The sequence below is a fragment of the Chrysochloris asiatica genome, unplaced genomic scaffold (assembly GCF_000296735.1).
Source record: "Chrysochloris asiatica unplaced genomic scaffold, ChrAsi1.0 scaffold00015, whole genome shotgun sequence".
Lineage (NCBI taxonomy): Eukaryota > Metazoa > Chordata > Mammalia > Afrosoricida > Chrysochloridae > Chrysochloris > Chrysochloris asiatica.
Genome location: NW_006408533.1, coordinates 11,594,966 through 11,646,921, shown reverse-complemented (window position 1 = coordinate 11,646,921; position 51,956 = coordinate 11,594,966). Strand labels below are relative to the sequence as shown.

The following is a 51,956-nucleotide window of genomic DNA, read 5'->3' as shown; positions in this document are numbered from 1 at the left end:
TGTTCTTCCTTATCTTTGTAATGACCTTTTGTTTTCTTCCTGTTTTTGATGCCATCCCAAAACTCTTGTGGTTTTCAGTCATTACAGTCTAATGCATCAATTCTCTTCTTGAAATCTTCTCTAATTTCAGGTGGGATATGTTCAAGGGCTTATTTTAGCTCTCATGGACTTACTGTCTTCAACTTCATCCTTAAACGCCATATGAGCAATTGATGGCTCCACAGTCTGCCAGTGGTCTTGTTTTGACTGATGATATGGAGCTTTTCCACAGATACAGTCAATTTGATTTTGGTGTATTTCCATCTGGTGAAGTCCATGTGTATAATCATTTTTTATGTTTTTTATGAAAGGTATTTCATTTTATGTTGTTTCCAAAACGTATTTGCAATGAAGAAATCACTGACGTTATTGAAGAGTATAGTAGAAAACTTAGATGAAAGTGTTTTGGTGATAAAATTGCATCACAATACCTTTATTTTGATCAACTCTAGTGTGGCGTGGGTTAATGCGCCAGACTGCAAAGCTGTTTGAACTGCAAGGTCGGCGGTTCAAGCTCACCAGTTACTCCTCGGAAACCCTATACAAGGTCGCTATGGGTCGGAACCAACTCAACGCACTTAACAAAAATAACAGTAAAAACAAGCCTATTATAACTGCTTTAACAACAGTTTGTTTTGGTATCTGCTTCTGTTGAATGGCCATTTGTCAACTTTGTACATGGTCACTTTTAAAAGTGTACAAGGATTCTCATTTCCCAGATCTTTCCTTGTAATATTTTAGAATTTATGTTTTTCATTGCTAGCACATTTTATTTAGAAAAGAATGAGAGATTATTTTTCATAAATTTATTTAGTACTCTTCCTGCAAAAAATGTAATTTTCTCCTGAAATGTAACTGTGTTCATGAATTATATACAGTACTTGCGTCTGTTCGCTAACAGTTTACACAAAAATTTCAAAGATTATTCTAAAGACTGCCCTCTAGAGGCAGCACTGTTGAACTGAAAACACTTGCTTTTAGGTATGTAGACAATCTGACTATATCCTTCACTTCTAGGATAGATGAGTGTATGCCATGTACTAGATATTTTACTAACACTGGATGCAGAGAAATGGGAAAAGCTCTGTCCTTTTTTTGTCAATAAGCTCACAGGCTGACAAGCATAGGAAAAATGAATGTATTTATTCCTGAAGGGAGTAAAGGAGAAGTAGCTACACAGATAAGCTTGTGCAGTGGAAGAGATATCAGGAAATCCTTCAAAGAACCAGTGATGTTGAGATACGTTTTGAGAGATTAATAGGAAAAAACCCCAAGGAAATGAAGGTAATAGGAAGGATTGAAGATTAAGGAACCAGACACAGAGCTATGAGAGACATTGTCATACTCTAGAAGCTGCAAATAGCCCATTTAATATTATAATTTATACCATATCTGGAACAATATTTAGAGTTTGTTTAATTGATTTGTTACTTTGTGATGAGTATTAACTAATAAAATAATGATTCTATTGAACCCACCTCACATCAAATATGCTTACTTGTTTATGTATGTATGTATGTATTAGGAGACCTTTGGTGCAATGGGTTAAGCCTTGTGTTGCTAACTAAAGGTCAGGGGTTTGGCCCCTGAGCTACTCCCTGGCAGAAAGATGAGGCAATTGGCGTCTGTAAAGATTTTCAGCCTTGGAATTCCTGTGGAGTCTATCTACTCTGTTCTATAGAGTGGCTATTTGTAGGAATGGACTGAATGGCAGTGTTTGTTTATTTTCTTTAATTGAGAAGGTCTATCTGGTATGACTCAATAGTGTAAACACTGGACTGCTAACTGCAAGGTTGATAGTCCAAACCCACCAGTTGCTCACTGGAAACCCTATACAGGGTCGCTATGAGTCAGATTCTATTTGATGGCAACATAATAACAGCAACAACAACCAAGAGTAAACAAAAGTGATTCTGAATTATAGTTTATCAATGAATTCATGACGTTAGAGTGTGATCTACCTGCACACACGATAAGAACAACCAAGAGTAAACAATAGTGATTCTGAATTATAGTTTATCAATGAATTCATGACTTTAGAGTGTGATCTACCTGCACACACGATAAGAAGGCAATTCTATAGTAACACAATTCTGTATTTAAGAAGATTTTATGGGAAAGGATCTATGTACATACATGTATCTGTGTTAGTGCATGTATCAGAGAGAAAGCACAACTTTTCCTTATCATGCATTTTTTATTGAAGACATATATAAAACAATATACTAAACAGTACCTAACAATTGGAGAGATCTAGTTCAATAGAGGGAATTAAGAACATTTTTTTAAAGTTCTTGGGAAAATCTATAAACACTGTCCATATCCTTAATGTTTTCCTTCCCTGTTACCCGATAAGACATTCACAAGAGAATCCTTCTATTCAATTAAGAATGCTATCCCCTCAAGTAATTCTTGAGCAAACATGACTAAGACTATATGCTATTATAGTTATTTATTAAATTTCATTTCTGGGCTCCTAGGCTCATTTTTAACTGTAATATAAACTCTATATTATCTTTACTGTCTAGCCCTATCAATAGTCTAACTCATAAGCAAGGAAGGGGAAACCTTGCCTTATGCTTCTATTGTATTGGAGATGAGGCTAACAAATATGCCAATTTCAGAGTTTTGAGTTGTAAAAGGACAATAATGACCCTCTTGGTTTGACAGAGGAATTCTTCTTCCTTCATAATGTTCAGTACGAAAATGAAATGAACTCTGATATTGTTTCCATGGATACTTTGGAGGAAGGCATCTAGTAGAGGTGGATTTCCTGCTTTGGAATTACCCTTGAGTCTTTGTGCCTTGTCATAGAGATAGACAAAAAAGTTCACAGAAAAATGCTTTTACCCTTCTCACAAGTCGTTTCTCCTGCTTTTAAATCTATTAGTTAAATGCACAGTACAAATAGTATTCATTTCTCAAGTTTCATTGTATTTTCAGTTCTTAAACCTATCAGTACTTTATTTTAAATTTTTTCATTGTTTCATGATTCTTACAATTATTGGCCTAATAGAATGAAGATTTAAAGAGAGAAATAACCCCCTCAAGATTTGCCACAGAATCAAACATATACAAAATGTGATGTGACTGAATATTGACAGAATGTTAAAATAACTGTGGTACCAATACTCCTTCGATATCTCTGTGGATTTGATTTCATCAAATTACCAAGTAGTGAAATATAGTGGAGCCATGCTTATGGATAATTCAAATTTTAACAGCTAACAGTGTACACTTAACAACAACAACAACAGTGTACATACTTTAGAAAAGATTTAAAAAAAAACATAAATAATCTTTTAGTGTTAAAAGGCATCTCTGGGTAGATGCAGACTGTCAACCTTTCAGTTAATAGCTGAGTGCGTAGCCATCCAGAGATTCCATAGTCTTCACAAAACCTACTGTTTTGAGAGATACTTTCCTTCCGATTGAGAATTAGCAAAGACCATATGATGGGCAAAACTGAATGCTTTCAGTGACTGAAGTTTAAGCATTAAAAAGTACACTGGCCAGAGCAGCAGTGAAGATCTGAGCAACAAGTCCAAGCTATTGTACTACAGCTAAATGACTGGGGTCTCTTAGGCTATTTCTGGATTCCTTATCTGCAAAACGAGAGAGTAGGGCAGCAATTATGTGAAATGACTGAAATTTTATAATAGTTTTATTCATAAAGGAACACAAATAAGCAAGAAGCATAATTATTCTTTCCAAAAGAAATAAACCCTGAAAACGTTTATTTCATTTACATTGCCCTACTAATCACATTGAAGTAACTACTATATAGTTTACATATTTTACAGAAATAAATACAAACATTTTCCAGAATTTAAGCTAGCTTTCTGCCTACTAAAAACAAATAAACTATCTGCATGTTTCCATTTCATTAATTCAGCATAAGTAGTAGTCTTAGGAAAAGAAACATAACTAGGTAATGGAACTAGATATTTTGTTCCATTTTCTTGGTAGGAACTTGAAGCCATATCCTCAAAGTTTTATTTCAGATACAGAAAATAATTAAAAGTGCTACGAAGGCAGGAATCATGTCTGTCTTCTTCACCTATATATTCACAGAGCCAAGACCAGTACTTAACACATAGGAGCTTCTAAGAAAAGAATTGCTGAATATTTGAATAAATACAGAGTAGCTTTTGAGCTAAATGAAAATTGGTTTGCTAAATGAAAATTCAATGACTCAGGTCAATGAAACTGATTAAACGTATTTCATGTATATTTTTGACATAACTAGCAAGAGAAGGGAAAAAAAAGAAATCCCTGTAAGGGAGAAAAACTCCAATATTTCCCCCAAGAACTCTTTCTGCTGAAGGGTTGTCATGTATTGTTTTTCTACTCTAAATTAATTTACAGTTAATGATATAAATCAATAAAGTGCAATCAAAATTCATCCATATTGACTTGTATATGTGTATATACATATATATGTATATGTATAAATATATAATTCCTTTGGATGAACCATTTCCAGTGATGAATTCAGCTGGTAAAGTTTTTTCCATAAATATTGTATATCTTGAGAAACGTTTAAAAGAGATCAATGCCTTCAGATCTTTATTGACAGAAGTACCATCTTCCTTCTCATTTTCCTTTTAGAAATGTTCATTTCATTCACCTTTTCAATAAAAAAAATTTAATAGGAAAGCCTTTCTAAAGATAAATATGACTAGAGAATATAGACAGTTTTTTATTTTTTTTTTTCAAACCTCCAAGCACAGGATCATAAAGGTTTATATTGCTGGTTTTGTAGATCTCAAGGTTTGTTATGAGTTGTGTGTATAGTGTTAAAGGAGGTAATACATTTTCTTAAAAAATTTTGTAACATGATTTAAAATTAGAAATAATTAAAATATGTTGATATAAAATGCTTAGTCATATTAACCTTTCAGCAAGGCATGTTTAAAGAGCAACAGGGAACTTAGAATATTTGAGTATTTGTTGACTATTGATATGTTGACTATCGCACAATCTTTATGAATCTTTGATGGATATATTAGTGATTACCAAGTGCAAGGTCTCCATATAGAAAGCTGACCATAAAACACTTACTGTTGGGAGTAATGTATGCTGCTATATTGTGCTACCCTATGTTGAGAAGTCATTGGCGATGTGGAGCCAGTGGTTTGGCTTATGTGGATATCTGGATTGACCATTTGTGTCACTTGAATTTCAGGCCCTACCAAAATACTACCACTCATCACAGGTCCCATACAACCATCAGTCATGCTACTACTGCTCATGCCAGCCATACCAGGACTAGACAATACTCTCTCAGCATAGATTACATTGTGTGTGTTGGCTAACTCAGCAGGTATGCAAATATTCCCTTGAACATCATAGACGGGTGCCATTACTGTTTCAGTTACTACTACATTGGGTGCAAGTTGAGGATCAAAAACAATTGTAGTGGGCTGGACACACTGATCAGCAGTAGTGTATGTCTCAGTTACTATAATATCCCCATGAATCATGGACTCAGGTATTGCCATTTCTGCCTGGAATTCAGCCTCTGAGAGAGTCATTCCTGAAGATTCATTAACAAAGTAGTTAGGTCCAAGCAAAGGGAGATCAGTACTGATAGGTATACAGGCTTGGTGTGAAGGAAATGGCTCAATTTCTGTGTCTAAGCAGATTTCGGCAAGAGTCCTAAATTTTGGATCTAAAGTTTCCATGTAGTTCTCGTCTAAGTCATCCACAATCCAACTGCAACAACCAATGGAGCCCACAGGAGAACCTACTCCCTCATGATCATAAATGAGCAAGCAGTCATTTGCTGGTCGACCTTCATCTTCATCAGCATAAGCATATGCTTTCTAAAATTAGAAGCAAAATAGGCAATTAGTAGGTTTTATATTTAAAATAATCAAAGAAGAATAACGAATCAGTGATTTCTGATCCAAGAAATTTTATGGAATGAACTGAAGGAAAAACTGGTATTTTGACTTTTTCTAAATTATTGGACTTCAAAAAAATTTTTTTTTTTTTTTTTTTAGGATTATGGCTCATTATATTTTAGTAAGTGTGAATCTCTTATTTGAAAACAAATCAGTGATAATTTCTATATTTTTTTCAAATTTTGAATTGTTGTTTTTAAGTGACGTCAGAGTCAATTCCAACTTACAGTGGCCCTATATAGGGTTTCTAAATATCTGCTGGTGGGTTTGAACTGCCGACCTTGTGTTTCATAGTCCAGTGCTGATCCTACAGTGCCATGCCGGGAGTTCAGATTTTGCATTAGTGGCACATTTGTAAGCTTTTGGATTTATAGCCTTAGTGTCTGAGATGGTCTGCTCTTGTTATTAAGTGCCATTGAGTCGGTTCTGACTCATAGCAACCCTGCATATGGTTTCTGAGGAGCTAATGGTTAATTTGAACCACCAACTTTACAGTTAGCAGTCCAGTGTTTATCCTGCAGTGCTACTAGAAGCAATAAAGTATATTTATATTAAAGCATTATCTTCTTAAATTTGATCAACTGACTGAAAGTGTATATAAAGATGTAACTATCTCTAAGCATCAGAGACTTGTCAATAAGCTCAATGAAGTTTTATGTGATCTGAGAGAAGACAATCATGTCCACAGACCTGGTTGTAGGAACTTTTGAGTTGCTATTTCTGGAGAGGTAGTAATGAAAATACTAATACCAAAATATAGTTCTGAAAAAGAACCCAAAATAATACACCATCCCCACCATGTTGGAAAAAAAAAATCAATATTATAGTGTTGGTTTGTAGTTGATGTTATCCTTAAAAAACAAGTAGGGTAAATCATGCTATGTCGAACTTGTGAATTACAGAAATTGAGCCAACATTTCTCTAACAGGTTGAGTTTCTTTATAACTTTCTTTTCTTTTCTCTTTTTACTTCTCCCTGTGCCTGTCCATATACACATGGTTCATCTTATCAATTCCTGGTGTTATTGGGGAAAATTAATCCTCTAGATGTTCAAAAATCCACATAGTGAGGCTGAAGTGTAACTCTCTTTTCCCCCAATCCCTTCTTTTAATTTTATTTTTTCTTCTTACTGTTGGTGACATCTGAAGAGAAGGAAGGACATCACAGAGAGAGGACAAGAGACAAGAACACCCTTCTTGATCTGCATTCTCCTGACTCTGCTCTGCTCTGGGAAACAAAGTGAGGAAATCAGAAGGAAATAGAAGCCAGAAAAATGAGCCAAGCAGAGAATAAGATATTTTAATCCTTTTCACAGTATTATGTCAATTGAATAAAAGTGGGCGTTAATACTGGGGTCTGGAAAAGGATGTTTTGGGAAATTGACTTTATGTACATATTTTAAGGAGGAATGAAACATTTTCTGTTCAGGATTTGACTAGAATTAAGAATAAAGTATGGCACTTTAGGATAAACACTTGACCTCAAGGTTGGTTTGAACCTAAAGGTTAGCAGTTCAAATTCACCAGCTACTCCTTGGAAACTCTATACTGTCTGGGTCACTATGATTCAGAATCTATGTCACAGCCCTTACAGCAACAAGACTAAGGAGTCCTGGTGTAGCGTTGTAGGATAAGCACTGGACCACAAGGTCTGTTTGAACCACAAGGTCAGCAGTTCAAACCCACCAGCTGCTCCTTGAAAATCCTAGATAGGGTTGCTATGAGTCAAAACCAACTTGAGTCAAAACCAACTTGATGATATGTAACAACAACAAAAATAAAGGAATATATTCTAGGAAAGACTCACTGTAATTATTATTATTTTGAAGTCACAATGCTATTTTATGTGTAATTGTGTGTAAGGGATTACCTCAGAGAAATAGCTGTCCAAGAAAACCATGTTCACGCCTGACTCTGCATATTCCCGAAGGGTTCCTATGGTTGAACTCCTCCTCCTCATTGTTCCTGCAGCTCCTCCTGCCACAAGGCCAGTAGCCATTCCAACACCTGTGTTGAGTTCCACTCCTGATGCACCCCCTTCAACCATTGCTCCACCCGCATAGGTGTTAGTGTAAATTTCTGAAAAGAGAGGGTTTTCATGTACTGTGCTTGAGTTGTCTTCATTGTTTATCCATAGAGCATATCTGCAGTTTAATACCACCACAATTCAGCACAGAAGTCGATACTGGAAAGCTAGGCAAATATCAATACAAAATCAACTTATAATCTTAAGATGTGGAGATCAAGAAAACATAAATAAGTGATAATAAAGGAGTCTGCTATAGGTCTTATTTACACATACTTAACCCCTTAATCTTGAGGAAAGGAATTGGTACTAGTGTGTTCCTTGTCACTGTTTCTGAAAAGTTGCTCAGGGGCCATTGGAAAGGAGTTATACCCATTTGGGACCCTTCAAAACAAGACCAGTGATGTACTTGTAGAAACTGAAACTTAGTCCTCATTCACTCTGACAATGGGATGGAGATCTGCTCTTTTACTTTATGGAAACCCTATTCAGGGTCTCTAAGAGTTGACTCCGATGGCACTTAACAACAACATGCTCTTTTTACTGAATGGGTCTGGTTTGGGAAACTAAGGAACCATCATTACAAAGTCTCATGCCTGCTCTAGAATTGACAACCTTTCTACTTCATTCAATTACTGCCAATAACTGAGTGTTTTCCTGTATTCTTTGATGAGAATGGACAGGTTACGTTAAGAGACTATAAGACTAATGAGGCAAATGCATCTGTAAATTTAATAAGGGTTCTTTTTCCTCTTCCTCTTTTTCTCATTTTCCCCATTTTCCTTCACCTTTTTTCCTTTTACTGAACAGCTTGTATTACTCATAACAGTGATAATATTAAGTAACACTCTGCGAGACACTATTCTAATGTTGTGCAATGAATACATACAAATACACATTCAGTCTTCACAATCTTTTAAAGGAGATATTATCATTAATTTACCTTCAAAGATTAAAACAACAACAACAACAAAAAACCAGTCCCCGAGATGTTAAGAATTGTCCCCAAAGACTTATTACTAGTAAATGGCAGAACTGGGGATCAAATTCAAGCATTCTGGTTCCAGAATTTTGTCTTATAATTACTACATCATGCTTCACTGCCTGTAGTTTAAGACAGAAACATAAAGTGCTCACTTCAAACATGCAACTTTTCCTTTGATTATATTATTATCTAAGAAAATTAATTGATATGTTGTTTTTCTGTAAAGCACCTTTTTCATGAGGTTGGTCTTGTTAAATAATTCTACAAGTTTCAAAAAGAAAAACAGTGGTGTCTACTGACCAGAAGAATCTATACGTTCCTGGGTATTAGAAGCTGTTACTGGTACACATATATTTGAGACATCCTGAAATGAAAAAAAAAAAAAATTTTTTTTAAATAAATACTTTATATTAAACATTTAAAAATAGACATCAGCATATTTTATATATGTTTGTCATATGTTTGATATATGTTTGTCAAGCTTTGTTCAACTTCCTTGGAACCACTGCGTTTCCCTGGAAAGCAATGGTCACTCACCCTGTCTTCCGGATGCGCCCCTTCTATTCTCCAAGACTGCATCACTCCTTCTCCCCCTTCTGGCACAGGAGCAAACCTTGTTCCCAGTCCTTCTGGTCGCCTTCTTTTACAGCAACACATGAGCAGCAAGAGAGGTGACACTGGTAATGACAGGGTTATGGAAGAGTGATTCTAATGTGTCAGGCAGAGTTAAGAACCACTGATCGAAAACTACGCTGACCTCCTCTCAGTTGCTAGAGAGTCATGTTCTGAAAAAATATGTCTAATATCATTTTGAAGGATCCCTGGTAGCATAGTGGTTATGAGTTGGACTGCTAACCTAAAGGTCAGCAGTTCGAAAATACCAGCTGCTCGCATTAAGATTCACAGTATTTACAGCCTTGGAAACCTTATATAGGGTTGCTATGAGTCGGAACCAACTCCACGGCACACCACCAACACCAATACCATTTGGAGGACCATTCATGACCTTTGAATAGACTTGAAGACTCACATGTTATTTTAGGAAAGACAGCCTGTGTCAAAATTCAGTTATTAATTTTTTTATTCCTCAAATGTTTTAGTTTGTACTCATCTACATTAAAACATATTAACATTGCAGCTTGAAATGTTTACTTATCTTAAATTTTAGAAATTAGTTTTTGATCCTCATGAAACCACAGGAGAAAACTAAAATGCATGGAGCTATAGTGTTGGAGAAGAATATTAAAAATATCCTGGACTGCTAGAAGAACAAACAAATCTGTATAACCAAAGTGCTCCTGAGAAGCCAGGATGATATTTTGGACATATTATCAGGAGAGACCAGTCACTGGAGAAGAACATCATGCTAGGTAAATGGAGGCTCAGCAAAAAATGAGGAAGAATTTTTGAGCCCATTGCTGTTGCCACTAGTGCCAGCGAAATGGATTGGCACAATGGTAGCAACAATAGGCTCAAGCTTAACAATGGTTGTGAGGATGGCACAACATCCTGATGTGCATAAGGTCACTATGAATCTGAACCAATGCGACCACACCTAACAGCAACAACAATCTCTTCTTTAAACATCTCCATGTTTTAAAAAATGGTATAGGGTGAGATGGACCCCTATTAAAAATTTTTTTTTCTTTGAGACCTTTTCATTCCTATGTTAATGGTCCTACTTCACATGCAGATGAAAACTTCAAATCAAAAGCAAATCTGTTGTTTGTTTCAATTCATGGCAACTCCATGTGGTGTAGAGTAGAACTGCACTCTATAGGATTTTCAATATGATCTTTTGGAAGCAGATCTTAGGACTTTATTTGAGATGCCTCTAGTTGGGTTTTAACCACCAGCCTTTGGTTAGTAACTGAGCTCGTAGCCATTTATACTACCCAAGGCTTTCTATCAAGAACCCAGAGGAAGTCAATTTCCTCTTCTAGGCTCTTTTCCCTGCTTGTAACTACACCGGGGTGAGCAGGTTAAAACTCAAAGCGACCCCGTGTAGGTTTCGGATGAGTGGCTGGTGAGGTTGAATCATCAACCATGCAGTTCAAACTAACTGTGTAGTCCAGCACATTAACCCACAGCACTACACCAGGATTCCAGACTGTAACAATATACATGTGTTTTCCATTTTTATTACCTTCACTAACCCTAGACCTTCTTAGTTAGCATCATTGAATAAGTGCACACCTTATCTTTATCAGCCTCACTGTTTATTATTAAGGGCACACAAAAATTGCTATTTCAACAAAGAATGGCATATTAAACCTAACCATCTCAGTGAGTCAGCAGAAAAGACAGATTTCATTAAATATACTTACGAAGAAGCAATAAAAGGCCCAGAATAATCATGCCAATCGCTGCGGAGCCGAGCCCAACATTTGATTCTCCACTTTGATCCTCAACACCAAACCCACTGGTAGCAGAGCTGTCACCAGAGTATATGTTGGTGGTACTACTGTACAAACAGATACTGCTATCACAATCGCAGGCATATAATGTCATGATCTGTGGCAATTCACATTCCCTATTAAAGTTGTCCTTCACCAAGATCGGTATGTGATAAAAATCAGGAAATAAAGGCTGCCTGGCTGTAAGAATTGCAGAGGTAGCTGAAAAGAAAGAAAAAGAACAGAAGATAAATGAAAATGCCTTGGGGTTAACCTCTCCAACACCCAAATCTAAATATCTTGTTGTTAAGTGCTATCTGTTGTTGTTAGTGCCATCAAGTTGGATCTGGCTCATAGTGACCCTGGATAGGGTTTCTGAGGGGCGGCTGGTAAATTCGGTTCCAAATCATTGTGACCCTATATAGGGTTTCTGACAAGTGGTTGGTGGGTTTGAACTGTCAACCTTGTTGTTAGAAACCCAGTGCTTATCTTACAGTGCCACACCAGGACTCCAAAACTAGCTTGTTGTTAAGTGTCGTCAATTTGATTCTGACTCATAGCGATCCTGTACAAATATTCGAGGAGCAACTTGTGGCTTTGAACTGCCAACTTTGTGGTTCGCAGTCCAGTGCTTATCCTACAGTGCCACCTACTTTTTAGTGATCTAATAATAATTAGAGTCCTGGTACTTATTTTCTTAATGCTTATAGTTAATAATCTAATGTTGCCTTCCTAATTGATTGTTAAATCAATGAAGCAGGCAGAGACCTTATTTCTTACTTTCAAAATAAAAGTAAAAAATAAAGAACAGAGAATACTTGTTGCCCTATAGTTGATCCCAACTCATGGACACCTCTTATTTGTCAGAGTAGAATTATGCTCTAAGAGTTTCCAGTGGCTATGATCTTTCCGTTTCAAGAGGCCTCTGGGTGTTTTTGAACTTCTAACCTTTCAATTAGTAACCCAGGTGGTTCGATTTCATTGCTCTATGTGTTCCTAAGTGAGTGAAAAATACAAAATATATTTATAGGACATCTGAATTTCAGAGACATTTATGTGACTTACTTGAAATTATTCAAAATGGTGAGTTTTGACATCTGGTGAGTAGGTCAAGGGTCCCAATTCAAACGGATTAAATACTATTTTACCACTCACATATAGTAAATGATAGATAAGTTGATATTTACATATTATTATTTGCAATTGCAGTATCAAAGAATTATTTGTATTTTTATTTCAGCTCAAAAATTTCCCTAATGTCCTAAGTGTAAAAACACCAAAACCCATTACTGTCCAGTTGATCCCAACAAATAGTGAGCCTATAGAACTGAGTCGAACTGCCCTGTAAGAATTTCAAGGCTGTCATCTTTACAGAAGCCATTTACAAAGCCTCTTTGTCCTTCAGAATGGCTAGTGGGTTTGAACCTCTATCCTTCCATTAAACAGCCCGGTGCATAACATCTGTCTCCAGGGCTCCCTATCTTAGGCATATATGGGGCATTTTCTCCTATTTCATGTAAATATGAAAAGAAACATGGAAACCGCATTAGAAAATATGATTATTTTGCTTTTTGGATATTAATCATGAGCAAGTTTACATTCCACTTACAATTTACGGAGTTAATATTCCATGAGTCACTTGTCCCTGGTGGCTGATCAATAACACAAAAAGTAAATGGAGACCCGTAAGAATGGTCAATAATGCCTTTTGCAGAGATAAGAACTGATGGAGAAGCAATGCAGATGGTACTACTTTCCGTAAAAACGATTGGACAGTAGTCATTGACATCAGGAACCTCAACACATATGGTTCCCGTAGCCGTTTTCCCAGAGCCATCTGAAACAGAAAGGGGTGAATGAAGGTAGGGAGATGGTTCTCTCTCATATGCTATAGTACATAAGAATGGCATGTGTGACTACTGATATGATGAGGAGAGTAGGTTCCCTACTTCCACCTAATGCCACTCTTGCTCTTGAAAACTATATTTCAGACACACTTGCTTCTTAGTTCTTTGAGCAAGCTTTTTCCTAACTTGGGATCCTTGCCCATTCCATTCACTCTTTCCAAAATAAAATGTCTTTCATCCCCATTTCACTTTTCCAATTCCTATGTATCCTAAAAGGCAATGTTAAAATACTTTTCTTTTTTCAAAAGAGATTTACTGTTCCCTATTCCCACTCTGTCCCCATAATTAGACTTTAAGGCTAGCTTAGTGCTTTTTATTCAGGAAGTTCATTAAAATAATGTTAATTGATAATGCACATTTTTCTGCTTCTGTTTTTATTATTTCCCTATCTCAAGTGCATTTCTGAAAACAAATATAAATGTATTTAATTTTCTCTCTTAATTCATTTGGAACAAATGATCGGCTAGGATGGTTTATTAGAAAGATTACAAGACTACAAGTTACCGTTCTTGGTTTATGGTCCGTATTTCTACTTTATTTATTTAGCTTGAATAAAGTTTTGTCTGATTTTTTGTTTTTTTCCTTTTTAACTTGCAAGGGATTTACATTAAAAAAAAAATTTAAACATTATTACATTATTAAATAATTAAAACACCTTAAACTTTATTTCTACATCCCTAAATGGTAGAAACTTTATATAATTGAATGCTAATAAATTCATTGAATGATAGTGAACTGAGAACCTAACCATATCCTATATGATTTTGTACAGTTTTTCCTTAGCACTTGACTTTCTAAAGTGTCTATTTCACTAAGCAGACATCAGATTACCCCATATATTATTTAATTTGTAATTCTCTGACCTCTACAGCTTTTGTATGGCTTAAGCTATTACTCCCAGTATTTACTCCCCACAGGTGCTTACTATATATTTTGTTCTGCCTCTTTACCTGGAGGTCATGCATCCTGAACAAATTTACCTCATCTTTGGATTGTTCTCTGCTACGTAGATACTAACTAGCAGGTTAATAAACCTTGATTTTAGTTTTTTCTCAGTTCATTTTGAAAACGCTTCCCCCTCTGCTCTTTATTCACTTGAAGTGGCTAACTTTTATTCTGGGTTTTAAAGATACTCATCCACACATGATCAATATACAAATACAGGGTGTGATCAATAGGGTTAGAACACACTTTCCAAACATATCTTCCAGAATGCAAGTATTGATAATAAATCAGTCATTGGAAGCAGCAAAGCATCATGAGAGTTGGAGTAAATGATTATATAAACTAAAGACTAAAATGTATAAAGTATAATTGCTGTGGTTTGCAGTCCCGTGCTTATCCTACAGTTCCCGTGCTCCTGTGGGCATTATTGTTGTTGTTGTTAAGTGCTGTTGAGTCAGTTCTGACTCATAGTGATCTAGTTAGTATACGTTTCCCAAGCAGAGGTTGGTGAGTTTGAACCCCGACCTTAGGGTTCAAACCGACCTTGAAGTCGAGTGCTTTTCCTGAAGTGACACACCAGGACTCCAGGGCATTATTTGATGTTTGTTTTCAGACTTAAGGTGTCCAGTGTATCTTTCTCTTTGTTTGGCTACCAAAAATTCTGATATAAACTTACCGCAAACATATGCTATCTATTTTATATTAGGTATATTATGTATATCTGAGAGACATCTGTTTTGTATTAGGTATGTATGGATCCCTTTCTTCCTGGTTACTGACTTTCTCTGTTGTTTTGTTCTCTAGTTACTGGTTTCTCAGGCACCACTCAGAGAATCATTAACTATTGCTAAACAAATTCCTCTCTGTACTCACCAAGAGAAATGAATAGATTTTCCCACATGAGAAATGTCTTGATTACCAGTTAATTCAGTCATCTTATAATTTTCACTGAATTTGAATCTTATATTTGTATTTTCTTGGACCGTATCATTTTAGTTTACACAATGTAACTAATCACCCAATGCTCCCCCAGTCCTCTGTTAACTGAATTTTGTTATGTGTGCTGATACTGTCTGTTCCAACTCATAGAGTGACCTAGCATCGGGTTTCCAAAAAGCGGCTAGTTGAACCACTGACCCTGTGATTGGCAGTCCAGTATCTCTCCTATAGCACCACACCAGGACCCCAACTTTAGTGACTCTAAAATAGTGGTTACGAATCGGGCTGCGAACCTTAAGGCCAGCAGTTCGAAACTACCAGCCGCTCCGCGGAAGAAAAGATGAGGCATTCTGCTCCTGTAAAGATTTACAGCCTCGGAAACCCTGTACAGGGTCGCTATGGGTCGGAACTGACTCGAGGGCACTTAACAACAACAACCACCTTTCCTGAAGGCCATCCCCAAATGAACTCTCTGCACAATTTATAGCCAGTATTTTAAGATTCTTTACACATTCTCCAAATTAGAAAATGAAGTTATAAACAGCAACAGAATTTTATTTATACTGTGTATTTTAAGGAACTCTGGTAGCGTAGTGGTTATGAGTCGGATTGCTAACCTCAAGGTCAACAGTTCAAAACCACCAGTTGTTCCGTGGGAAAAAGATGAGGCTTTCTGCTCTAGTAAAAATTTGCAGCCTCGGAAACCCTATACAGGGTAACCATGAGTCAGAACCAACTCCACCACTATCTGCATTATAATTTTTACATTTTACAGTAATTTTGTTGTATGCCACATACAATTATTATTTTCTTTGGAAGTTGTTGTTGTTATGTGCCGTGGATCTGTTCCAACTCATAGCGACCCTGTACAGGGTTTCTGAGGCTGTAAATCTTTATGGGAGCAGAAAGCCTCATCTTTCTCCCGCGGAACAGCTGGTAGTTTCAAACTGATGACCCTGAGGTTAGCACCCCAATTCGTAAATAAATTATATCTTGATTACAAATTAAGGTTATAAATGTATTAAATTTAATTATGGGTATAAGATATTTAAAACTCTCTAGAAATATTGCTAATACCAATAAATATATTATTTTATTTGAGTGAATTCAATAACATGATATAAAAATATCTACATTGTTTAATATAGTAACAATTTTACTAAAATATTAAAAATAAGTTTTCTTACCATCTATAGCCAGAATCTCTGCTGTGTATATCCCATTAGTGATATATTTTGATTTCTTATCAAATTCCCTAGAAAATTGTATTTCACTGGTCCTTGAATCAACTTTTAGCCAGCTGCCTGCATCGTGTCCTATGATATATCTGTTTTGAAATAAATAAGTTCTTCATTATGCTTTTGTGAAAGTTTGTCGTTTAAAATCACATGGAAGTGTTGAACTTATAGATGTGTTTCATGCATTTTGTGATAATTATCATGGTTTATAAATATATGCATGTATCATATGTAATGCATATAGTCACAAAAAGGTTTTAAAACTTCATCATTCTTACTTTTCTAGCTCTTACTATAATTTTAGTATAATATATATGCTTATTTCAGGTATCATCACAATATTGAGGGAATATCATTTATTTATTACACAAGTTGTTTACTCAGCTTGTCTGCCTTAGCTATTAAACCATCTTGCTTTCAGACCACTTCATTTTTGGCCTTTTCAGAGGCTGTGATAGCCTTTGTTCGCTTTTCTTTATGGGTCTTGTTACATATGATGGATTTAAAGTGCTTCATCTTATTGAAAGAAGATCTAGTCTCTATTTTGTTGGCTTTCCACGGAGGGGATAGTGGATTTGAACTGCCAACCTTGTTGTTAGCATTCCAGTGCTTATCCTACAGTTCCATACGAGGCCTTCCCTGGTCTCTATACCAGGTACAATTTCAGGTCTTCAGTATTATTTATCTAACGCATCTTTTTCTTCTATTCCGTATTGACAGACTTCAGAATCCTTATTAACTCTGTCAACTTGTTAGCTGATTAAGTAATTAAAATTGTTAACATCAAAGTTATTGGTAAGAAAAGAAGAAATAGAAGGGTACACAGAATACTTGTATACTTCAATATAGTTATTTCCCAGCATGCTTTAAATAGAGCTAATTCATGAATAATCTACGTCCAAGCACCCTTAGTACTACCTTTCTGTCTCCAGTTCTGTCTTCATGCTCCTAATATATCTGAAACACCTGTGTTCTAACTTCTTTCATTGTTTTTTGTTTTACTTTTTTCTCCCCTTTCAGGTGAATCAGAGGGCTGAAATTAATCCCAGTCACAGGCGACACAGGTTTTAAGGAAATAAGTAGTGACTCATCTTTTATGATAGTTTATTGTTTACAATTTGACTTAATCAGCCCAGGTCAAGGATGGCACAGATGGCCACAAAAGAGCAAAAAAACTCTCAGAGTAATGGTAGGTGGCCCTTTCATCTTATAATTGCTCCCAGGACAAAATTACTCTGACATCCAGTTGGAACATTTAAAGCTTCTAAAACAAGATTAAAATTTTAAGAAAATACTAATGCCATAAAAGTCTTCTAAAACAGATAAACAAACAAGAAAAGAAAAGGAAAACTCTGAAAAATTTAAAACGCACATGCATTTATACATACTGAATGAATTAGCACTGGACAGAACTCAAATTTGTCATATTAACATGACCAAAGTGTTTATAGTACCTGACATTTGTTGCAGGATTTCCTGTATCCAAATCTATAGCTGGGTAGGTGCCAAGCACATGATTCAATAAGGAATCACCTCTTATTCCTTCTCGCACACTGAAGGTCATAGAGTTTGGCTGAAATGTGGGCCCTTCTCTCACATTAATAACCTGAATCCTCACAGGAGTTGGTTGCATTCGGAATTGAGAGGCAACGGAGTGGTGAAATTCAGCTTGGTTTTTAACCCCAATACTAAGATGAACATTGGGCATTTGCTCATAATCCAGCATCTGAAGGGAAAGGAGAAAAAAACCTAAAAACAATCTGAAACAACAAATGATTCTTTTCATAAAATAAAAGGCCATGATAAATAAGCAATGCACTAAGATACAGCCCAGGAGCTGTGCTCTTCAGATTTTGAATTCATAAAACTTTACCTTTTACTGTATTAGGTATTTTAGACATGTTATTCTCTTTACCCATTGTTATAACCAGGTATATAGAGTCACTAAGTCTATGACTTCACATTCAACTCAACTTTTGGAATTTTGAATTTCTTATATAAAACCCTGCAATGAAAAGTTGATCTTTCTAAATGCGATATTTAAGAAAAATAATATTAGAATAAAATACAAAAATGTTCACAACTTTGGAACAAATAAGAAAATGTGTTGTTGTTGTTAAGTGCTGTCAAGTCTGTTTCTGTATAGGGTGTCCGAGGAGCAGCTGGTGGGTTTGAACTGTTTACCTTGTGGTTCGCAGTCCAATGCTGATCCTACACTGCCACACCAGAAGTCCAAATAGGAAAATGGTGGTGGTGGTTATGTGCCGTGGAGTCGGAACTGACTCATAGCAACCCTGTACAGAGTTTCCGAGGCTGTAAGTCTTTACAGGAGCAGAAAGCTTCATCTCTTGCGGAGCGGCTAGTAGTTTTGAACTGCTGACCTTAAGGTTCATAGCCCGATTCATAACCATTATGCTACCGAGCTCCTTAAATAGAACCTAGATTGTCCTTATAGAATTCACATCTGAATATCTCTTAAAATATTCAGCAGAATAGAAAAATCAATATACATGATTAATTGGACTTGTAATTATTATTTTTTTTAATGACGCAAACAGCTTCTGAAGGAGAATTCATGATTATTATAGTCCGCTCTAAACTATAATTTAATTGTGCTGGGTCTGGTGGATACATTCAAATAAGTAAATACCACTCAGGGCAAAGTCACCTTTGAAATGGATTCCGTGGATAAAAGATGCGTAGGATCTTTTAATCCAGAATGATTGATGTGGTGACATGAAAAGACACAACAGCAGTTGTGAAAAACTGAGTACTGGGAAATGTTTGTTTAGAAGTGCTCTGGAAGCTAATGGGAGCTGGGAACGCATTTATCAGCAGCACAAGTTAAGATGCCAGTGCCATCAGGCTAACTCTCTGCTTCCTAGGGAAATTCCATGGCATCATGGATGTTTTCTTAGGTTTTAGAGCCAAATTCTCCAGACGTGCTGATGAGACAGAAACATTTACAAGAATTCACTTGGTTCCATGTTTGGGGCTAGCTCAATATGCATTGTGCATTTTAGCTAAAATCCTTGAGGTTCAGCATTTCTATTTTTTTTTACCTCTGTTTTCTATCCTTGTTCATATAAAACCTGACACAGTGCTGAATATGAGTTATGTAGCCAAAAATGAATTTTCAATATGAAGAGATTACGCTTCTACAACTTACTTTCATTTTCTAGAATTCCATACTATTAAAAATCTATGTTTAAATAAATGGAAAACATGAGAGTATACAATCTGATAGTTAGAAAAATCCCTTGAGGTTTTCTTATACATATATACTCATATATACATACATACACTAATGGGCTTTTTGTTCGTTAGAATAGTTCTCTCCCTCTTGAATAGTTTTTGTTGTTGTGTGCTGTTGAGTCAGTTTTGACTCATAGTGACCCTGTATAGGGTTTCTAAGAGTGGCTGGTGGATGTGAACTGCCAACTTTGCGGTTAGCCATCCAGTGCATATCCTATAGTGCCATACTAGGGCCCTCTAGAATACAGTGTGATGAAAATATATTTATATGTGACCACACTGTATAAATTATAGTGGTTCACAGAATCTAAAGAAAGGAAACTGGTTGGGGATCAGTCTGTAGGGATCTTTCTCTCCAACAAGGAAAAAAATGAAGAGTGATAGAGAAAAGATAAAAAGTCTTTCCTTTCTTCTTTGCAAGTGGAACTCATTATCAAGGATATTCTGATTGTTTGCTGAAGTGAAGGGCATGCAAAAAAAAGCAAAATGAAAACAATAAAAACCACTGTTTACTACAATGTCTCTGCTTTAAGTTAGAATGGAGAGGCTGGAAAACTCAGTTTTAAGGCATCACTGACAAAGCATGTGTAAATGTGTGTTAAACTCTGGCATGAGGATCAAGACCGGATCAAAGATGAAGACCACCTCTTCAGAAGTGTATTTGACTTCTGGCTGGTCTTTTGCTCCAGAAAATTTTACTAAACTGTCAGAGTCTCACATTCATTTTTTTTTTTTGGGGGGGGGGTCCAATTTACTATGACATTTGGGTTTAACTGCAAGGTCGGCAGTTCAAGCGCCCCAGCTGCTCCTCAGAAACCCTATACAGGGTTGCTATGGGTCGGAAACCACTCCACAGCACTTAACAACAACGACTATGGCATTTCTAATTTTAGGGGCACACTAGCTCACTTTGGAACGAAATATGAAAGAGGAAGTAAGAAGTTTCCATCCAAAAGGATTACATACTGGCTTGAAGATAGCTGAATTTCTACGGCAGAGAAAATGTTCAACTATCTGACAATGTGTGTCCAGGAAGGGCCATTTCCTGACACAGATATGTCTGGAGGAGACCATAAAGGTCCATGCAGATAGGAAAGGATGTTACTGAGGTGAACAGAATCTGAACGAAAATCTCAGGGTGATAGTTCCTTTCTCAAACCTGTTTTGCTAGTCCCCAGTTACATAGTGACACACTAGAGGCAGCAGTTAAGTGTGACTTTGAAGTCAGAGATATCCCGATCTTGTCTTTGGCATTTACCATCTTGATGAACTTAGACAATTTTCCTTTTGATTCCCATTTTTACAGTACTTTCTTCCTAATTTAAAAAGAATTAAGTGAAATCTGTGTAAAGTCTTAGAATACAATCGTTAGTGTTTATATTATGTTATGTTTAGTGCCATAGTGACACTGTATAGGGTTTCCGAGGAGCAGCTGGTTAGCTGGAAGTGCTGTTCTTGTGGTTCAAACCGACTTTGCAATATTTCCATACACATAAATTAATAAATACAAGAAAGTGTTTGTTATTAGCAGTCACAGAGAATTCTGATCTTTCTAAAAGATTCTCAGTTTTTAAACTATAAGCTCATTGAGAACAGGGACCATTCACCTTCCTATTTCTAGTACAGTACAATTCTCAATTCATTTTTGTTGAATTGTGAATTATTTATAATGTTCTCAAACTAAGAAAAGGGTTATATAAAGCATTACTGAAGAGTGTTGTGACACTGTAGGATTAACACTGGACTGCTAACCAGAAGATCAGCAGTTCAAGTCCACCAGCCCCTCCTCAGGAGAAAGACGAGGCTTTCTGGTTCTGTAAATATTTACATGCTTGGGAAACCTATAGGGTTGTCATGAGTGGGAAACGACTCTGTGGTGCACACAACTACCACCACCACCATTTATGGGAAATGGGCTTATTAGTTTAGTAGTTTGGGGAGATTGTAAACAAAGGAGAATAGTTACATATTATATTGTTGTTAAATGCTGTTGAGTTGGTTCCAACCCATAGTGACCCTGTATAGGGTTTCCAAGGAGTGACTGGTGACCTTGAACCACCGACTTTGCAGTTCAAATGGGTTTGCAGTCTGGCGCATTAACCCACAGCGCCATGCCAGGACTAGGATCCAAATTCCATGATTAAGATGGTAAGAAGATTGCTAGAGACTGTTTGATACTTCTAGTTTTTGATTTTTAACCAAAAAATTCTGAACCCTTGATTAAAAGCTTGACTGAAGATGCAGAATTTAATATAGTGGTAAATGACCTCTTGCCTTTCCCTAACTATCCATGCTACATTAGGCAATGATATGGAAGGAACCACCCATTCTTTTCCATTTTTAAGGCTGTCATCTTAGATCACATTCTTAAGGATGTCAGGACTTGATCAATGTAATAGCTATTTTCATAACTTTAATCTTCCCCAAACTGAACTCATATTATTATTCTTAAAGTCTTGCTTAAATCCCATTTCTTTCATGAAACCCTTTTGGGAAAAAAAATCTCTTTTCTTATCTCATTAGTTATTTTATATGTCATCATTTAGCAGTTAATTTTATAATATCACATCTGCATTGCTATGCATTATGCTGTAGCTCTCATATTGTTATCTAATTTGGGGTGCCTGCCTTGTTTTCTCAGCTAGATATTGGGAACCATGAGACTCTTAACAGCCTGCTTGGTGAGGTATCTGCGGGCTGGGAAGTAGTAAGCCTGCAAAGGACAAGTGCCACCATGAGTAGTTTTCATAGTGCCAGAGTGTTTTTTAAATGCCTATTCTACCTATAATAGTCATTTAAAACTTATTTGAAAGAAAATTTTGCAGATCCCATACTGTACCTTAACAACTTTTAAAATGCCTTCATTAGTTTTTGGGTCTGTTTGAATATCGAACCAATTTCCATCATTTCCAGAGAGAATTAGATACTCTGCCAACCAATTATCAGTGCCTTCTTCATCCAGATCAATTGCTTGTAATCGTATCAGTTCTGAATTTAAACAATTTTCTTCAATACTTGCTGAGTACTAAGATAACATAGATAATTTTGCAATCAATTAATTTTCAAAAGAGGAAATGCATTATTAATATATAGTTATCATTTATATTACCAAAATCAAACTATGTCAACAATTTTCACTGTTATTAAATATTGTACATTTAATAAAAAGTATAAAAGCAAATTTTATAAGTTAATAAAATCAATTTGTGTGTGTTATATGTGAATTTAAAGTCAAAGATGGTACTTTGTTCAATTTGTATTGCTTATTTTAATTTTTTTTTAAATTTGCTTCTTTCTTTTAGGCAAAGGAAATGTAATTTTTCTGAACAAAGCCAAATAGCAAATATAGTAGGCTTTATATACCAGTAAGTCCCTTTCCCTGCTGTTCAACTCAACTGCTGAAGCAGGAAAATTCATAGGAAAAAAATGAAAAGCTCTATGTAAAGAACTTAGCATTATCCAATAATATGTATTTTTTTAGTTAAAACAGGTGGCAGGCTGATTTGACCTGGGTCAGCCTTCATGCTTCCCTATGCCTAAAAATTAAAATGGAAATGGAGAGTACTTTTGGAATTAACTGATTAAATCATAAGGAAGGCCTTTATATAAAGACCAACATTGTAACATTTTTTTTTCCAGCATTATATCAACAAATTTCCACAAATCTCTGAGTAAAGCCTGCAGTTGATAATTCATGATTTTTACATAGAAGGTCTGTATGTAATAGTGGCTCACAGATAAACATCAAATATCAAGATGTGTTACTATACATAAGGAATTCCAAAGTTTATATAGCAAAGCTGAATACTTGGGTCCATGTAGCAGAATCACAAACTACTAGGAAAGTCAATAGACATTCGCCAAGTTTGAAGATGGTTTATAGGAATGAACACTTACTGAAGTCTTTTCCAGGGTGGGGAAATTATCATTGACATCCAAAACCTTGATTCTACAGTCGCAGTTGGCTGAGAGTCCATCAGTAGCCCCATCTCGATCGGATCCACTCACAAGGAGATTATACATACTGTGTTTCTTAATTAAGATAAAAAAAATGACTGTAAGGCTTTGGTCCTGTATTGATTCAAATATAGCACATTTGGATACTTTTATTTTATAAATGTGTCCACATAGAATAAAATCTTTATAAATGAGCTTTTAATTTTCGTTTGAAAAGAGCAGTTGAATTATTTTGTCTTCTCTACTTTACATTACTGACGAGTAGTCAGTAAACAAAACAAAAATCCTCACCACTGGACCAATAAACAACATCCTTATCAATGGAGAAAAGATTGAAGTTGTCAAGGACTTCATTCTTCTTGGATCAACTATTAACACTCATGGAAGCAGCAGTCAAGAAATCAAATTATGGATTGCATTAGGCAAATCTGCTGCACAAGACCTTTTTAAAGTGTTGAAGAGCAAAGATGTCAGCTTGAGGACTAAGGTGCGCCTGACCCAAGCCGTGGCATTTTCAATAATCTCATCTGCATGTGAAAGCTGGACAGTAAATAAGGAAGACCATAGAAGAATTGATGCTTTTGGGTTATGGTGTTGGAGGAGATTATTGAAAGTGCTATGGGCTGCTAAAAGAACCAATAGATCGGTTTTGGAAGAAATGCAGCCAGAGTGCTCCTTGGAGGTCAAGATGGCCAAATTTGGTCTCTCATACTTTGGACATATTGTCAGGAGGGACCAGTCACTGGAGAAGGATATCATGTTTGGTAAGGTGGAGGGTCAGAGAAAAAGAGGAAGACCTCCAATGAGATGGATTGGCCAAGTGGCAACACCAATGGACTCAAACGTGGCAACAGTAGTGAGGTTGGCCCAGGATGGGGCAGTGTTTCATTCTGCTGCACATAAGCTCACTATGGGTCGGTACCGACTCGATGGCACCTAACAACAACAACTTTACATTAGAGTAAGGACATACATGGATCATTTAATTCTTGCCTTTTTGAAATTGAGTCATTTACTTCTTATCATTCAGTTGTAGAAGACTTTACCTCTCTGTCAAGAAAATTGGACATTGTGCGAACTTCTCCTGTGTATCTGTTCAGAATGAACATGGGTGCACCTGCAGGCTCCTGAGAGATGATTTTGTAGGCAATTTTAGAATTCAGGTGATTGTCTTCATCTGCATCCGTGGCACTTAACTTTACTACCAGTGTGTCTAGAAATGAAGATTTGAGTGGGACTTTGTTAGAATTAATCCAGCAAATTATCAGGCACAGGAAAAAAGAGTGGTCAGCCTTTTTCTGAATCCACTCTTTTCTAGTTTTCCATTAGAATGCATTTCAGTGACATCATTGTTAAAATAAATAATTGTGATTTGGTTTTTAAAAATGCATTACAATTTATAATATGCCTGCCTTAATCGCTCCTTAATCATTTAATCCTTGTATCCCTATGAAAGACTTTTGACTGGTATTATCCTCACATTTCTAAGGAGCTCTGATAGCGTAGTGATTACGAATTGGGCTGCAAACCGCAAGGTCAGCAGTTTGAAACTACCAGCTGTTCCACGTGAGAAAGATGAGGCTTTCTGCTCCGGTAAAGATTTACAGCCTTGTAAACCCTGTACAGGGTCGCTATTAGTTGGAACCTACTCCATGGCACATAACAACAACAACAGCATCCTCACATTTCCATGGCAAATTAGTAGCAAAATAGTGATTTTTAATATGCAAAAAATAAATTCAATAGGCTCTCTGTGTCAATATAAAGTTGAGAAGACCATTTTTATCCATTTGCTACTTCCACAGTCTTGCCATGAAAAACTTTGATGAGTAAATAAGAAAGATTATAGCTTAATTAGATTCAATTAGTTGCAATTGTTTATTGAACATCTATATTCTTGTCACTCATCCTAAAATAAAGCATTGGAGAATTTTGCCCAACAGTCAAAGATTTATTGTTGAAAGATTTGTCCATAGCAACATAAAAACTTCTTAATTAAAAGAACAAAAACAACGGATACTCTAGGCAAATTCCCAAGGATGTCAATCCACAGCACAAGTTTTCCAAGACTGATAGGTCCCTGAAGTTCTTTTGCTTCCCAGGCAGGCTTCAAAGTGAAAAATCCTAGCACAGAGCCAGGGATCCCCCTCATATAGAACAAACCATGACTCATGCCATTTGTTCAGAAACTATCCTCAAAGGAGGGAGCATCAATTAACAAGGTTGCCAGTGTATGCCAATAAAGAAGCCAAGTAGACTTTGAAGTCTCTCTCTCAGTTTTGCATCTCTTGAGTTTACACTGTGTCCTCCTCTCTTATTAAACAACACGTGCATTTCTTATTTTAAACATTATTTACTTTGGAGGATCTGAAGTTGAGTTCTCCTGAAAATACCTCTCTACCTCTACCTTTTGATGTCACCTTCCTTCTTTCCTCCAGTATTTATTTCTCTTCCTTACACATTTCCCTACTTTCTCTTTCTCGTATTTAGCCTGTTTTCTCATCTTTCTTCTGACATTATTATTTTTTTTGTCTATTCTTCCCCTCATATTTTTTTGGGAAATTTATTTGTTACTTACTTACTTTATGAATAATACATATAAGCTATATCTTATTTATAATTAATTATTTCCAGGAGAAGACACGAATTTTAAGAAGAAAGGGATGTGAGTACTGGGGGAGCTGTAAGGGACAGATGGCACAGGGGGATAGAACAGTAACAACGTAAGAAAACAGAGGTATGCCTTAGAGCAGAAACGAAAGGTGTTCAGAAGAACTGATACAAAGATTGAAAGAGAAAAGGGTATTAAAGTTGAAAATGGAATAAGGCAGAAATAAGTAAATGAATGAATGAATGAAAAGTAATGCAACTAGCTGTGTAGCCTTTTAGATCAGTGGGTTATCCTCAGTGATTGACCTGAGGTTGCATATACACCTTTCCTAACTCTCTACTTATTATGAATAAGTCAGCGATTTTGAGGAATTTTTGACTGTTCATGATTTCTTCCTTTGTTTGCTCATTCAGAATAAATTGGTCATGAACCCAATAACTATCTCTGAGGAAAGTGGTAAGTACCCACTAAATCACACGTGTAAGAGTCTTGCACAAGCAAGTTGACATTGGGTATTTTAAGCCAAATGATTTCTAAAAATCTCATTTATAAGTTACAATTAGAGGATTTTCTACAAAATACATTTTGGATTTTTAAAAAATCTTTAAATTACTTGTATTTAAACCTTGTGACATCTTGACCAAGACAGAACAAAACAGAGAGGAAGTGCCATTTTACTTACTTGCATCACTGTTTTCTTCAATACAAGCTGTGTAGACATTCTGTGTAAACACTGGTGGATTATCATTTATGTCCATAACTTTGACTCTGAGCTCAAGAGGACTTTCTAAATCTTCACCCCGTGAATTCAGAGCCCGGCAGTAGATCTGTGGAAAGTAGAAAACACTGTCTTTCTCAGCCAAAGGAACTTACGTGGCATACTTGAAAATATATAAGGGAATGTGCAAACAATTCTCCATGAACCCAACTACATTTCTGTCTAATAATTTAAATGTAATCAAGGCAAGTGCAGCACACCAAAGGTCTAAAGTATAAACATCTATGTTTTCACTTTTTCCACTCCTTCAAGTCTTTATTTGCTTTTTCTACTATGCTTTATCAAAATAAGTAATTGTCCTGAGGTGATTTGTTACTTAGGCATCTAACCACCATTGTGACTTACCAAAAAAATTGGAGTTATCTCTCTGTCCACCACTGAAGTGATGTTAATTTCTCCAGTCCGGGGATTAATGGTGAACACTCCATAAGGTGGTCGATCAATCCCCACCCCAGAAATGCGATATGTAATTTTCTGGCTCACTTCACAGTCGGATCGAATCTACAAGGAAAATGGTTAAGGTAATTATCTAATTTACACTAGATCATGAACATTAGAGTATAGTTCTACCCTGTCATATGAGTTCACTATGAGTTGGAATTGATTTAATAACATGTAGCTCTGGTAGTGTAAACCGACTCGACGGCACTTAACAACAACAACAACAGCTCTGGTAGTGTAGTGGTTACAAATCGGGCTGCCAACCGCAAGGTCAGTAGTTGGAAACTACCAGCTGTTCCACGGGAAAAAGATGAGGTTTTCTGCTTCCGTAAAGATTTACAGCCCCAGAAACCCTGTACAGGGTCGCTATGAGTCGGAACTGACTCCACGGCACATAGCCACCACCACCACCACCACCACCACCACCAGTGAAAGCTGTATTTCCAGCTGTAGGATAAGCACTGAATCACCAGGTGGCTTTGAAGAGTTGGCCTTGTTGTTCCCAGTCCAGTGCTGATCTGACAGTGCCCCTCCAGGAGTCCTAAGTCATGGTTTGTTGTTGTTAAGTACCATAGAATGGGTTCTGACGCATAGAGAGCAGCGGCTGGTGAGCTTGAACCGCTGACCTTGCAGTTCAAATGACTCTGCAGTCTGGCTCATTAACCCACAGCGCCACACCAGGACTCCTAAGTCATGGTTGATTTTGTTAAGTGCTGTTGAGTCGATTCTGACCCATAGCGACCCTGTACAGGATTTCTGAGGCTGTAAATCTTTACAGGAGCCGAAAGCCTCATCTTTCTATCATAGAACAGCTGGTAGTTTCGAACTGCTGACCTTAAGGTTCCCAGCCCGATTCTTAACCACTACACTACCAGAGCTAAGTCATGGTACCTGGCTTTAATTCACAGTTCATTTGACTACAAGGTCCTTTCATCACTTACTTTGGCAATCGGATTCCTCTTCGAGTTGTCTTCTCCTTCTCTGCATGCTGCAGCAAATTTGATCCACTCTCGCTTTTGTCTTCTGACAGTCTGCCATTTTGTAGTGCCATTTTCTATGTCTAATTCTTTCACCTTAAGAAAAAAATGGTTCAAATAACTTACAGTCTTAGGAAATTTTTACTTTTAGTAAATAATCACATGGATGTAAATCATGAGATGTATCCAAAGGAACAATGGGACTGCATGGAATTTAAAAACTGTTTTGTTAATTCACAACTGAATATAGATACATATAGCTTGGTCACTCCCTGACTCACTACTTGTTTGGAATCATCTCACTTCTAACTATCTGATCCTAGTGAAACACATTTCATTAGCTATTGTGGACATCATAATGTTTCAACATACCGTGTATTTTGTTGTAGTTTTTCTCTTTTAAAGCTATACTTACTAGGTAGAGGTCTTGTCTACCTCAGCCTTCATTGACTTTTGACTAGACTTTGCAGTCTTCAGAGTGCAAAAGCTAGTTGGTCTTTCATGTGAGTGCATTCTGTACAAAACAAAAGTTTGCTGGTGAGATGTGCTTATTTAATGTGGGAAGGGATTTTTTCCCTTCTGTTGGTAAAGACACTGCTGGTGTTAAACATCTAAATGTATTTTTGAAGGATGAGAAAAAAATTATTGACTGAATTGTTGATACCTACAATAATGCAAACACCAGTTCAGCTTCACAGTATTTGTGGCTTTGTTGGCTATATTCTTCCCGTTGTAGGTTTATTTGTCATTGTTAGTAGATGTCTAACAAATTTTTAAAGAGTTTAGAAATGGTATTTTATACATAAAAATGTGTGTGTGTCTTTATCAGTGCTGATCTATTTACTGAGTACATCAATAATATTATTTACGCTAAGACTTCAGTAAACTACCACTTTGGGGGAAGCAGATATTTCACTCAATCCTTTTAAGACCAAAAGCATTTTTATTTTGTCCCATTGTGATACAACTTTCTGAAATGTGCCACACATTCCCTACTTTTGTCAACTATTGTAGTAATTTTATTTTTGCCTAATGATTTGAGATTATTCCAATGAAGATTTAACTATTATAGTAAAGCCCTGCCAAAGATACAGAGGATGGTAAATGTATTTTCTGATCCCACTCAGATTGGAACCAGATTCTCTGTTCTGTTTAGTTATAACTACATATTTTTTATTTTTCATCTTGGAGTGAATTAATACATCATCATTCCTCATACATTATCAATTGTCTTTTTTGCTAATGTAAGAAAACCTTTGTCTTTCTATGCTAAAGCTTTACCTTTCTTTTTTGACTTTGTTATAGGTTGGGAAACATAAATAAACTGCTAGATTGTTTGAAAGTAGGATTACTAAGACCTTTGGCTGTCATAAATTAATGCTGTAAAGGCATGGGAATTTGGGGGCTAAGAGTGCGACCATTGCTATTTTATTTCATTAGAAGTTATTTCTCTTACTTTGATCTGAATGACTATTTTATAAAAATTCGGATTCTTGATATATGATGTATTACAAAATTAATTTTTCTTGAATTTCAAATGTAGTAAATAATTTTATTATACATTACCTCAACAATAAATTCACTGTTAACTTCTAGCACCACCTGTTATAGAAAAGCATAAATTAGCATAAAATTGCATAACTTGAAGGGAAGATGTACAAACATTGACTATGTTGTTTATGTATCATTTCTCAAGCATACATTTTACTGTCGCTGTTAAGTGCCTTCCAGTTGGTTCTGACTCATAGAGATCCTGTATAGGGTTTCTGAGGAGTGGCTGGTAAGCTTGAACTGCCGACCTTGCAGTTCAAACTGACTTTGTAGTCCAGCGCATTAACTCACAGTGTTAATTAACCCACAGCACATTAACTCCATACATTTTATTAGCTATATGGAAAACATATGGATAATAAAAAGTCAATAGAATAGAATTTTTTGATAGCAAGTATATTAAAATATAAAAAAAGTATATTAAAAATTATCTTTATAGACATGAAATATTAGATAAGGAGATAGTTAATAAGTGAGGAATTAGTGTACCATAGTCCACTATAGTCGTCAAAGTACATCTTTGCTTTTTCACCCTTTAAAGAGGTCTTTTGTGGTGGGTTTGCCCAATGCAGTGTATACTTGAATTTCTTGATTGTCGCTTCCATGGGTGCTTATTGTGAATCCAAGTAAAATGAAGTCTTTGATAACTTCAATTTTTTCTCCACTTGTCATGATGCTGCTTATTGGTCTAGTTGTAAGGATTTTTGTTTTATGTGAAGGTGTAATCCGCACTGAAGGCTGTATATAGCCTTTGATCTTCATCAGGATGTGTTTCAAGTTCTTATCACTTTCAGCAAGCAAGGTTATGTCCTCTGTATATTACAAATTGTTAGTAAGTCTTTCTCCAATCTTGATGCTGTGTTCTTCTTCATATGGGCTAGTGTCTTGGATTATTTGCTCTACATACAGATGAAATAATTATGCTGAAGATGTGTAACCCTGACATACTCCTTTCCTGATTTTAAACCATGTAGTATCTCTTGTTCTGTTAAAATAACTGCTTCTTGGTCGATGTAAATGCTCCTCATGGGCAAAAATAAGTGCTCTGTTATTATTCTTCTTCATAATGTTATTTATAATTTGTTATGATTCATACAGAGGAATGCTATACATTGTCAGTAAAACACAGGTAAACATCTTTCTGGTATTCTCTGCTTTCAGCCAATATCCATCTGATATCAGCTATGATATCCCTCATTCCACCTACTCTTTTGAACTCAGCTTGACTGTCTGTCAGTTCCCTGTTGATGTACAATAGCACAGACTTTTGCCTACAAAGGCTTTTAGACTGCTAAAAAAGATAAACACATAACTCTACAGCAAGACAGGTTGGAGTAAATACTAAAACCCAGGCACTACTGGATTTAATGGAAGGGAAGAACAGACAATTCAAATGACCAAAGGCAATTTGGGGAGGCTTCTTAGGAGACTAAGGATTTAGAAGTACTCTGCAGGCTGTTTGTTTTGATAGAAGAAACTGATAGGGAAGGAAATTTCAGCCAGACTAACACAAATATAAAGTCACTAAATTTCAGAGGATATTCCAGGGATAGTAAATATTTATATTACCTGCAATGTAGAGGAGCCAGAGAGACAAAGTTTGGAGTGTCCAACCATGAGGTGTCTAGTGTAAGAGATTGAGGAGTTTGGACTTTGTTGGGTAGAGCATGGGAGGGACAAAATAAATTGCTTTTAAAACCTGTCATTGCTATGAAGAAAAGATTACAAGAAAAAGACTGAAATTTGAAAGACTTAGGGATTTGAAATTGTGTAGCTAAGACATTGTTAAAACCTAGACGTAGGTGCTGAAATGGCTCTGGATAAAGAGAATGGGGACATTAGGAAACAATGGACAGGGCTTGAGTGGTTCGAATAGGGCTGTTAACCTCAAGGTCAGCAGTTCGAAACTACCAACGGTTCCGTGGGAGAAAAATGAGGCGTTCTGCTCCCGTAAAGATTTACAGCCTCGGAAACCCTGTACAAGGTCACTATGAGTCAGAACTGACTCCACAATACTTAACAACAACAACATAGATTGTAGGATACAAGAGGAGAAAGAATCAAATAATTTTGGAGATTTAAGCCTGGCTCTCTAGAAGAGTGGAAGTACTATTAATGTTGTTGTTGTTAAGTGCCATGAAATAGGTTCAAACTCATACAACCCTGTATAGGATTTCTGAGGAGTGGCTGGTGTTTTTGAACCATCGACCTTGCAGTTGAAACAGTCTTATGGTCCACTGAGTGCTTATCCTATAGCGACACAGTGACCTTTCTGGGACAAGAGACTCTCATTGCAGGAAAATGATGACTATGTGGTTTATTTGTTTACATTAAATGTGCGTCTAAAATTTGGGAAAGGTATAAAAGTTGAAGAAGTGGAATCTCTCCAAACAGGATTGCTATTTGAAGTAGGACATGAAGATATTAAAGGAAGCAGTTTAAGAAGTGAAAAGAACAGAACACAGACTCTTGTGGGAAATGCTTAAATTTGGGTAGGGGATAGAAGGAAGACATCAACCAGCAAGGACTCTGATAGACAAAAAGGCCAAGGGACCAGGGCTGTGGGTGCCAAGCAGATTCGGACAGTAGGAAAAGGAACAGAAGTAGAGGTGGTGGTAGTCATGGTGGTAGTGCTGTGTAGCTGTGGCTGAGTTGTTGATGAAGCCCAGTCCAGAAGAAGAAATTAGATAAGGTGGTGGGTAACAAGTAGCCAGAAAGGACACAGAATGAATGGAGTGTAGTGATAGGAAGTTTGACAAGGGGAGAAGAATGAGTTGTTTAAGTGTAGAAGCAAAAGCAAAGAGAATGGGAACTGATAGGGTCCTGGCATCTTAACTTTTCAAAGTTATTGTTTTTAAGTGCCGTTGAGTCGATTCTGACCCATAGTAACCCTGTATAGGCTTTCCAAGGATCAGCTGGTGAGCTTGAACCACTGATCTTGCAGTTCAAATGACTTTGAAGTCTGACGCATTACCCCACAGTGCCACCAATTAAAGCAGTCAAGCAATACATTGTTTTTGAGGAAGCAGAAATAGAGATCTTAGATCACATTTTCAGTAATATCAACTACCCCTGGTGGCACAATAATTAAGTGCTTGGAAAAACTGAAAGGTTGGTGGTTGAAACTAACCAGCAACTCCATGGAAGAAGATATGGAAGTTGGTTACCAAATAAAGATTTATAGTCTTAGAAACTCTATGGGATAGATCTACTCTGTTTTACAGAGCTGTTATGAGTTGGAATCAAGGATGTCATTAACCAATGACTTAATGATATCAAGACATATTTGTTTTTAAATAATATTTTATTCTGTTTTAGGTGGAAGTTGGTACAGTAAATTAGATTCCCCTTTTATAATTTTTATACAAATTGTTCAGTACTATTGGTTATGATTTTTACAATGTATCAGCATTTTCCTTATTTCTATTCTGTTTATTCTGTTTCCACTGACTTAGTTTCCCTTCTCCTACTTGCCTTTTCATCCTTGCTTTTGGGTCAATGTTGACCATTTGGCCTTATGAAGTTAATTGTTTAAGGGAGCACATTACTCATGGGTGATATTGTTTATTTTATAAACCAGTCTATATATGGCTGAAATAATAGCAGCAGAAATTACTTCAATTTCAAACACTTTTTTTTTTTTTTTCTTTAGAATGACAGCCCATGACCAAATTATCAATTGACAAGTAAAGGGAAAAAGGGCTTGTGAAGAAAAAAAGAAGAAGAAGAAGAGAGAAAGGGAGAAGGGGGAGGAAAAAAAAAAAAAGAATAATATGCTTAAGAGAAATTATAAATGATTGAATCAAAAATACAGATAAAAGAGTTAGAATGAAGAGCAGAATCTTGGAAGATGATTTTTCATTCTGTACAGAAGCAGATTATTAACAAAAATCTCCCTCTCCTTATCTTCAGCTATGTACATTCCTTCTTTCCCCCCTCTCTCTCCCTTTTTTCTTCTGCTCTCTTCTTTGTCATTCTTTTCCACTTGTTCCCCTCTCCTCTCTGATTTTGCCTTAGGTCTGACAGGATCATTAGTAGCTTCACAAGTGGAGACGCAGAACCTCATAGCTATAATCAACCCAATAACCTAATTTAGACATGAAAGTAGTGATTGTGAGTCCTAGTCAGGGTTCTGCTCATAGTTCAATCAGAGAATGTGTCAGATAATTTCTAGTCTTTAGAGGAATGCAGTCTCATCCTGACTCCTACCTGCTTACAAGAAGTCTGTAATGTTAGTATTATATATACAGTATTAACATAGCAACTTGAAAGTGGGCCCAAATCATCATTCCACTGATTGATTTATTGACTCAGCACCTAAAGCTTCTCTTAAATCACCTGATATTATTTTAACTAATTGTTATACTTTTGCGCGTACTTTGGCCTCATATAATGGTAGCCTTGGCTCTGGATAGATACAGATGTTTATACTGATTATGTGTAATACTATCTGACAGAGATCTTCAAATGTGTCTGTTCAAGTAACTAAAAAAAGTTTTATTTAAAAAAAAATATATGTACTACAATTTTTCTATAGAGATGACTAAACAATTTTGTCCTAAGTGTAAGCAGTTGCAGAGAATGGATTTTAATACTGTAAATGATGGTATTTTAAATGTAGCCTATTGAATCTGAATACCATAGTTATTTGATAAACAATGGCAACCAGTTTTTTAAAAATAAATAAGTTCTTTTATAACAACTGTGAGTTTTATATTACTCTTATTTTGCTATGAACTCTTGTGTTCTGTTTCCATTCAATAGGGCATTCTCTCCATTGGCTCATCCTACTGGAATGTATTTGTAAGTTTTAAATACATCTTAGTATACTTTCAAACTTTTATAGAGCAGTGTATCAAACTTCACTGCAACAAAAATATGTATGTAAGTAGAAATTTTCTTTTATTAAATTTTCTGTAATTGTAAGTCTCTAAATGCTTTTTAAAAAGTCAATTTTTATGAACCGAATTAGCTTCACAGTTACTATTAGTAACAAATGATCAAATATGCATATTTTGAACTCTTTAACATAATATTTTTAAATATGGAAAGTAGAATTTTATTGGAAATGCATTGTGAAGAGATGGTGGAGGCTTTAAAAATGTCCATTCATGAATACTTATCATTTGTTGCTAAAAATGTGGATTCATGGTGATGTGCTGTAGGATAAGCTCTCGATTACAATGTTGATTTGAAACATAAGGCCAGTGGTTCAAATCCACCAGCTGCCTTTTGGAAAACATATAATAATTTGTTTTCAACAAATTTAAGGAGAACCTATAGTCCTGGTGTGGTGATGTGGGTTAATGAGCTGGACTACAAAGTTCGTTTGAACTGCAAGGTCAGCAGTTCAAACTCACCAGTCACTTCTTGGAAACCCTATACAGGGTCGCTATGGGTTGAGACTGACTTGATGGCACTTAACAACAACAATACATGCAGCACTGTAGGATAAAGCACTGGACCACAAGGTCAGTTTGGACTACAAAGTTGGTGGTTCAAACTCTCCAGGAACTCATTGGAGACCCTATACAGGGTCTCTGTGACTTGTAACTGACTCGACTGCACGCAACAGCAACACCATTGCTAGAATTTAACTAGTTTCAACATCATTCTTAGCTTGTTTCTAAGTACTGAGAAATAGATAGATGGTATTGGAGGATTTCTTATTTAGTATCAGATCATTGATTTCTCTATACCTATTCTGAATTATATGTACCAGATCTACAGTATAACTAATCTATCATTAAAATTACTTTTAATGACCTATGAGCTGATAACTGTATTGTTGTTGAGTGCCGTCGAGTCAGTTACAACTCATAGTGACCTTGTATAGGGTTTCCAATGAGTTTCTGGAGAGTTTGAACCACCAACTTTGTGGTCCAAACCAACTTTATGGTCCAGTGCTTTATCCTACAGTGCTTTATCCTACAGCACCACATATATTTTGTTGTTGTTGTGAAGTGTCATTGAGTTGATTCTGACCCATAGCGACCCTATATAGGGTTTCCAAGGAGCAGCTGATGAGTTTGAACTACTGACTTTGCAGTTCAAATGACTTTGCAGTCTGATGTATTAGCCCACAGCGCCACAACACATGTATTAGGGCCTCCTTAAATTTGTTGAAAACAAATTACTGGAAACAGCCTGACTTCCCAGAGAAGTTGTTAGCTTTAGAGCTAATTCTCTTTCTTAAAACTGGCATGGTGATAATGAATTTCCCTTAGTTTGTTATTGTTGTTGTCCAGTGTCATCGGGTTGGTTCTGATTCATAGCAATCCTGTATAGGTTTTCCAATGAGTGATTGCTTATTTTGAATTGCTGATCTTGTGGTTAGCAGTCCAGTGCTTATCCTACAGCACCACACCTTAGTTTAGTGCCTCAGATATCTTTACAATCCATTTCAGTGTAGTGTACCTACCATGGGTGAGAGATGTGACTATTTTTCTTTAAGTGGGAGTTAGGAGAAGAGAACCAGGTTGATACATTAGGTTCATGTGCAGATTGACTTAATGAAAGAACATATATGAATACATGTGTCTGTGAGTGAGGGCGCTTCTAAAAGTTTGTGGAAGAATTCCATTACATTTTAATTCCATTTTTCCATGAACTTTTTGAAACCCACCTGTAGATACATACATGCATACATACTAGGGATCTGAAAAAGGATTCCTTTAAAACTATTTGTGCTTGTACTCTTTGAAGTGTTCATGAATCTTGGGGATCTACGTGCCCTAGTTTGAAGGCCATTTTTATTGTAGCAATTAAACTGGTTTCAAGTTTCTCCAGTTGGTGTAATTTTTAAGTCAAATAATTCATATGCCAAAATGAATATGTAGTCCTAAATTATAATTTGCTTTGCAAATGGCAATGTAGTTTAAAGAAAAATACTTTAGACTTAGACTTCTGGTATGGCGCTGTAAGGTCAGCACTGGACTACATACCACAATGTAATCAGTTCAAACCCACCAGCTGCTCCTCAGAAGTCCTATGCAGAACTGACTCGACGGACTTAACAACAACAACAACTGTAGACTTGGAAGCAGAAAAAGTGAATGTGAGTCTTGGTTCTATGGTTTATATGCTGTGAGACCCTGGACAAATCTATCAGCCTCTCTGTTTCAGGTTCTAATTTATGTAGAATAACAAATGTGAAATTACTGGCACAAAAGATGCTCAGTTGTTTACAAAGAGAAAGCGACAGTGAAAGAGACTCCCCCCCACCGCCCCATTTTAGAGGGTGTGTCCATTGTTGTTGTTGTGAAGTGCTGTTGAGTCAGTTCCGACCCATAGCGACCCTGTATAGGGTTTCCAAGGAGCAGCTGGTGTGCTTGCACCGCCAACTTTGCAGTTCAAACGGCTTTGCAGTCTGGCGCATTAACCCACAGCACCGCTCCAGGACTCCATAGTACCCCCGATGTAAAAACATCTTATTGTTACTATTGTTGATAGCTGTCTAGTGAATACATACTCACGGCAATGCCATGTGGGAAGGGTGGGACTCCACCCTAGAGTCTCTAATGCAGATTAGACACCACCAAGGGACTTAAAAACAGTATTAATCAGTCATTTCTGTAGATTTAAAATTAAGCCACAATCAACTAGATTGGTCTTTAATTTGAAGGGATAAAGAAAGTTTATCATGTTCTTTTTACCTTGCTCATGGTCTCCTTACAGAACCAAACTCAATTGAAAGATAGTAATGACCTTAGATAAACCTAAGAATCCTTGTATATAAGTTCCTTTTCACCCTCTTGATGCTCTTGATCCTTTTTTTTTTTTTTTTTAAACCAGGGCAGTTGCACTGTTAGATCACAAATGAGTAGAACTTTGTTATCTAGCAGAACTGATGTTGTGTTGATGGAACCTCCCATAGATACCTTTCTGGTATTTCTACTTTTAGTTCAGCTGCCTCTATGGATGAGGGCAGTAGCATCAGGCATGCAGATCTCCCTGAAGGAGCTCATTAGGTGAAAGAATTACTTTCTCTTCTATATGATTCTCAAGAGCTAAGAAATCATAAACGTTGCCAGGAGACTCCTCACTTTCCAGGAAGATCGGCAGATCAAATACAACTTTCCAGGACGTATTTTGAAAGAAGCATACCGTTCCCCCAAATTCTACAAAGTAGCCCAATTGCATGAGCCTCACTTAAGATGTAACACATTATTATTGGCTCTTGGAAATATGTCTATGAAAACAGTGATCTTTTTAGAGTGTATGTGGGTCATGCATCACTCTATGATGTAGCTTGTTCTGAAAGACTGCCATACAGAATCGAAATGGGTGAATCAGGGAGGAATACTAGAAAACAGGAGTTAGAGAAACCTGCTTTTGAGGGAGCAAAAATCACCTGAAGAGATGTGTGGGATACTGAACATATTATAGTCTCTACAAGAGCAAGGAAATCAGCTTGAAGACTAAGGTGCACCTTTCCCACATTATGGTATTTTCAGGAACCTCATGTACATGTGAAAGTTTGACAATGAATAAGGAAGACCATAGAAGAATTGATGCATTTGAGTTATGGTATAAGAGAGGAGTATTGAAAGTACCATGGACTGCCAGAAGAACAAACAAATCTGTGCTGGAAGAGGTACAATCAGAATGTTCCTTAGAAGTCATGATGGTGAGATTTTGTCTGTCATACTTTGGACAAGTTATCAGAAGGGACCACTCCCTGGATAAGGATATCATGCTTAGTAAAGTGGAGGGTCAGTGAAAAGGAGGAAGACTCCCCAAAAAAGATGATTGGCATAGTGGCAGCAGCAATGGGCTCAAGCATAACACCAATCATGAGGATGGTGTAGAATTGGGCAGTTTTTTGTTCTGTTGTGTATAGGCTCACTATGAGTTGGAGCTGGCTCTTTAGCATCTAACAACAACAACATACACTCACTTGGGAAGGTTTCCTGTCTTCCTTTCTTGAGTGTCTTGAAAATAAACTGTGTTAAAAGCAGTAACCTGAACAGGATTCTTTCTGGCATTATGAAGGCTCCTAAGAAACTAAAATGTATGTATTTGTGCCAAATGCTGAGAATACATTGAAGGCTAAGATGTTGTCTCTGCTCAGAACAAGCTCATGATTTAAAAGAGAGAGATAAGCAGGTAAGCTAATAAAAGATATAGAAATCTTATAAACATTGAAAAGGGAGCATGTCTAGAGTATAGCATTGGAACAAAGGGAGAGAAGTAAACTTTGGCTATGTCCTGGTTTGACCTGTACCACTTGTGGACTCATTTATACCCTGCAAGTTTCTTTATTTGTAAAGTGGATGTCATTCTATTTACCTTCAGTATCTTTCTAATGTGTGTACACATGTTGTTGTTGTTGTCAGGTGCCATCGAGTCAGAACTGACTCATAGCAACCCCATGCACTGCAAAACGAAACAATGTCCGATCATGGGCCAACCTCACTACTGCTGCCACACTTGAGTCCATCAATGATGCCACCTGGCCAAGCCATCTCATTAGGGGTCTTCCTCTTTTTCTCTGACCCTCCACCTTACCCAGCATGACATCCTTCTCCAGTGATTGTTTCCTCCTGACAATATGTCCAAAGTATGAGAGACAAAGCTTAGCCATCCTGGCCTCCAAGGAGCACTCTGGCTACACTTCTTCCAAAACAGATCTATTGGTTCTTTTGGCAGTCCATGGCACTTTCAGTATTCTCCTACAACACCACAACACAAAAGCATCAATTCTTCTATGATCTTCCTTATTCACTGTCCAGCTACTACACATGTAGTACCTTTGTTTAGTATAAACATTTTGCTAGCGTATAGTGGTAAATAGGAATGTAATAACAGACAGAAATCTAACAGATCAACTCTTTCATTTCTCAACTTTAAACTCTCCAGCTCATTTTGAAGTCCACTAAGACATTAAACATGAGACCTGTTGTGGCGCTGCAGAATAAGCACTGAACTGCTAACATAAGATTGATAGTTCAAACCCACCAGCCACTCCTTTGAAATTCTATAAAGCATTGCTGTGTATCAGAATTGACTCAATGACACTTAACAACAACAACATCAAGAACAAGATATTAAAAATGAGTCCTGGCGTGGCGCTGTAGGATAGACATTGGACTTCTAACTGTAAGATCGGCAGATCAAACCCAGTAGCCACTTCTCAGAAACCCTATACAGGGTCGTTATGACTTGGAACCAACTTGACAGCACTTAATAACAACAATATCAACATGTATGTGGGAAATGTAATAAAATGACTGGATAAGAAAGATAAATTAGAAACTAAATATGTTTATTCATTCATTTAGAAATTTGCATTGATAAAATATGTGCCAGGCACTGTTCTCTGTATGTGATTTCCTGCAGATCATGAAGTGTATGTTCTAAGAGGGATAATATTGTTTTTGTTAAGTGCTGTTGAGTCGAGTTGGTTTCAACTCACAGCGATCCTGTATAGGGTTTCCAAGGAGTGGCTGGTAAGATTAAACCACCTACCCTGTGGTTCAAACAGCCTTTCAGTCCAGTGCTTAACCTACAGTACCACACCAGGACTCTGAGTGAGACAGTAGACATTCAATAAATATTCTTTTGTCATTTAACCTTTAGGGAATGGCTGAAATTTAAGGGAAGGGGCTTATTTTTTCTTTTAGTACTAACTCCTAAAGAGAATATGATTTTTCATAAAACATGTGAAATCTAAGTTGTTATTTGCTCTTCTGCAATATTAGAATACTTGTTATTCTCTCACATGTGGGCAGTATTTAAAGGATTAGTTATAAAAAAAAAGTCTATTTTTCCTCTCTATGATGAAAAATGTTTTTGAAGTTGTTTGCACACCTAGGACCAACTTATTAATAAGCAGTTCTCTGCTGAAAAATATTTATAAAAATAATTGAGTAAAGCAATTGCCATTCTTATAGGGCTATGGTAGCGATGCCAAGTTTGAGACTAATTATACCACTTTTGTTTATAATTGAAGGTCTATCAAGTAATGGCATTTTCGTTTATAAGCCTTGTAATTTTCTGCAGAGAAAGAAAAGGCAGACACTTCTGATGCAAGTAGTATCTGAAGGTTTCAGGCAGTCTCTTCTTCTACACACCCTGTCATCAGAGTTGCAGTCCAAGAGGACTCCCAAGTGACAGCCCTCTTGGGAAAGGCCAGGAAACAGGGCCGCAACTCAAACAACGGTCTCACTACTCTTTTAAAAGGAGCTCCTCCCTGCAATTCCAGTTTCTTTAAATGCTGTTTGACCCAGTTTTGAGGCCCTGTCAGGAGGCTGGTCTATTTTTGAACAGCTGATTAAGTCCGCTGTCCAACCACTCCTCTGTCAGGTTCACATACTCCTAGGTCATGAAGCACCCATTTTAATCACCTGGGGAGAGATACCCAATGACTAAGGATAGCCCTTATGCCCCCTAAACTAGCAGAATTATTCAAACTATCCAATCCACAGGAAGCCTTCATAACCTAGGTTGTCCCACTCTGCTTGCCACACACAAACCCTCTCCCATATTTCCAACTTTCACTATCACTTCCTGGAGTGCAATTCCCCAGATAGCCCTGCATCATGGCGTTCTTACTTCCTTGTTTCTGGGAACTGTAAGTATAATAAACCTAGTTAATTTTAATGGCCTCCCTGCCATCCCACGAATTTGTTAGAACACTCCCTGAATACTTAAGAACATGAAAGGAGGCATAAGACTATGTATTCATGACCCAAATGTTCTCTAAAAATGAGGTGTATGTTTAAAAAGGGGGGGGGGGACATCATAGAGTATCAAAAGCCAAGAAATATTCTTAGGGCAGGATTTTTTTGTATCCTAAAACTCTACAGGTAGATATTATTTAGAAAACAATATTAAAGTTATTGGTTACAGTGACCATACCTTGGGAGCTAAAATTTCTTCAGGTGAGTTTCTCAGCATGGACTTTGCAGGGGTTTGAGGACAAAAGTACATGGGTGTCCACTTGGTCTAAAATATATTTGTAGTTCTTTAGCTATTTATTGTTGTTGTATGCTGTTGAGTCAGATCTGACTCATGGCTACCCTGTACATGGTTTGTGACGCTGTATATTGTTGCAGGAGCAGCAAGCCTCATCTTTTTCCTGAGGAGAGACTGATGGACTTGAACTGCTGACCAGTGGTTCACAGTCCATTGCTTATTCTATGGAGCCACCCTGCTCTCTTAGTCATTTATACCACAACAACAAAATAATAGAGTTCAGATTTGCATCCATGTAATCTTGGTCTAAGACTGCAAAGCCGTTTGAACTGCAAGGTCAAGCTCACTAGTTGCTCCTCGGAAACCCTCTACAGGGTCGCTATGGGTAGCAACCGACTCTACGGCACTTAACAACAACAACAACAACAACAACAACAGTCTTTGCTATGATGAGAATATTAACAGTGAATTGCTGTGGATTAATGCGCAGACTGCAAAGCCGCTTTGAACTGAAAGGTTGGCCGTTCAAGTTCACCAGTTGCTCCTCGAAAACCCTGTATAAGGTCCTATGGGTCGGATTTGATTCAACGGCACATAACAACAACAACAACAACAACAACAACAGCAGCAGCAGCATAACAAGCAGTACTGAAACCAACCATTTTTCTATCCAATGTGTTCTGTTTAGTGGAAATAAAAAGTAAAACTAGATAAAGTGTGATTTCTTTTTTCTCCATTAGTCTATAATTCTAGAAATTTGCCAGACTATAAAATAAATAAAAATACGTTTCTGTTTCACATGTTAGAACCAACATCTTTATGTGTGAGAACTAAATTGTTAAGAGACTAGCTTTTTCTACAAACATTTAAGATAATTGTTTTTAACTCATAATGACACAACAGCTATATGCTCAAGTATTTATTTTTTCAAAAATCAGAATATTTAGCTGAAGTATTTCCATCTCTTATACAATATGAATTGTCCCATAGGTGGACAATAATTTTTATCTAATAAAAGCTACTTAGCTGCTTTATGATCTGATCAACTTGACAAAATACAGGCCTCTCACAGATGCCTTGTGGTTCTTTCCTAATAAAATTTGTATAATCCATAGCATCACTCAGATCTTTAGATTTTCCAACCAAAGGTATGAAGCTAGACACAGACTTCTACTATACAACTATTGAATGGAGATAATTATATAATCATAGAACTGCGGCAGTGTCAGAAGCGTAATGACGTCATGTCTAAGCGCTCATCGTCAGATGGGAAAGTATGAGACCTTGAGAAGTTGGGTGTCTCGGTCAAAGTTACACAGCTCCTTTGAAGTGTGAGTCAGGCCTGAGATTACAGAGCCTCAGTCTGGTGTTGTTTGTACCAGCCACCCCAAACTGTTTTGAACAGGATGAATATCCATAGGAAGAAAATGCCTAGGGAATTAAGTGATAAAATAAGATGCCCTAGGGTCATTATGGGTTGGAACCGACTTGCAGGTACTTGGCAACATCAACAACAACTGTATTCTAGAGTTTTGAGTACCTTTTATTGGCTAAGTAAGTCCAAACCTTGTTTAAAGTACTCTTTGTGGTTGAGATATAAATGATACAAAGTACCTGTAAGTCGCTGAGAGCTTGCCACACCCTCATTAGTGTAAGCTGCAATAATGCCCAGAAAGTCTTTGATATAGTTAATGAAAAAGTGGAGTTCAAGTTCAGGAAATTAAAGACAAGGAGGCATGGCTATTTTCCATAGCATCTATAATATTATATTAATTCTACTTAAATATTTCTTGCATTTGTTTGAGTTCTGATACATGCTCCCTCTCTACTTCTCAGTCACAAATATTATTAATTGATATCTTAAGATGCCATATGAAAAATACAAGAAGAATCTACAGTCTTTGGCAATTTATGTGAAATTTAAACCACAAATATTTTCATATCAGTGTCAGTGCAGAATGGAGAGAAATTTAGTGTCAAGAGGGCAGCATTCACCCAAGAACAAACTAATTAAGGTTAGAAAATAAGGAAGGATGGAAACAGTTTATATAGGGAGGAAGTTGAGGAAGTGTTGATTCTTTGTGGGAACTGCAATCGATGAAATGATACAAAATTTGTATAAATTATGGAATGGAAAACTAATTTGTAAACTATCACCCAATTCACAATAAAAAGCAATATGAACAAACAAACAAACAAACCCCACTAAAACTGTAGGATAAACACTGGACTGCTGACTGCAAGGTCGGTGGTTCAAACCCACCAGGTGCTCCATAGGATTTCCTAGGCTATAATTTGTATGAAAGTATATCATCAGGTTTTTCCTCCCACTGAGCAGGTGGTAGGTTCAAACCTCCAACCTTTCAGCTAGCAGATAAATGCTTAACAGCTGTGTTACCAGGGCTCCCTAATATTAAGATTACCAGACATAAAACTCAATATTACCAGAAAGATATCCTGAGAATCTGATTGAAGAAAAAATGAACTCTTCAATTAAAACATATTGCCATAAAACATGCCTAGGCAGACACCAATAGGAGACAGATTCAGTGGTCTGAAGTTGCCTCTAATATCGTGGCACATAATCAAAGGTTTACCTGAGTAAAGGCATAGAGCTACTTTGGAGAAGTGTAACAAGTGGTTGTTGTGTGCCATTGAGTCAGTTCTGATTCATAGCAACCCTGAATTTCCGAGAGCAACTGGTGGATTTGAACTACCAACTTTGTGGTTACCTGTCCAGTACTTCTTCTGCAACCAGGATTTCCTAACAAGTAATATAGACTAATAATGTAATATTTCTAAGAAAAACTGAGTCGATTCTTGCTTCTTCCCTTAATAACATCCAACAGCTAAGTAATGGTCATCATAATAGAGCATCTAGTGTTTTACAGTGTACAGATATTTTTCAGAAATGATCTGTTTAAGGAATGGTCTCCTAAAACCAGAGAATGCAATGTTCTAACAATGCTCTCATGCTCCCTTCCAATCTTGGGATGCATGCCCTTTGGCAACATCAGACTCCTCCTACCCTACTTTTGAAGCTCAGAGAAGTATGAAGCACAGAAAAGTGACCCCAATCTGTTCCCATTGCTCCCCAGCCTTGGCTGTTCTCTGTCTTTTACAACCAATGCTCAGATGAGTCTTAGTCTAATGCCCTCTAGATTAGAGCAGAAATCATTTCCTAATGTGTTTTGGAGCACCTCTGTAGACATTCTTTGAAGATTGAGGTGCAGTCAACTATAGGGTATTTATTTGCCCTAATTTGCTTAGGGAAAAAAAAAGAACATTTCTCAACAATCCCTTATTCTCCTCTTTCACTTATTTTATTTTTTTAGAAATTATTTTCACTGAATTGTTCTGTCGTTTGACCATACAGTTAATGTAAACTAACTTAATGACTTAAGAAAAATAACTTCTCCTAATACAATTGACAATAGCTTGGTGAGTTGATCAAGTTTGTTTGTGTGATCCTGGAATTAAAAGCCACCTGACTTCTTTTCAAGCCTAGGACGTTGCCAGGCATGGTGACTACCTGAGAAGTACATTCACTGGTTTGGCACCTGTGGGCTGGAGGAAAGTAAATAATATTCCCCAAAAGTCATATTGATTTTAAAGAACTAAACTCATTGCCATCAAGTCTCTTCCAGCTCTGTGACCCTATAGGACCGAGCAGCAGACAGGTCCCACGTGGTTTCCAGTGCGGCCATTGGGAAATGGATTGCCACATCTTTCTCTTCTAGAGCACCTGGTGGGTTTGAAACACTGAGTGTTTCAAAGCCGCTGAGTGCTTTAACCACTGCACCACCTGCATTCTTCTTTAAAAAAATAGATTATCTAAATGTTTCCTTCCCTGTATGAATGCTTAAATAATTCCAGAAGATATTTGTTCTGTTGGTTTGGTTCATTTTTCCATAACCATTTATGACTTGAATACTTCATAATTAGTTGCAGTGTTATTTTGACATAGCTAACATTTCCTCATCTTGAAACAAACTTGAAGAGAAATAACTGTTTTTTAAAAAATATGCATAATCAGTTTTACTTTTCTTCAGATTTAGAACTCATCTGCAACATGAATTTTGTATCATTTATGGACAAGAGAAAATTGAAACAATTTTGTTTCTTATTTATTAATAATCTGTTTCAAATTTTAGCAATGACCTTGCATATAATCCAAATTTGATTATGTCTCTGATGCCATTTAAATATAATTCAGTCAAGATTCTCACCCTGTTTCTCTATGTCATTCCATTCCTCAAGTATGGAGAATTCTTTGAAGTCAACAAAGGTCAACCTTATAGCAATATCTTTGCAAAATGTGGATTAAAATAGAATAAATCCCATGCAGAAATTCTAGCAGTTGGTAAAAAAGACAAAATCACAAGGATGCATTTTCCTTCCTTTAAAGTCTACTTACCATTAAAATGATCAAAAGACAAATGTTTCTGAAAAGGAGCCAATCCATTCCTTCTGTTGCCTCTTACACACAAATCCCAGGGAGATCAATTTTAGTCCTGGTCTGCTGGCTCCTGAATTCAGCAAGGTGTGCTTCAAGATGCTCTTTCAGAAGGGCATGGGTGATAACTCTGCTGCTCTCATGGCAGAGGGATGAAGATGTTCTATAATGACTCTGTTTCCCCACCCCAAACTCCTGGGCTGGTCTGGAAGGCTGGCATTGTTTGGGCTCTGGTTAAGAACATAGACACACCTTGATTCTTATTGCAATGAAACCCTTTGTTGGACACCAAAGAAAAATCTTACAGAGGGAGGACAAGATTTACAGGGAAGATACCCAATGAATAATAAATTACTCACAACATGAAAAATAATTAAAATGCTAGGGCCTATCATCAGGCTGAATAAAATTAGTAGGCTTCTTCTTACTGCCAACATTGTAAAAGCAAAATTACATACACTGACAACACACACATATACACACGTAAGTCCACTACAGAATTAACTTCAAGGGATGACACTTTCAGTGGAAGACACTGTGAGAAGGCACCAGGTTTAAAACACAATGTAGGTAGAAAGAACAATAGAATTCATCCTTAATTCAGGTGATTCCTGTTTCCTTTGCAAAGCCTTATATCTGAACTACATTCCTCAGCTTTAAAGATGTTCTGAAATAACAAGGTTAAGACCAAGAAACTTTGATTTCACTAGTATGTTTGTTCCCACATATCAGCACCTTCATTCCTGATTATACAATTGACCTTTATGCTATAACAATAACTAAATTGTTTTAAAGTAACCACAATATAGGGTTTATTCACTATTTAAGTCATTTCCTCTGATTTAAAAAAGTTTCTAAATGTGCTACTATCAAGAAAAGTCTGAAATTGGAAACTTGAAAAGGGAAAAAGACCAGATCAGCATCTGGGTATTTTTTAGTGTCTTTATGATTTTTCATTTTTTTTCTTCCCCTTCATTAGTGTATGTTTCCAATAGGGTATAGCTTCCTCGTGAAAAGAAAAAAAATTGCAGGGTGGTAACAACAACAACAAAAATAAAAAGAAAATGTAGTTAAATGTTCCTTAATTGCTAATATATGTTGGCTGGAGGATTTCAAAGAGAGACTGCATCTTGTCTTTATTACCCCATTACTATAATTCAGACACAAGGTGGACTCCATCTTTAGCCATGGAATTCATTTTAAATAGTGCTTAGTCTTTTGAGTACCTTCATTTTAGCATTTTGGGGAAGCTTAGGGAAGAGTCAAAATAATTAGAGGGCTGGCATAGCATCCTAAAATGGAGAGAATTGAATTACATGTTTATATAGATATTTATGAGACAGAGCAGGACATTATATTTAAACAATGGACAATAATTCAATTGTTATAAAGAGATGATATTATTTGGTGATATCAATGTAAGTCAACATTTCGGTATATTTGACAATATCTGCCTAATTCAAAATTACAAATAATTATATAATTATATATAAATTTACCAGCTAAAATTTATATTTGATGTCATTAATATATATATAGTTGTTATTGTTGTTAAGTGCCGTCGAGTCAGTTCTGACCCATAGCGACCCTGTACAGGGTTTCCGAGGGTGTAAATCTTTACGGGAGTAGAAAGCCTCTTTGGATGGTCCCAAAGTCATTTGAAGTGATGGGTATTACCCAGAAAGAACCTTTAAAAATCCATTTAAAGTCAGATAGAGTCCTAACTGCAAAACATCTCTTGAAGGACATTTCTCAAAGGACAAAATAAATTGACTTGAAATCTGCCTTGTTTTGAGTTAAATTCAGTGTGTTGTAATAGTTTAACAAATATTTTACATTGGCATAGCATTTGACACAACCTAAATCCACTGGATGATTAACTAACCCACTCTTTCACTCTATGCTAGATGTCTTTAAACAAACAGTAAGTGAAAGCTATGCTTGAGTAAAGAAGTATTTAAAAATTCCTCTATCACTAGTTTATATGCAAATGATCTTTTACACTTTTCATTTTTACCACATTTTTTTGTCCAAAACATTAAGACAGAAGAATTGAATCTACCTTGAACAATTTTTCTTTTACATGTAGCTCAAGAACAGCCTTAAATTATTTTCATTCTTGAAATTTTTATCAATAGTGCTTGTGAACTCTGGTACTTGGGACACTGAAGAAATTTCCCTTTGCTTTTCAATATTTGAGTAGTATAAATCCTACTGCTGCTTGAAATTATACCCAAGACATGGTAATGTGACATGCTTCTTCAATCCAGTCTATTAAGATCTTTTCATAGACTATAACTGTGCTGTGACTTTGTCTTTATCTTTACAAAGGGAATTTTACTTACTTTGGAATAAAGAAGGAAAACAATTTGTGTGTCAGTATCCCTTGATTAATTTGTGCATATTTCTATCTCTAAAATCACCCACAAACAGTTATTGAGATGGTTTGTATTACAACAATTTAAGGTGCAAGACTTAAAGATACAAAGTATAGAGACACAGAAGGAGTATGTAAAGTCAGTGGAGTTTTAGGCTTAAGAAAATGTGTCTAATTCTCTTTGTCTGTGTGCCAACCTGGTAGTGTAGTGGTTATGAATCCGGCTGTAAATCTTAAGGTCAGCAGTTCGAAACTACTAGCTGTCCTACAGGAGAAAGATGAGGCTTTCTGCTCCTATAAAGATTTACAGCCTCGGAAACCCTGTACAGGGTCGCTATGAGTCAGAACTGACTCCATGGCACATAACAACAACAACATGAGTATAAAGACTTTTCATTGTCAATATCAAAAGGAGAATATGGGAGGATAGTAGAGCACATTGAGTAGGTTCAATTTTTACTGTACCATACTGTGGAGGCAAAATAACCAGAAATAAACATGAGAGAACTTTGACTGCAAAAGAGAATTCCTATAGAAAAGTTGAGAATGTGAAAGCTCAGCAGGAAAAAATAGGTGGAATTACAGTTATTTACAAACAATGAGTCAGTCCATCAGGACTTTCAGGAAGAGGGGAGATCAAGAGGAAGTCTGTCATGGTGGTTTCATTTACTAATTTTTAACTATAATTACTTCCAAGAAAGCTCAGAGTAACCTATAGTAGTGTTGCATTGTATGAAAATTTGACCATTTGTCAGTTAGTTGAAGATGTTTACTTTGGTTTTATGTCAGTTAATGCTGAATTCTAACAATGTAATCTGGCTAAGAGAATTGATGAAACAGGTCTTTTCACAAGAGGAAAATATCCTCCTCAATGGTTGGATTTAGTCAAGATATTTTACAAAATTTCTTACCCTTTGTTTATGTCATGATTGGCTGATTTCTTCTGAAATATACAATTTCCTACCTACCTAAATGTTGTTCACAATTTTGAAGAAAGTAACATCAAGTTATCAGAATAAATACTAAGATCATTTGGATGGATTCTCTAGAGTTTCTGTGTTTAAGTTCTGATTTCACTGGTGCCAAGAACTTTAAAGAGTACTACCACTAACATAAGGAGCTCTGGTAGCATAGTGATTACGAGTCAAGCTGCCAACCTCAAGGTCAGCAGTTCGAAACTACCAGTGGTTTTGTGGGAGAAAGATGAGGTGTTCTGCTCCCGTAAAGATTTAAAGCCTTGGAAACCATGTGCAGGGTCACTATGAGTCGGAACCAGCTCCACGGTACCTAACAACAACAACCACTAACATAGAAGTCCTGGTGTGACACTGTGGGTTAATGCGTCAGACTGCAAAGTCATTTGAACTGCAAGGTTGGTGGTTCAAGTTCACCAGCTGCTCCTAGGAAACCCTATACAGGATCGCTATGGGTCAGAATTGACTCGACGGCACTTCACAACAATAACAACACCACTAACATAGAGTCCTGGTGTGGTACCATAGGTGCAGTGCCACTTGACCTCATGATCAGTTTGAACTCTAAGGTAGGCAGTTCAAACTCACTAGCTGCTCTTTGGAAACCCTATACAGGGTTGCTATGAGTTGGAACTGACTCAACAGTGTGTAACTATCTAAACTATCACAAACATATTTAAAAGATTCTGCAATAACTGAAAATTAACCACTTGGAACCTTATCACACTCACCTCTTGGAAGTTTTACGAGATGATCTCAAAGAAAAACCCCAAAAGGCAAAGCATTATCATCATACTGAGCTTGGGAAGATAAACAGCAGCTATTTCCACTTTCTTGTGGGGAACCAATCATCATAGAAAGAAAGAAGCACAACACATTAATTGAGAAGGAAAACAATTTGTGTGATTAAGCAAGTGTTGGTATCCCTTGGCTAATCTGTGTATATTTCTATCTTTAAAATCATACTCTAGAGATGATCTAATCCAATCTCTTGCCTCTTTTTCTTCTTTTCTGCTCATTTAATGAGGTGCCTTGGTAACACAGTGGGTTGTGAACTGAGCTGCTAACCACAAGGTCAGCTGTTTGAATCTACCAACCGCTCCATGGGAGAAAAATGAGACTTTTTGATCCTGTAAACATTTGCAGCCTCAGAAACCCTATATAGGTTCACTATGAGTTGGAACCAACATGAGGTTACTTAACAACAACAACTATATGTGATAAAACTAAAGTTCAGAGAAGTTAATTGATTTGCCAAAATCTGCATCATTAGTGACAAAGATAAGGCAAGAATTTCAAGACCTTATTCATAATAAATTTATACAAATACATAAAAAACCCTTTTCGGTAGTGGTAAGATATATGAAGATGAAATAGTTGGTGTCTAAGCATTATCTCAAAACAAAAGAAAACCTTTTACATACTTCATAGTTTAAAAAACTATTGGAATTAACAGTTGGGTCTACAAGCAGACATTTTTTAGTAATTTCATCTTGTTATTTATCTTTGATGTGGTATGGTGCTGTAGGATAAGCACTGGACTGCTGACCACAAGGTTGGAGGTTCAAATCCACCAACTACTCCTCAGAAACTCTATACAGAATCGCTATGAGTTGGAAGCAACTCGACAACACTTAAAAACAACAAGAAATAAGTTTTTCTTGGATGCTAAACTAGTGGTGTTTCATTTACTTATCTGAAAATGAACATTAAATTTCAGAAAAGCTATTGATATTTAATTATTATTCTTGACATTTTCATTCCACATCATATTCTTCAATAACAAAATGACAGCTTTACCATTTGTATTTTTAAAAGCAGTGCCATAGAAGACAGCTCATTAATTAAGTTCTAGTATCAATTTCCTTTGAAAAACAAAAAAAAAAGAGAGAGAAATATAAACTATACTAACAATAATGCTATGGAAATGATGTTTTGATTGTGTTTTAAAAAATCAAATTTTCATAGTTTAGGATTATTGTTGAGTATCTTTTAAGTACCCCAGAACAACCATTTATCTTAGTTTTAATTTAATTTTTGTTCTTGAGAATATACACAGTAAAACATATACCAATTCAACATGGACACTTAAGTGACATCGATTATGTTCTTCGAGGTGTGCATTTACTTTCGTCCTCTTTTTATGAGTTGTTCTTCCCCCATGAACATAAACTCACTGCTCCTGAAGTTCGTATCCTATCTTTCAATTTGCTGATGTCCGTTAGATCCCATATAGATAGAGTTATGCTCAAGGCAGGCATTCTTGTTGTTGTTGTT

At 36.5% G+C, this 51,956-nt stretch overlaps 1 protein-coding gene across 1 annotated transcript; it reads right to left on the bottom strand.

Annotated features, from left to right (window-relative positions):
• Window positions 1-5,099: 5,099 nt before the first annotated feature.
• Window positions 5,100-38,095, bottom strand: DSG4 (desmoglein 4). The gene is made up of 16 exons (XM_006835127.1): window positions 37,937-38,095; window positions 29,969-30,004; window positions 28,367-28,498; window positions 27,330-27,485; window positions 26,889-27,033; window positions 24,642-24,808; window positions 23,536-23,670; window positions 22,478-22,663; window positions 17,838-18,109; window positions 16,333-16,472; window positions 12,964-13,191; window positions 11,286-11,576; window positions 9,496-9,635; window positions 9,259-9,322; window positions 7,818-8,026; window positions 5,100-5,867 (listed from the first exon to the last, which is right to left on the bottom strand). Exons 1-16 carry the CDS (start codon window positions 38,093-38,095, stop codon window positions 5,100-5,102), a joined length of 3,228 nt encoding a protein of 1,075 aa, XP_006835190.1.
• Window positions 38,096-51,956: the final 13,861 nt, after the last annotated feature.

What these genes read in the sequence shown, in the direction of transcription:
- DSG4 (XM_006835127.1), bottom strand. Translation starts at nt 38,095, where the DNA reads ATGCAATTGGGCTACTTTGTAGAATTTGGGGGAACGGTATGCTTCTTT. An exon ending in AGAATCATATAGAAGAGAAA is followed by an intron (nt 30,005 to 37,936) that starts GTAATTCTTTCA and finishes TTTCTATAACAG; the next exon opens with GTGGTGCTAGAAGTTAACAG. An exon ending in CCAATTTTCTTGACAGAGAG is followed by an intron (nt 23,671 to 24,641) that starts GTAAAGTCTTCT and finishes ATCTTAATTAAG; the next exon opens with AAACACAGTATGTATAATCT.